The sequence below is a fragment of the Esox lucius genome, chromosome 9 (genome assembly GCF_011004845.1).
Source record: "Esox lucius isolate fEsoLuc1 chromosome 9, fEsoLuc1.pri, whole genome shotgun sequence".
In the NCBI taxonomy this organism is placed as follows: domain Eukaryota; kingdom Metazoa; phylum Chordata; class Actinopteri; order Esociformes; family Esocidae; genus Esox; species Esox lucius.
Genome location: NC_047577.1, coordinates 4,058,283 through 4,126,954, shown reverse-complemented (window position 1 = coordinate 4,126,954; position 68,672 = coordinate 4,058,283). Strand labels below are relative to the sequence as shown.

At 43.3% G+C, this 68,672-nt stretch overlaps 9 protein-coding genes across 25 annotated transcripts in view; 4 read left to right on the top strand and 5 right to left on the bottom strand.

The window, feature by feature from the left end:
• The window catches only part of LOC105005706 (keratin, type I cytoskeletal 9), an 8,939-nt gene extending 6,293 nt beyond the window's left edge, over nt 1-2,646 (top strand). Inside the window, exons 8-9 of the mRNA XM_029121991.2 lie at nt 1-727; nt 1,080-2,646. The exon at nt 1-727 is cut by the window's left edge and continues 1,472 nt beyond it. Of these exons, the coding sequence (XP_028977824.2) occupies nt 1-727; nt 1,080-1,114 (762 nt within the window). The 3' untranslated portion in view covers nt 1,115-2,646. The remainder of the gene's footprint in view (nt 728-1,079) is intronic.
• On the bottom strand, nt 2,403-7,037 carry soul5l (heme-binding protein soul5, like). Its single transcript, XM_010863839.5, has 7 exons — nt 6,581-7,037; nt 5,634-5,696; nt 5,461-5,542; nt 5,250-5,370; nt 5,002-5,141; nt 3,816-3,979; nt 2,403-3,734 (listed from the first exon to the last, which is right to left on the bottom strand). Coding segments are annotated over exons 1-7 (951 nt in total). The 5' UTR covers nt 6,583-7,037; the 3' UTR covers nt 2,403-3,355.
• Nucleotides 7,038-12,754: 5,717 nt separating this feature from the next.
• On the bottom strand, nt 12,755-22,653 carry LOC105005704 (protein GPR108). 2 transcript variants are annotated; one of them, XM_029121992.2, is made up of 19 exons: nt 22,389-22,653; nt 21,528-21,638; nt 21,361-21,411; nt 21,145-21,230; nt 20,667-20,746; nt 19,780-20,081; nt 19,495-19,557; nt 19,255-19,356; nt 17,935-18,068; nt 17,763-17,838; nt 17,330-17,403; nt 16,970-17,087; nt 16,218-16,348; nt 15,993-16,036; nt 15,442-15,491; nt 15,242-15,325; nt 14,837-14,958; nt 13,537-14,654; nt 12,755-13,187 (listed from the first exon to the last, which is right to left on the bottom strand). In XM_029121992.2, the coding sequence occupies exons 1-18, from the start codon at nt 22,479-22,481 to the stop codon at nt 14,570-14,572; spliced, it is 1,806 nt and encodes a 601-aa protein (XP_028977825.2). In that variant the 5' UTR covers nt 22,482-22,653; the 3' UTR covers nt 12,755-13,187; nt 13,537-14,569. The 2 variants fall into 2 exon arrangements, with proteins under 2 accessions (XP_028977825.2, XP_010862140.2); XM_010863838.5 differs by having other exon boundaries at nt 12,755-13,482; nt 13,586-14,654.
• A 5,418-nt stretch (nt 22,654-28,071) lies between these two features.
• LOC105005701 (zinc finger protein 501-like) lies at nt 28,072-33,850 on the bottom strand. 4 transcript variants are annotated; one of them, XM_010863834.4, is made up of 6 exons: nt 33,728-33,848; nt 33,504-33,562; nt 32,807-32,926; nt 32,076-32,228; nt 31,597-31,915; nt 28,073-30,829 (listed from the first exon to the last, which is right to left on the bottom strand). In XM_010863834.4, the coding sequence occupies exons 3-6, from the start codon at nt 32,910-32,912 to the stop codon at nt 30,112-30,114; spliced, it is 1,296 nt and encodes a 431-aa protein (XP_010862136.1). In that variant the 5' UTR covers nt 32,913-32,926; nt 33,504-33,562; nt 33,728-33,848; the 3' UTR covers nt 28,073-30,111. The 4 variants fall into 4 exon arrangements, with proteins under 4 accessions (XP_010862138.1, XP_010862136.1, XP_034150434.1 ...); XM_010863836.5 differs by having other exon boundaries at nt 28,072-30,829; nt 31,597-31,909; nt 33,504-33,850; XM_034294543.1 differs by having other exon boundaries at nt 33,504-33,848.
• Nucleotides 33,851-33,942: 92 nt separating this feature from the next.
• Nucleotides 33,943-42,154, top strand: LOC105005712 (zinc finger protein 595). Its single transcript, XM_034294451.1, has 5 exons — nt 33,943-34,172; nt 34,560-34,882; nt 35,105-35,642; nt 36,167-36,231; nt 42,117-42,154. The coding sequence occupies exons 1-5, from the start codon at nt 34,147-34,149 to the stop codon at nt 42,152-42,154; spliced, it is 990 nt and encodes a 329-aa protein (XP_034150342.1). The 5' UTR covers nt 33,943-34,146.
• LOC117592738 (gastrula zinc finger protein XlCGF17.1-like) lies at nt 36,460-40,691 on the top strand. Its single transcript, XM_010863837.3, has 2 exons — nt 36,460-38,793; nt 39,466-40,691. The coding sequence occupies exons 1-2, from the start codon at nt 38,484-38,486 to the stop codon at nt 40,308-40,310; spliced, it is 1,155 nt and encodes a 384-aa protein (XP_010862139.1). The 5' UTR covers nt 36,460-38,483; the 3' UTR covers nt 40,311-40,691.
• A 784-nt stretch (nt 42,155-42,938) lies between the features above and the next one.
• On the top strand, nt 42,939-44,970 carry LOC105005700 (gastrula zinc finger protein XlCGF17.1-like). The gene is made up of 2 exons (XM_010863832.5): nt 42,939-43,504; nt 43,868-44,970. The coding sequence occupies exons 1-2, from the start codon at nt 43,129-43,131 to the stop codon at nt 44,635-44,637; spliced, it is 1,146 nt and encodes a 381-aa protein (XP_010862134.1). The 5' UTR covers nt 42,939-43,128; the 3' UTR covers nt 44,638-44,970.
• A 1,757-nt stretch (nt 44,971-46,727) lies between these two features.
• Nucleotides 46,728-56,151, bottom strand: LOC105005699 (zinc finger protein 135-like). 13 transcript variants are annotated; one of them, XM_034294539.1, is made up of 4 exons: nt 54,791-55,523; nt 54,300-54,577; nt 48,872-49,023; nt 46,728-48,108 (listed from the first exon to the last, which is right to left on the bottom strand). In XM_034294539.1, exons 1-3 carry the CDS (start codon nt 54,820-54,822, stop codon nt 48,881-48,883), a joined length of 453 nt encoding a protein of 150 aa, XP_034150430.1. In that variant the 5' UTR covers nt 54,823-55,523; the 3' UTR covers nt 46,728-48,108; nt 48,872-48,880. The 13 variants fall into 13 exon arrangements, with proteins under 13 accessions (XP_034150430.1, XP_019905153.1, XP_028977828.2 ...); XM_029121995.2 differs by lacking the exons at nt 46,728-48,108; nt 48,872-49,023 and adding exons at nt 49,830-51,868; nt 56,134-56,151 and having other exon boundaries at nt 54,791-55,033; XM_010863825.5 differs by lacking the exons at nt 46,728-48,108; nt 48,872-49,023 and adding exons at nt 49,830-51,868; nt 55,692-56,114 and having other exon boundaries at nt 54,791-55,033.
• Nucleotides 56,152-56,965: 814 nt separating this feature from the next.
• On the bottom strand, nt 56,966-61,788 carry LOC105005698 (oocyte zinc finger protein XlCOF6-like). The gene is made up of 3 exons (XM_010863823.5): nt 61,684-61,788; nt 60,432-60,738; nt 56,966-58,726 (listed from the first exon to the last, which is right to left on the bottom strand). Exons 2-3 carry the CDS (start codon nt 60,730-60,732, stop codon nt 57,585-57,587), a joined length of 1,443 nt encoding a protein of 480 aa, XP_010862125.4. The 5' UTR covers nt 60,733-60,738; nt 61,684-61,788; the 3' UTR covers nt 56,966-57,584.
• Between the last annotated feature and the right edge of the window lie 6,884 nt (nt 61,789-68,672).

Here is a 68,672-nt window from a genome sequence, read left to right as displayed (position 1 = left end):
TCAGGGGGCGGTTCCACAGTGTCCACTGGTGGGATGAAGGCGATGTCATCAGAGGCTGGTTCCACAGTGTCCGCTGGTGGAATGACGGCGATGTCATCAGGGGGCGGTTCCACAGTGTCCGCTGGTGGAATGACGGGGATGTCATCAGGGGGCGGTTCCACAGTGTCTGCTGGTGAAATGACGGGGATGTCATCAGGGGGCGGTTCCACAGTGTCCGCTGGTGGGATGACGGCGATATCATCAGGGGGCGGTTCCACAGTGTCCACTGGTGGGATGACGGCGATGTCATCAGGGGGCGCTTCCACAGTGTCCGCTGGTGGAATGACAGCGATGTCATCAGGGGGCGGTTCCACAGTGTCTGCTGGTGAAATGACGGGGATGTCATCAGGGGGCGGTTCCACAGTGTCCAGTGGTGGAATGACGGCGATGTCATCAGGGGGCGGTTCCACAGTGTCTGGTGGTGGAGTGATGGCAATGTCATCAGGAGACAGTTCCACAGCGTCTGGTGGTGGAATTACCGTGATGTCATCAGGGGGCGGTTCCACAGTGTCCACTGGTGGAATGACGGCGATGTCATCAGGGGGCGTTTCCACAGTGTCTGGTGGTGGAGTGACGGCGATGTCATCAGGAGACAGTTCCACAGCGTCTGGTGGTGGAATGACCACACAGTCCAGCACCTCTTCTTCCTCCACCTCTGTCGGGGGTGTGATGTCATCACCAGTGCCAGGTACAGTCTTAGAATGTTGAAGCGTTCTTCTGCTGTCCCAACTTTTTGGGGTTCTGTACAGAACCTATAGGGACAGCCAAAAGACCCATTTGAAGCCCTACGAGTGTAGAGCTACAACAACTAGACCAGTTTTGTAGAGTGGTTAGACATCACAGAGGTGAACAATTAGAGAGGGTATACTGTACATTAACCAAAATTGGTGATTTATTTAACCAATGATTTATTTAACCAATGATTTATTTAACCAAAACCTCTCGTCACTTTCTCTCTTTCCCTTTCTTTCTTTCTTTCTTTCTTTCTTCCTTCATCCCTCCTCCCACTCTCTCCATATTTTTCTCTCTTCTCCATACAGTCTCTACTGGTGAGATTCCCACAGTTCCCAAGTAAAGATGTCTGTTCAACACCATCTCAATTGGACCATGGAGAGACTCCCTCTCCCAAACCCAGAACAACACCCAAACCCCTTCTTCACCGAAGACAACAATGAGCAGCCTTCTGCTTTTCCCGTAATAACATTTTGTATTGTAATAAAACCTGCCACTGATCCGACGCAGTCTAGGGATTCATCTTCTTCACTCAGCGTCTTATTGGAGATTAACCTGTATAGGATGTGGGTTAGTCCAGGATTCTCATCTATGTTCAATTTGTTTTTTAGCGCCAATATCAATAATTTTAATGTGAGGCGAGTCTTGATATCATTTAATACTTATTTTACCTCCTATTCAAACTCTTGCCAAGTAAAACATTTATACAAATTTCACCGCTATTAGCTGCCACACACCTTGAATGGCTAGCAAAACAAGGCCAGGGCTTGGGTTGGTGCTAGCAAAACAAGGCCAGGGCTTGGGTTGGTGCTAGCAAAACAAGGCCAGGACTTGGGGTTGGTGCTAGCAAAACAAGGCCAGGGCTTGGGTTGGTTTCACTAAGTTAAAGGAGCCATTTGTAGGATACCCATCGTACAAATGAAGAAAATGGTACTTATGGTTTAAATGGTGTTGGGGAAAGTTGTCGGAAATTTTTAACTTTCCAAATTGTTTTTTTATTGTTGGTGTATTTATGCTTAGTACATTCAGCATTGTCCTGACCAGCGCTTGACTTGGGAAAAAGATAAGTGCAGGAACTGTCAAATTACACATTGGACTAATTTAATCAAAATGTGTGTTAATTGTGCTTAAAAAAGGAACCGGAACTGACACGCCGGTACTGACACGCCGTTCCAACCCAAGTCAAGCATGGGTCCTGATGAACTACTCGTGTTTATTTTGTCCCTGTCACTGTGTTCCGTTGCCAGTCTCAAAGGAATTGTGATAAAGCTCTGGGGAAAAAGTCAAAAGTAATCAGAAATATGTCATTATGGCGAATACACGGGCTGACATGGATCAGAAAAGCGAGCTGTTGGCCGTTTTTCCTTTTGACATGTATGCTTGCTACCAAGATACTCATAACTTGCCTTGAACACATGCAGAAAGCACTCGGTTTTCACTATACGGGTAGGATGAGCTCTACAAAAATGGGAATTTTTTCACATGCTGTATAACATTAGCTAAGTTGCTAAGCTAGCTAGTTGTTTTGTACTTAATGTTAACCCCAGGAAACAATGCTGGTTTTTCACTAGCTTACCAGCTAACAAAGCATGTTTTAAAGGTATTCAGTGACGTGTGCTGAGTCAGTACAATCATTGTTTTAGTGTTTTATTGGGTCACCTTCTGGACTAGGATGGTATTACAACCAGACCAACAGGATCCTCAGCTATAACCACTTATATAACGTCACAATCACTTTTCACTGTTCACTATTTTACACGTTAAGAATTTTCTCACACCCACCATAAAATCAATAAGACAGTGTGATTAGTGGGTGATTATACAGTAGGGCTACCAACTGCTTACAACAAATGTATGGAGTAATAAAAAAAAAAACATAATAAATCAATAAAATAACTTTCAGATGATGAGTTAAAAACCTTGCCTGTGTGAATATCTTTTTTTTTTTTTAAATATGAACCTGTGACAAGGGAGAATACTGACAACTGGTACAGTGAAGTCAGATCTACAACTGTTGTCCAATCATAAATATAAATAAACAAAAAACAATCATAATAATGAACTTTTAAATATACACTACTGTACTATCAAATCTGCTTTATTCCTGTAGGCTGCTTTATTCTCCTTTTGTCAACTGTTAACAAACTATGTATAATGCAGTATCGATTTTCTCATCTCTCAACTAACACAATTCTAATAAGTCTGATGTTGCACTATGCAATAAAGGAAAGGTAGCGTCATGTGTGTTGTTGATTGATTGGTTGGTTGATTAATATGATACCTGGATAAATGCTTAGCCTAATGTGTTAACATGGAGATTAAAGTGACTGAGCTGAATAAATGCAAGCTTGTAGTGAGGCCTGAAAACCAGTAGGTGGTGGTGATGTCCTACTGGTGAATGCTGAGGAAAGGTCAGGTTAGGGTGAGGTCAGGGTCAGATTTGGTCTTCAGTCTCTCTCACTCTGTCCTACACCCCTCCCTCTCTTGCTTTCTCTCTCTCTCTTTCTTTGTTTCTCTCCAGGTAGTAACCAAAGGAGCTCCAACCCTAGCTTCCCTCCACCAACCACCGTGCACGGCTCCAGCGCTAGGCCAGGTGGGGTTTGGGCGGGGCGACCACGGAGTTGTCAGAGGGCGCGTCCTCCAGCGAGGCCTCGACGGTGTTGTTCCAGGGACCGTCCACCCGTGGGTTTGAGCTGTTGGCCACGGGGCCCCCCGCCACCTTGAGGCCCTCAGAAGGGGTCACCCCAGGGGCCTGGGAGGGCGTGGTGGACCGGCGGACCGAGGGGGAGTCTGTCGTGACGTTGGGGGGGATGCGGGACGGGGTGAAGGGGGATGTGTGCGCCTCGGGTGTGCGCGCGGCGGCGGGCGTGTGCGGCGGGGTCGGTTCCTGGGGGTCGGAGCAGACGGCGTCTCCCTCGGCAACGTACCAGACCTCGTTGTGTCTGTTCAGCAGTTTCAGGGGACTGTGGAGGGACACAGAACTGGATCAGAACCGTGTGTGTGTGTGTGTGTCTGCGTTTTAAATTTACCGCATATGCTTCTACCTGTCGTAGCCCACTCCATAGTGGTACGTGTGGTTGAAGACAGCCTGGACCCGGGCCAGCTCCTTGGTCAGCAGGTGGGCGTGAAGCCTCGAGGTCACGGACAACATCCAGCCGCCGTAGCTCCGCACGTACACGTCCATGGCAGGCATGTCGGTGAAGTACAGCTGGAGGGGGAGCAGCGCAACGCCGTTATTTACGCTACGATGACCTAGTTGTCCTCCCCCCCCCCCTCCCCCCCGCAACCTGAGGGCTCAGGAGGTCTCTTGTGGATGAGAGGGGGTTAGAGAGAAAAAAACCACACCTTCGTGTGGTTTTTTTGTATAGAAATTTAAACTGTTGGATTTTATTATATATTACCAACCCCTTATTTCTTACCATGCCACCTGCTGGTAAATCTGGTTTATGACATTCACCAGGTTATGGGTGTGTAGATGCCAGCAGTTGGATTAGTTAAGAACCGGCACAAATCTGTGTCAGAAGGCACCTTCAAACATACGTTTTTCCACAGTCTTTGTGTTTAAAGATAAGACTGGAACAAAACAAAATCCAGATTTCGCAATTGACACTGGACCTGTGTTGCAAATGATCTCACACAAAAAGCTTTCTTGTGTACCATTTATGTGCACATAATCCCTGGTGGAGGAGACTAGGTTCAACTGAGAATAGACAGCAGTAATAAAAATAGAAATATACACTCGATCTTTTCAGTTGGAAGTCATTGAAAACAGAAGCCCCTTTTCGGTTGCTGAGGTGGCGTTCTAGCCACAGCGGAGAAGCCGTACACATTGTCACCAGCAGAGGGAAGCAGCCCACGGTAAACACCAAGGCAGACTGCGGGACAAAACATGTGTGGGACACGCCAGTGAGTTTGGCCTCCGGCTAATCTGATCCTGGATCAGTCCCTTAGATTAGAGACAATGACAAAGCACTGGGGAACTCTGGTTAATCATCCCCATGGACATAGAGAACATTGCAGATGTATAGATGGGCAGACAGACAGTAGCCCAGCAGCCACCTAATGTGCTATATATCGCAAGAGAACGGTCTGGATTGTTTTGATTGTAATTCCGGCAAGACATATTATTGCCCGAGTGAAATGCCTGTGTAGCTCCGTTGTCACGCGCACGCGCGCTGATACCAGAAGATACCACGGTTCTGATTGGAGGGCTGTCAGGCCATGGCTCACCTTGTCATTGGTGGGCGTCGGGGTCTTGTCCTGAAAGGCTGCTGGAAGCAGGAAGCTGAGTGTGTAGATGGCTGGCTCCCAAACCCGGGTCTCCTCTGGGATCCTCACTAAGACGGGGGCGGTCATCTCCATCTGCACACCTGGGAAACACACACACACACACACACACACAGCTACCTGTCTTAAGGACGCACAGGGGACGATACTCTGGCACACAGACACACATAGAACTACACACACACACACACCATGGTTGTTGGCTCCAGTGATGTACTGGAAGAGTCTTCTGAAGGCCATGGCAGCTCCCACCCCCATGAAGTAGGCCTCGGCGTCCGTCGACACCCATCGAGTGGGGCTGTAGTGACGCACCTGCCACAGGCGCACAATCACAGGATTGTCAATATTAGTCATTTTTAACACGTTGTGTGTGTGTGTGTGTGTGTGTGAGTCTACACTTGCCTCATACTCGTCTGTTTTGCACACCAGCTCGTACTCAAGACATTCTTTCGACTCGGTGCAGAAAGTGGAGTTGCTGCTGGGGCTGGACGACAGGGAATACGACGGGATGTGTTACACACGTGCGCTAGCACACGCACGCAAAGGGTGTAATTGACAAGGAGATGCTTTCTTACCCAACGCCACCTTCAACACCGACTGAACCCATCAGCACCAGCATTAACAAACCTGAGATCTCCCTGCGGAAGGAAAACACACCATATGATTTATGAGTTGTGTGTTTGAGAAAGAACAAGAGAGGAGCCGGAGCAGGGGGACTGGCGTGAGAGAGAGAAACAAAGAGATATGGTGAAACTAGAGAGGGATGGAGGGCGAGGAAAAGGCAGACAGCAGGGAGGGTGTCTGGGGGAGAGAGAGGGCTCAGAGAGATATTTTGCTGCATCATCATCATCATCCTCCTCCTCATGCGCTTTCTATAGCCACAGCTTCAACAGCACAGAAGGAGACACTGTGTCATCCCGGAATGATCTTAACAAGATCCTTATAAACCGTTAACCTATACTGCAGGCTGGCAACAATCCGTTAATCAACTCAACGGGCGACGGTTATTTAACGGGTGGAAGCGAGCCAACCGCCCGGTTTCAATGCGGGAGACTGCGCTTTACTCGGCAGAACTCCGATCGTAGCGATGCACCACACTGAAACATGAGAGAGGGGTGGCTCCGGAACGCTCTCACCCTCTGTCCCCGAGATGCGCAAAAAAGAAAAATCATCCTCATTTTGTAATTTGTCTGCGTCATTCTCATGCAGGCCATCAATAATTTGTCCTAGTTAGCGTAAAATAAAACTTTGGTTTTGAGCCATGAGGCCAGGAATTTTCCGCATGTGCGTATGTCATCGTCAATGTCACACCCACAAAACTACCTTTCTCTTCAGATGTTGGTATAGAACCAAACGTACCTACAAATATATATATTTTCTAGGTATTTAAAATATATCTAAAGATTAATAAAATCACCATACATTTGCTGAGTTGCTTATGGGAAAATATTAAACATAACTTCTCTGCGCAAATAAAACAACCAAAAAAAACATCTAGTGACGCAGTAATATTTAAACTTACATTGTGATGAAGAACACCCCGTTATCCGCCGGTGAAATAGGACTTCTGCTTGATCTGAAAATGATCAGTTGCTTAGTTGAGCTGGGGCTTTATAGCCTGCAGTGTCCGGCGCTTCTTACGAAATCACAGTGAGGTCTGTGCTGTCCCGTTCACAGCCAACCGGAGGAGGGCAGGTGTTCGCGTGTTTGGAGGTATAGAATTCACGTTAAGATGCAAGTCACTCGGCAGTGCACAGACAGCCACTCAATGTAGAAATGCAGGAAAGCATTGCAAGCAGAGTCCTGGGAGTGCCTTTATCATACATAACCGTTGAAAGGTTATGTATAATGGTGACAAGGCTAAACGAACAGACACCTATCGTACTGCCATTGAGCAAGACAGTTAACCCGAGCACGTGCTCTGGAAGAGCGAGTCCGGGGAAAACGACTGACCTTCAGCACACACGAAATACAATGCCTGCAGCAGTGACCGTTAGAACAGTGCGGTCAGTCACGACAATCATCCACACACAATTGTAACTGGGCGTACATTATCGGGGTTATCGTAGGACGCACTTACCCACACGCCAAAATGATATTTTGGAATATCATTTAAATAAAACGGGAACATATGAATACATACTGAGAGAATATATTCATAATATACATACGTAAATACATTTAAATATACTAAGTAAATGTGAAAATACACTCCATAACCTTGTCTATCCAGACTGTCATGTCAGGTCTCTGAATTGGCATATATCAATGAATCACGTCACTGCATTGCTTATTTAAAAAAGAAAAGTGTGTGGATATTTACCCTCAAGGCTAAAGAAGGTCTGGACAAGGCCCATAGGGTACAACCTCCTGTTCAAATCTATTTCCTTCCCGTATATTTAAATATATACAGTGAGGTGAACAAGTATTTGATACACTGCCGATTGTGCAGGTTTTCCCACTTAGAAAGCATGTAGAAGTCTGTAATTTTTATCATAGGTACTCTTCAACTGTGAGTGACGGAATCTAAAACAAAAATCCAGAAAATCACATTTTATGATTATTAAATAATTCATTTGCATTTTATTGCATGACACAAATATTTGATACATCAGAAAAGCAGAACTTAATATTTGGTACAGAAACCTTTGTTTGCAATTACAGAGACCATACGTTTTCTGTAGTTCTTGACCAGGTTTGCACGCACTGCAGCAGGGATTTTGGCCCACTTCTCCATACAGTCCTTCTCCACATTCTTTAGGTTTCGGCGCTGTCGCAGGGCAATACGGACTTTCAGCTCCCTCCAAAGATTTTCTATTGGGTTCAGGTCTGGAGACTGGCTAGGCCACTCCAGGACCTTGAGAAGCTCCTTACGGAGCCACTCCTTAGTTGCCCTGGCTGTGTGTTTCGGGTCGTTGTCATGCTGGAAGACCCAGCCACGACCCATCTTCAATGCTCTTACTGAGGGAAGGAGGTTTTTGGCCAAGATATCGCGATACATGGCCCCATCCCTCCTCTCCTCAATACGGTGCAGTCGTCCTGTCCCCTTTGCAGAAAAGCATCCCCAAAGAATGATGTTTCCACCTCCATGCTTCACGGTTGGGATGGTGTTCTTGGGGTTGTACTCATCCTTCATCTTCCTCCAAACACAGCAAGTGGAGTTTATACCAAAAAGCTAAAATTTTGTCTCATCAGACCACATGACCTTCTCCCATTCCTCTTCTGGATCTGGTTTTCTAATTTTCTAATAATTACACCAACAGTTGTTGCCTTCTCACCAAGCTGCTTGCCAATTGTCCTGTAGCCCATCCCAGCCTTGCAGGTCTACAATTTTATCCCTGATGTCCTTACACAGCTCTCTGGTCTTGGCCATTGTGGAGAGGTTGGAGTCTGTTTGATGGAGTGTGTGGACAGGTGTCTTTTATACAGGTAACGAGTTCAAACAGGTGCAGTTAATACAGGTAATGAGTGGAGAACAGGAGGGCTTCTTAAAGAAAAACTAACAGGTCTGTGAGAGACGGAATTCTTACTGGTTGGTAGGTGATCAATTTCTTATGTCATGCAATAAAATGCAAATTAATTATTTACAAATCATCCAATGTGATTATCTGGATTTTTGTTTTAGATTCCGTCTCTTACAGTTGAAGTGTACCAATGATAAAAATGACAGACCTCTACATGCTTTGTAAGTAGGAAAACCTGCAGACTAACAAACATACTGTAAACATATACAGACGTACTCAAATTTGTTGGTATCCCTACAGCTCATTGAAATAATGCTTCATTCTTCCTGAAAAGTGATGGAATTGAAAGCTATTTTATCATGTATACTTGCATGTCTTTGGTATGTCATAGAATAAAGCAAATAAGCTGTGAAAAGAGATGAATAATTGCTTATTCTACAAAGATATTCTAAAATGGCCTGGACACATTTGGTGGTACCCCTTAGAAAACATAATAAATAACTGGATCATTGTTATATATCAAACTAATTAGTTTCTTTAATTAGTATCACACGTCTCCAATCTTGTAATCAGTCATTCAGCCTATTTAAATGGAGAAAAGTTGTCACTGTGCTGTCTGGTATCATTGTGGGCACCACACTGAACATGGAACAGAGAAAGCAAAGGAGAGAGTTGTCTGAGGAGATCAGAAAGAAAATAATAGACAAGCATGGTAAAGGTAAAGGCTACAAGACCATCTCCAAGCAGCTTGATGTCCCTGTGACAACAGTTGCAAATATTATTAAGAAGTTTAAGGTCCATGGAACTGTAGCCAATCTCCCTGGGCGCGGCCGCAAGAGGAAAATCGACCCCAGATTGAACAGAAGGAGAGTGCGAATGGTAGAAACAGAACCAAGGATAACTGCCAAAGAGATGCAAGCTGAACTCCAAGGTGAAGGTACGTCAGTTTCTGATCGCGCCATCCGACCCAGGAGGACTCCACTTTTGAAAGAAAAACATAAAAAAGCCAGACTGGAATTTGCTAAAATGCTTATTGACAAGCCACAATCCTTCTGGGAGAATGTCCTTTGGACAGATGAGTCAAAACTGGAGCTTTTTGGCAAGTCACATCAGCTCTATGTTCACAGATGAAAAAATGAAGCTTTCAAAGAGAAGAACACCATACCTACAATGAAACATGGAGGAGGCTCGGTTATGATTTGGGGCTGCTTTGCTGCGCCTGGCACAGGGTGCCTTGAATCTGTGCAGGGCACAATGAAATCTCAAGACTATCAAGGCATTCTGGAGCGAAACGTACTGCCCAGTGTCAGAAAGCTCGGTCTCAGTCGCAGGTCATGGGTCCTCCAACAGGATAATGACCCAAAACACACAGCTAAAAGTACCTAAGAATGGATAAGAACAAAACATTGGACTATTCTGAAGTGGACTTCTGAGTCCTGATCTGAATCCTATCGAACATTGAACAACTGAGCAGTTTGCTCAGGAGGAGTGGGCCGAACTACCTGTTAACAGGTGCAGAAGTCTCATTGAGAGCTAAAGAAAACGTTTGATTGCAGTGATTGCCTCTAAAGGTTGTGCAACAGAATATTAGGTTAGCGGTCCCATCATTTTTGTTCATGCCATTTTCATTCGTTTTCTTATTTACAATATTATGTTGAATAAAAAAGCAAAGTCTGATTTCTATTAAATATGTAATAAACAGGGGTGGATGCCAATTACTTTAGTCAGTTTCAAGTTATTTCAGGGAAAATTGTGCATTCTTAATTTTTTGTGGAGGGGTACCAACAAATTTGAGCACGTCTGTATGTGGAAACACATGAATGTGGTGAAAACTGAATTAGAATTATTAGCAAGGTCCAAATACATGAATTGAAAAATTGCGTCCCGCATCTCAGGTGTTTTTTGAGTTAGTTTCAGCTTGCAATCCAGCTTTTGTGAATCAGGACGCACAGTTTTAATGAATGAATTTAGATTATACTAATAATGGTTATTCCAGGCTGGGACTGAGGTGACTATTAGCTTGTTGATAAAAATGACTCCATGGGCCGTCAAGAACAATCCAAGGTGGGCAGGAATTTCATCCAAACATGAATCTAGGTCAAACAGTCCCTTAATTGAAGTGCACGACGCAAAGCCAATGAAGCGTGTTGCACATCATATACCTCAAAGACATCACCCACTCAGTGTCCATCCAATCTGTGGCTGTCATGGCCGCCCACGAGGCTCACAAAAACCATGCGACTGCAGTACCTGTCCAGACCAAACGTACTATATACATTTAGATAAAAACACTATTCTCGTGCACTATAGATTTTGTGTGATACACTGTGCCTTACTTTTATAGCACAAAGCCTAATCTTAACCTCTGACCCCGCAGGTTTGCATAACATCCTTAAATCCTTCCGGTGTGCGTGAGTGTGTGTGTGTGTATATTCATGGACGTAAGCTTGATTCAAATCCTTTCGTAGATTTGTCTTCCGGGCTCTCTCATACAAACGAGCGTGCCCCCCAAACGTCATCTTTATTAAACCATGAAAACGGCTATCATACTGTCTGCAGAGACGTTACATCATTGGTTAGCAGGTTTAGTTAAAATAGCCAGTGCACAAACCACAGAGTAGACCCATCAGCCCCCTCCCCACACACCCCCTGACACCAGCACACTGCACTGCTCAGGCGATAGAGCTCAACAGTCTGTATCGGATGGGGTCCGAGAACAGTACAGCACTCTGCAGGAAATATGGTTCCCTTCGAGATGGGAAGCGGGTTGCGAATGTTTTTCCAGTTGCACATGCTTCGTCACGTGTCGTCGTACCCATTGCGTAAAAGCCAAATCATTACTTAGGGGCCTAATCAACACCTTCACAAGCAGTACATCAGGTGACAGCTGTGGAAAATCCACAGACCAATCGTAGATTAAAAGTGTGTCAGGGATTTGGGTGAATCTGGGGTTGGGTCTATACCTGGTCTGTCTGGGGATGGGTCGATACCAGGAGATTTCAATCTTTACAGTTATGCAGTGATTTAATCTTCTAATAAGGCTGGTACATCAGATATATTTGGGGTTGGGCATATGAAGCCTGTATGAACTACTATGAAGCCATAATGTACTGCTTGTTATGAAGCCATTATGCACTGCTTATAAAGGTGCTATAAAGCCACAACTGAAAATGTAAACAGCCTCTGTCATTATTTACATAAACAAGTTCTGTGCACATTTTTCATTTCTTATTTCGTACAAATCAACAAATCATGTGAATAAAGTCGATGGTATCGATGGTAAAGTAAAACTAAAAGCAAAAATCTGTTAGCAGCTCCACACAAAGCAATTCATTAAATCCGAGAAGTGAAATTCTCCTCCCAACTCACAGAACTGCAAACAGCCCAGCAAAGCATCAACTGACTTACAGACGGCGGTGTCACATTTAGGCAGATGTGGGTATGAGACACATTTGCTGCAAAGCATCAATTTGCACGCGCACACACGCGCACACACACACGCCTAGGAGTCAAGGAGATGGCTCCTTTTTGGATGCTGTGCGTCTAGTTTCGCTTCCTATAATTATTTCTCGGGTAACCAGCAACTGGCTTCAACCATATCGTCAACTCCTGTTGTGGGAAGAGCGTAGGGTTTTATTTCAGCCCAGCAGTGACACACCTGGAGTGTAATCATCACTGCAAGCAGTTGAAAAAAACTGCACTGAAAACTAGATTCTACTGGACACCTTTAATTAGGTCCCTCCCCCTTCAGCTGTTGAACTCGCAGTTCCTAGCGAGTTTGGGGGTGTCTAGATGTGGCCTGGGGTGGTCAATACGTAGGGAGTTTGGGGGTGTCTAGATGTGGCCTGGGGTGGTCAATACGTAGGGAGTTCGGGGGTGTCTAGATGTGGCCTGGGGTGGTCAATACGTAGGGAGTTCGGGGGTGTCTAGATGTGGCCTGGGGTGGTCAATACGTAGGGAGTTCGGGGGTGTCTAGATGTGGCCTGGGGTGGTCAATACGTAGGGAGTTCGGGGGTGTCTAGATGTGGCCTGGGGTGGTCAATACGTAGGGAGTTCGGGGGTGTCTAGATGTGGCCTGGGGTGGTCAATACGTAGGGAGTTCGGGGGTGTCTAGATGTGGCCTGGGGTGGTCAATACGTAGGGAGTTCGGGGGTGTCTAGATGTGGCCAATACGTAGGGAGTTTGGGGGTGTCTAGATGTGGCCTGGGGTGGTCAATACGTAGGGAGTTTGGGGGTGTCTAGATGTGGCCTGGGGTGGTCAATACGTAGGGAGTTCGGGGGTGTCTAGATGTGGCCTGGGGTGGTCAATACGTAGGGAGTTCGTGGGTGTCTAGATGTGGCCTGGGGTGGTCAATACGTAGGGAGTTCGTGGGTGTCTAGATGTGGCCTGTTGTTCTGCCTCGAGTCCTACTGCTGTTTCAATGAGAACCTCATTCTATCTTTCACAGCTGTCCTTTCAAAAGGAGTCTAACACACCCGAAAAAATTGATTCCACAATCAAGTCCTGGCTTCTCCAGACCGCCTTATCCTAACACCTGACCTCACCCTAACACCTGACCCTTAAACCTGACCTCACCGTAACCTCACCCTTAAACCTGACTTCACCCTTAAACCTGACCTCACCCTAACACCTGACCTCACTGTAACCTCACCCTAACACCTGACCTCACCGTAACCTCACCCTTAAACCTGACCTTACGCTAACACCTGACCTCACCGTAACCTCACCCTAACACCTGACCTCACCCTAACACCTGACCTCACTGTAACCTCACCCTAACACCTGACCTCACCCTAACACCTGACCTCACCGTAACCTCACCCTAACACCCGACCTCACCCTAACACCCGACCTCACCGTAACCTCGCCCTTAAACCTGACCTCACCCTAACACCTGACCTCACGCTAACACCTGACCTCACTGTAACCTCACCCTAACACCTGACCTCACCCTAACACCTGACCTCACCCTAACACCTGACCCTAACACCTGACCTCACCCTAACACCCGACCTCACCCTAACACCTGACCTCACCCTAGCACCTGACCTCACCCTAGCACCTGACCTCACCGTAACCTCACCCTTAAACCTGACCTCACGCTAACACCTGACCTCACCCTGACCTCACGCTAACACCTGACCTCACCGTAACCTCACCCTAACACCCGACCTCACCGTAACCTCACCCTCACACCTGACCTCACCCTAACCCCTGATTCCACCAATGACGACTTTGCTAACGACTAAGAGAAACTGAGAAAAATCTGCCATTTGTTACCACTGTAACTTAACTGATGAGAAATGTATTTCAGCCTTTGTAGTGTTATCTGTTGAGTCACTGCCGGGCTGGAGCAAAAGCCAGGAACCTACTGGAACCATCATATGAAGACTGAAAAACTCGGAGTCAGCGTCTCAAAATAGAACACACACACACACACACACTTCAACAGAACGGAAGTAAGACTTAAATAGTCAGAAGCCTCCTCCCAGAGGACACCTGATTCCCCAGAGGGCTCTGGTCACAGTTAGAGCCCTATATAGGGAATAAGGTGCCATTGGGGACCAGGGAAGGGAGCATTAAACCATCAGGATACAAAATATACAAATCACAGGTCTGGAAAAATGATCATCTTTGGATTGTCGTTCCCTCCGTTGTCCAGAATGAAGAGAGAGACAAAAAGAACGGAAGAGAGCAAGAAATACAACAAAAGACAGAAGTCAGGGGAGGTCTTTTCAACCCCAGGCTGAACCGTTCCATCTGTCCATCGCCAAGGGGGGGGGGGGATAAAGTTTCTCCACCCTGGAACGAACCATTACAAGACACGGGGTGTGGAGCCTCCAGATAAACGAGAGAGAGAGAGAGGAGAGGCAACGGACACGGAGGTTCGTTGTCATGAGTCTTTTTTTTTTTTGCATAGCGAGGCAGAGGTTGCTATTGTAACAGCCACCCACAACATTAGCAGGAGGAAGGAGGAGTCTCAGGGAGGCGTGGTCTGTCTGAACCCTCCTCCGTTCTAACAGCGTTCTGCGCTGATACACTCTGGCTAGGTGGACTCGCGCTGGCGCTCACGGCCATTTGACGTCTTCTTGACTTTAGAGATGCCCTCCAACACACCCGACTCCGTCACTCTGGAGGGGAGCGGGAGAGGGGGTGGGAGAGGGGGGGCGGGAGAGGAGAGAGACTGTTTATTTTTGGGTGGGGAGAGGGAGAAAGATAAATACTGAGCATGGTCAGTCTGTGCCTGTCCGTCTGTGCCTGTCCGTCTGTGCCTGTCCGTCTGTGCCTGTCCGTCGGTCGGCGTGTCTCTTACACTTCGTCCATCTCAACATCCTCTTCATCCTGGGGCAGCTGTAGGTAGGGGTTGTTGGAGGCAGGGCGGAACTTATACCCAGTCAACACAAAGAAGATCAAAGTGGACACCTCCACTAAGAACTGGTAGAGGAGAGGGAGAAGGAGTGAAAAAGGATGGAAATTAGTGTCCACATCCCCTATTCAGGCCACGTCCCCTATTCAGGCCACGTCCCAGTACAGGGCTCCATGTGATACCACCACTTACATCCATCCAAGCGGATAACTAGGAGTCTAATATCATCCTTCCATTTCCATGCATGCTTCACTGTCGTGCTGTTTTGGTGCCTCATTGTAATAATGATAATAATAAATAATACCATATAGACGTCTCAGGAGAATCTGGAGGGTCTGATTGACGGCTCACCTCATAACACCACTGCCACTGGAAAGGCACTGTGAACTTCAGCAGGATGGCTATGATCCTCGTGAAGTAGATATAACACACAATCTGTGGAGGAGAGAGACATTACTCATCCTGACACCTCTCACTGGCCTGGGGAAACCAGACGAGGGGAAACAGTGAACACATCTCCGATCCTCTGAAGGAGGCAGAACTCTCCTCACCATGACGTAGTAATGTCGGAAGAGTTTGAGCTTCTCCAGGTTCATGGCAGCTGAAGAGAGGAACAGAAATATCACATCTATGGGGGAACACGGGACATCTACGGGGGAACACGGGACATCTACGGGGGAACACGGGACATCTACGGGGGAACACGGGACATCTACGGGGGAACACGGGACATCTACGGGGGAACACGGGACATCTACGGGGGAACACGGGACATCTACGGGGGAACACGGGACATCTACGGGGGGAACACGGGACATCTACGGGGGGAACACGGGACATCTACGGGGGGAACACGGGACATCTACGGGGGGAACACGGGACATCTACGGGGGGAACACGGGACATCTACGGGGGGAACACGGGACATCTACGGGGGGAACACGGGACATCTACGGGGGAACACGGGACATCTACGGGGGAACACGGGACATCTACGGGGGAACACGGGACATCTACGGGGGAACACGGGACATCTACGGGGAACACTAATGACTCTTACTAAATACACTTATAAATGCACAACCGACTAAGAATATTGTACCTTTTCCATCAGTGCCTGAGGCCTCTTGTAGGTGACGAATAGACCTAAACACAAACAAATGGTATCTTATCAAACAACACAATTGAATGCAGGGACGTCGGGGACCAGAGCTCTAGACCCGGGTGCTGTTTTTACGCTCCCACACATTCAGGACAGCCCTTCTCAACACAAACGCTGGCTGACAGCAGCAACTGTGACGATGGCCTGGCAACCAGCGGTACTGACCACACGACAGGGAAGAGGATGGCGCCACAGCAGATGAGGTCGACGAGGAACAGCACCTCCTTCCACAGGGCGTACTCACTGGAGCCCTCCTCCGTGGACTCTATGATGATGTAGGCAACGTTGGCCAAGACCTGCGGACGGAGAGCGTTTGCACCTTAGACCGAGAGCGCTAGCGCCCGCTCTGTGGACCACGCGGGCTCTGTTGTCTAACCCAGGGTACGCGCGGCTCCCTTTGGTGGATATTTACTCAGTGAAATATCTTCCCAGGTGGCACGGGGCATGGGACGTTTGAGAACCACTGGTCTAACCCATGGGGTTAAAGACACAAAGCTCTGTACAATCCATTGATGGTTTAAGGGCGAGGTTACGGTGAGGTCAGGTGTTAGGGTGAGGTCGGGTGTTAGGGTGAGGTTACGGTGAGGTCAGGTGTTAGGGTGAGGTCAGGTGTTAGGGTGAGGTTACGGTGAGGTCATGGTGGACAGCAATTCATACTCACACTGGTCAGATTCAGTCAGTCTATAGGGGTCAGTGAGCACACGCCCACCGCCCACGTCCCCACACGCCCACCGCCCACGTCCCCACACGCCCACCGCCCACGTCCCCACACGCCCACCGCCCACGTCCCCACACGCCCACCGCCCACGTCCCCACACGCCCACGTCCCCACACGCCCACCGCCCACGTCCCCACACGCCCACCGCCCACGTCCCCACCCCCCACGTCCCCACACGCCCAGACGCACTCCCACACACCTGTAAAGGGATGACGATCATGAAGATCTTCTTCTCCTTGTCTGACAGAACATACTTGACGAAAGCCCAGCCAGTACCGATCAACGCCAGAGTGATGAACAACAGCGCCCCCTTCAGACTGAACATCAGAAAGACACACACACTGTTACACACCCTCAAATAAATACACACACATTGTTATGTACCTTCAAATACACACACATGCGCACACGCACAGGGCCCGTGTTGGAACAAAAAAAATGGAGACGCTTTCACAACCAGTGACCAAAAATCCCAGAATGCATTTGTAACATCCGACCGTGACAAACAGTCACGAACGCTGAACATGAGCCTAGAGAAGAGGGACTAACGGAGCCTCACAGGTGTGTGATGTAGTACATGACGGCCCAGCCTTCGATGGGATGACCTTCCGTGTTGATGAAGTGGTAGTTGATCTGAGAAACACGGAGAGGAGGAGAACAAAAGGACAGACGATTATTAGAGGGAGCACAGGAGACAGGATATGACAAAGAGCAGGCAAAAGCTCCCCTGGGCCTAAGTGCCAGTCCCACACCAGAATGGAACCGATCCCCCAACCGGAGGCTGATTTAGACCTGGGACAGTTAACATTGGAGTTTTATTTTATTGTACCAGCGAAGATATTCTGCATGTATAATGAATACTGTCTGTCAAAATGTGTTGTGAGGCCGGAATAACTGAAAATGTAATGAGACACAGTACAGCTGTATTGGGTTGGTCGATAGGACTTGTGTGTGTGTGTGTGTGTTTGGGTGTGTGTAAGTGTAATACTCACGCTGTGGAAGACCAGGGAGATGGACTTGGTGAAGCACAGGGCGGCCATCAGCCAATGGATCTTAAAAACACTGTACCTACGGGGCCGAAGAAGTGGGAGGATGTTACAAGATAGTGTTGTACACGCTTCAATGTGGCTGCCACAAGGTGAGAGTGTGTGTGTGTGTCTGTACCTGTGCTTCATCAGGGTGTAGACCCAGAGTATGGATATGATGAAGAAGACTCCGGCCATCCCAATATAGAGGCGAGGAAGAGGGATCTCTGCTGCAGAAAGGAAACCTCCTGGGTTCCTCTCGATCACCTCCACCTGGACGAACGGACACACACACACACACCCTCAACACGCAAGTCTTCACTCCCTCACTACCTCAACACGCAAGTCTTCACTCCCTCACTACCTCAACGCGCAAGTCTTCACTCCCTCACACCCTCAACACGCAAGTCTTCACTCCCTCACTACCTCAACACGCAAGTCTTCACTCCCTCACTACCTCAACGCGCAAGTCTTCACTCCCTCACTACCTCAACGCGCAAGTCTTCACTCCCTCACTACCTCAACGCACAAGTCTTCACTCCCTCACTACCTCAACGCACAAGTCTTCACTCCCTGACTACCTCAATGTATCAGTCTTCAAGGTGTCAGTCTTCACTCCCAGACTACCTCAACGTGTCAGTCTTCACTCCCTGACAACCTCAACATGTCAGTCTTCAACATGTCAGTCTTCACTCCCTGACTAACTCAATGTGTCAGCCTTCACTCCCTCACTACCTCAATGTCTGTCTTCACTCCCTCACTACCTAAACGTGTCAGCTTTCAACGCGTCAGTCTTCACTCCTTCACTACCTCAATGTGTCAGTCTTTTCTCCATAACTACCTCAATGTGTCAGTCTTTTCTCCATAACTACCTGAATGTGTCAGTCTTTTCTCCCTAACTACCTCAATGTGTCAGTCTTTTCTCCCTAACTACCTCAATGTGTCAGTCTTTTCTCCCTAACTACCTCAATGTGTCAGTCTTTTCTCCCTAACTACCTCAATGTGTCAGCCTTCACTCCCTCACTACCTCAATGTGTCAGCCTTCACTCCCTCACTACCTCAATGTATCTGTCTTCACTCCCTCACTACCTAAACGTGTCAGCTTTCAATGTGTCAGTCTTCACTCCCTAACTACCTCAACGTGCCAGTCTTTTCTCCCTCACTACCTCAACGTGCCAGTCTGTGCTCCCATCACTACCTCAAGGTGGCAGTCTGTGCTCCCATCACTACCTCAAGGTGGCAGTCTGTGCTCCCATCACTACCTCAAGGTGGCAGTCTGTGCTCCCATCACTACCTCAATGAGGCAGTCTTTGCTCCCTCACTACCTCCATGTGGCAGTCTTTGCTCCCTCACTACCTCAATGTGGCAGTCTTGACTCCTTTAGACATCCAAAAGTAAACCATGGCCAAAAATGGTACACACACAAACACACACACACACACACACACTCTCGACTCACGTTGAGAGTGTAGAGGCGGTTGACGGCAGGCTGACTGTTCTCACAGTAGTGGAAGTTGAAGTTGTACAGGCCCTCATCCAACTGGCCAATCACTAGGTGGAACTAGGGGGGAGGGAGTGGCCAAGGTCAGCTGTCATTTAATTACACAATGTGATGTAATGTTGGTTTAACAATGCTGTTGGACAGTTTGTAAATGCCTTAACAGGTTGTGTGAAGGTCTGTAAAGGTTAGAGAACTCACGCTGAAGCTGTAGGAGCCATTGGTATTGTGCAGATCCAGAGTCAGCCCGTTGATCCGCCTCGTCTGGGGGACAATACAGAAATTATATTAGTGTCTGTCACGCACGCACAAAACTTATAACCATAACCTTAAACCCGAACCCAGTAATAACCGTTTTCCCCTGTGGCAAAAACACCCCGTAATTGTTAGGTTTGCGATCTTTGTGGGGACCAGGTCCTGACACACACGTGCACGCATGCACGCACGCACACACACAGACAGACAAACACGGACAGACAGACACACCTGTAGGACTTCTTTCACGTCCTCCTTGGGTCCTAGATTATCTTTTTTCTCTTTCAGTTCTTCATCTTTTTTGTCCTTTGTTTGTTTTGTCTCTTTTTCTTCATCTTTTTTGTCCTTTGTTTGTTTTGTCTCTTTGTCTTCTGCTTTCTTAGTCACCCCACTTCTGTCTTTATTCTCTTCATGTTTATTGTCCCCTGTCTTTGTTTGTTTTGTGTCTTTGCTTTCGTTTCCATCTTTTCCTCCCCCCTGCAATTGACTTCCTGCAATGCCATGGTAAACAGTCTCTCTCCTCTTCCTGGAACCTGATCAGAGGGCCAATCAGAAGTCAGCAGGTGAGGAGAAGGTTGTATAACAACGACACTAATAAAGTACCCCTTAGCAAAGTGTCTAAAAAGAAGGTCATGTTACGTTCTGCTAGAGACCTGAATATGGTTGCGTTTAATTGAATTTGAGTGTTTATTTTTTTAGTATTGTATGGTATTTCATAGTGTTGTATTGTGTGGTGTTGGACTGTACCGTGTTGTGTATTTTATTAAGCCAGGTGGTGTGGATTGGCCAGGAAAAGTGGTATATCAGCCCGTATATCTCAGGTGTGACATCATGTAAGTTTTTACAGTTCCAGTTGTCATGGTAATCAGTTTACATGAGCAATAATGCAACTCTGGGGCTTGTGGTATATTGCCAGTAAACAATGGCTAAGGGCTGTATCTAGGAATTCCGCAGTGTGTCGTGCATAAAAACAACTCAATAGCCACAACCCCCTCCCGCGCCTTGTTTGACTCGGATAGGTTGGTATTGTGTTGTTTAGTAAACTACTGTTTTGTATTCTGAATTGTATTTACTTGTGCAGCATTGTTTGGTACAGTCTAGTCCTGCTTTGCACTGACCTGAATCCTTAGTTTGCGTCTCGTCTGCCTTTAGCTTAGTCAGGACACTGTCCTGGTCACTATACGACTTGACATTGACCCTACAGGAGAACGGACGGACACACACACACACACACACAACTGTTAACACAAGTCACATGTAGGAATCACATTGCCCAAACAGACAATGAATAATAAACGCACACACAGCAAACTAAGCCCCGGGACACACAGCAAACTAAGCCCCGGGACACACAGCAAACTAAGCCCCGGGACACACAGCAAACTAAGCCCCGGGACACACAGCAAACTAAGCCCCGGGACACACAGCAAACTAAGCCCCGGGACACACAGCAAACTAAGCCCCGGGACACACAGCAAACTAAGCCCCGGGACACACAGCAAACTAAGCCCCGGGACACACAGCAAACTAAGCCCCGGGACACACAGCAAACTAAGCCCCGGGACACACAGCAAACTAAGCCCCAGCTCACACCACCTTTGTTTGTTGGTGTCTATGAGGAAGAGGATGAGGGGTTCGGCACTGCTTTCTTTGTCTAGCAGACATTCACCCATTTCCTTCGCCTGGAGAACAAACATTAACAAGATTCTCTCATAACTTTCAGATACAGATTCATATATTTGTTTACCTTTTAAAAACAAAAAAGGCTGAAAATCACTGATTGTTACTCTAATGATACGGCCTACTACTCACAGTGTAGGACAGCATTTCATTTACACGAGACTTGGAGAGACTAAAGCCAACCTGAGGAACGAGTGAGGACAGAGAGAACGCAAATTAAACTAAGCAAATAACAAGAGACAATGCATATTAGGCAGTGAGCATGGTACACATACACATGTACACACGCCTGTTCTTACTGGTTCCTTGCCGTGGTCCTCAGGCAGTCTCAGGGACACAACGTTGACATCCAAAGTTCCGTTGGCATAGAAACCAAAGGTGTTAAGATGGACAACAAATCGGGTGTCATTCTGCAAAAGACAGATTAGTACATATTACAGAGAAGGACGAGAGAGACATGCGGGAGAGATGGGGGGTGCTGAAAGACGGGGAGAGCGGAGAGAGACGAGAGCAAGATAAAGATGATTGAGATCTGATAATAACCATCGATCCCGTTCTCGGATTTCTCAAAATCGCAAATATAAAGACAGAGGAGGCATGATAGATGACGGTTTTATATGTCAGAAGAGGCCTGGCAGGATCAATTCCCTAACACCGAATTTGCGCTTTTCAATATTGTAGTAAGTAGCTTAGAAGAACTAAGACGTGAATGTGTTCATGTTGGTTAGCCTAGCTGACGCCTCGGGGATAGGCTACAGGCTGTAGAGACCGTGGGCTTAGTCGTTATACTCTACTAATCATGTGTTTATTGATCAACATTGTTGTGGGTGAAATTGTTTTTGCCTACACTGCCTGTGACCTTACTGTACTGCACGTCACTGATGTAACCAGCTTCCTACAGTAACTCGTTTCTCTTTAGCTGGGAACTTGCTATGACAGACTAACCAGCTCGTAACGTAGATCCTTAGGTGATTATCTAGTTAGCAGTGGCACTCATAAAAATCCCCTGACTGAGGTAGCGAGCTAGCTAACGTTAGCTAGCCATGACCTATTAAAGTACTGCAATACACAGCTACCTGACGTTAGCCAAGTCATGTCATATTACTCTGCTTGCATCTAGGTTTAAAGCAACGTGTAAGGCTACATCGTGGTTATCTTACCTTTAGTGCGAGTTTGTGTCTTCTTGCTTCGCAAAAAAACAACACGAGTAACAGTACAAAAACTACTAATCCAATGCCACCATGACGTCCCATTGCAGCTAACACGATAGCTAACCCACCGGCGATATGTTACAAAACCACAGTACACCCCTATTCACAGCAGTACAAATGATAAAACTTGATAACGAGGAAAAATTTAAAAAATATTATCAAACTATTTTGCTTCCTTAGTTCTCACTTCCTGGTCTCATCGCTACTTACACGTCACCCGGATAACCTATCTGCTTCGGCACCCCCAGTGGAGGGGAGGGGAAGTACAGAACACTAGGACAACAATTTGGCCTGATTAAACACAGTTCCTATTCATATGCTGAATGCGGTTTCTAGAGAAACCTATATACATCTCTATAAAAATGTATATATATATATATATATATATTATTATTTTTTAAATTTCCAATGCACTGGTCAGGGCCAGTTAGTCCAGTGATATGTAGTTTGGTGATGGTGTTGATGATGTATTTAACTTTGAGACCAGGGACAACTTGCCAGAGTATTCAAAAAGTTTAAACTTCTGCTACAATACTGATAATTAAATATTTCAGTAAGAAATTCCTTCCATTGCAGTCATTTAGATTACATCAAACTGAACTGTTTACCGAGCTGCCGTCAGGCAGAAGATACGCGATTCAGTCCAAAACCAACAGGCTACGGACAGCTTCTTTCCACAGGATGTAAGGCTGCTCAACTCGGGAACCCCTCTTCCCTTCCATCCATAGTCCATGCACACCTGTTACTTTTACATTGCACTACGGTTGTATAGTTATTATTATTGATGTGGGTTTTTGTGGGGGTGTATAGTGTTATTACTGACTGATTCTGTTATCTTATTTTTTTATTATAATTACTGTTACTTTTTAACAGAAAAAACAATCATTTCATTGCCGTAACTTTTTATTGCAAATGACAAATAAACCTTCTGACCTTGAACTTGAAAGGTGTTGTACAAATAACAAAAATTCACCAATTATTCAATCAAGCCCTTGATGACAACTTCTACTGTAAAAAAGGATTAATAAAACAATCGTGACTGTTGTACAAATGAATATAATCTGCCACTGGATTATTTCCAAACAAAATATCAAATCCAATTACAAATTTTCTATGCCGATGTTAAAAAGGATCCAAACTACATTGACATTTTTACATTTTAGTCATTTAGCAGATGCGACTTAAAGTACAGTAATTTCATACATTTTAAAAGAGCTAGGTGAAACAACCACACAGTTTAGTGAGTGCATGCAAATCAATAAATCAGTTATCAGCAGTCTCTGAAAAACTGCAGTCTGCCATGTGAAAACTGAATGACTGATGGAGAGACAGTAGGTTGGCAGTTCTCCAGTCATACATACTTACTCACATATTGTATTTTTTATAAACTGATGCAGTGCAGCCTGCCTCTTCCAGAGGCAAACACACACTGTGTTTACTTTTACCCGACCAGAGTCTTTGAGCTTGTAGCTAAGGACCCAGCTCATCTGTATCACCTGTGATGGCAATTTCTAAAGTCCAAACTATTTACGAAAATGGTAGGTAGGTAAACAGTTTTATTCTTGCAAAGAGAGAATACACAGGTTACAAAGTAACAATGAATAATCTCTAAATCAGTATAGGAAATGCATCAGTATATAAGGAGGGGAAAAGGGGGTGTGGTAAGATGCTGCCCCTCTGTCCCATGTCAACCAAACACACACCCTTTGTTCTATCACATGTCCTGGGCTTGACACAAGGGACATGGTGTCTTCCCTCATGTGGTTAACTTTCTTAACCCTTAAGGGGGAATTAAAGCATCTGAGCAACCTGCTGATAGGTAGATGATTAACCATTAAGTTACTTGTGGCCAATCAAGAATGCCCCCTAGGACAAAACCCAGATCCCCTCTCCCACACTCCTCTATGCATTTAAACATTGGGACTCAGTCCTTCACTCAGAATATATTTTATCAGGTTACAGAAATTTCCCTAACACCCCCCCCCCCCCATGTTGTGTGGTCCAATTAGACGGTCACACACACACATCAGATAGTCAAATGTTCCCAAAATGGTGTCTCTGGCCCAGTAATCAGATGGTCACTGGTTCCGATCCCCGATTTGACTTGGTTAAAATAAAGAAATCTGACGTTGTGACCTCGAACAAGGCACTGCTCCTTTAAGTCGATCTAGATGACAGCCTCTGTTAAATTACTAAAACATTTATTTTAAAAGATGGATAGCCCGGCCTGTTCAATACTTCTAACGTGGTGAACTTTAGACACCTGCTGTATTGTGGCCACGTGGGTGTTCATTTGTCTAATAGCTGTCTAGGTCACTGGCCAGTTTGTTTCGACCCATTTTCTTCAGAATTATCTTTGTGGTGTTCACGGCGCCGCCTTCGCAGTATCTCTCCACCATCTGATCCACTGTGGTCATTCTGTCTGCTTTCTCCAGCTCACATTTCGGGATTGGACTAATGCCTGCCCCACCGCTTTTCAGGTACCACTGGAATGTCTTCAATTCCTCTGAATCCAGTTTTGACAGAGTGTCCAGCAGCAGAATTGGAACTGGTTTTTTTGTGCCTAGACACAAAATAAACAGTGTTTTGTTGTTATCATTATAATCAATATGCTACTAGTATTCATTATTAAACCTAATTAAAAATGATCAAGTAAAGCTGGAATACCTGGCAACTGCTCGGGGGCACTGGTCTGTCTGCTAGCAGTCGCTTCTGCAACAGAGGTAGTGTTAAGCTCTACAGACGCAGCCACAAACAACAAACTACACCAGCCGGACACAACAACCAAACAAAGACTTCAAATGCGATCATTTGAAGTTAAACCGAATGCGTGCTATTTTAAAGTCACTGTTTGCATGCATCACACATTGTGGTCCAGTGGGTTTTATTATAAATGTTGTGATTTGTTCTAAAATGTCAAGTATATGTTCATTTTGGATCTGGACAGTTAAAAGCAAATGTGTCAAAATGAAGGGAAACAATTATAATAGCCAACTATTCAGCATTGCTGGGTGTGTGTGTGTGCGCGCGCGCACCTGTGTGTATGGACCCACCCAGATCCTGTACCAAAAACCTCTCTTTGTCCTGGAGGATCTTGTAGAATGCTGATTTGACTTCCCCATTGTTTAAGATTTTGTACAGCTCCCTCATCTGGTCCTGACTAGTCCGGGCAGCATGGATGATAGCATACTTCTCTCCTTGCATCATGCCCCTCTGGAGCAGGTCATCGGCTATGGGCATCACCATAGTAACCGTCTGAATGAGCGCACTTCTGTGCCGGTCCACAAATTCAACTGAAAAAATGTATTAATGTGTTACATATAAAACCATGTTAAGTAAGCACTAGAGATGGTCAGAGGGCTTAACTGGGAGAAAATGCAAACTAACATGAACATTGTCATTAAGCGCACCATCTATTTTAATGTAGTCAACTAGGCGGGATGTCAAACTTCATTGGCAGGTCTCTGTTGATAACAAAATTGGTCATTGGTAGATAGAGGTTTCCAGAGACTTCCTCACCTGGGTCCATTCGGAGTCAGACGTCGAGTCAGTTCGATTCAACAACTGATTGGCTGATCGTTCCTGAAAACAAGGGAAGGCTTTAGTGGCCACAACTGGGTGTTTTCTTCACTACAGAATTTGAAGACTCGTCATTCACAGTCCACTCGTCATCCACAGTCCACTCGTCATCCACAGTCCACTCGTCATCCACAGTCCACTCGTCATCCACAGTCCACTCATCTTCCAGTCTAAAAGAGCTGTGAAAGTGGGAAAGCAGCGTAACTTAGAGTCTGGTTTTACAATAACAAAACGTGGAGATGCTCCTTCAGTAGACACTGGACCTTAAAATGTATAGGTGACATTTATTTGAGTAAAATTGTGTTAATAACCATTCAATACATTCCATACTCAAGGCATTTAAATCATTATATTCAATGTTTTAAATGAGTGTTATGATGTTGGTTAATTTTTGCATAATTCTTGTGAAGATCACTTCACCAGTGTATACGATTATCTAATTGCAGCATCAAATCATGAAACAGGTGTGCTGGTGGCAATGTTGTGATTGGTGGGGATATATGAAAGACATTGGGGGGGGGGGGGGGGGGTGGACTGGATTCAGTTTTACCCCTATTGTTCTTCTGTCCCAATAAATGGTGTATTACACTGCACCATGCAGGGCCATTACATTCCCCATAGAGTCACGTGTAGGTAATGTGTGAAAAACAGATGCTAAGGTTTCGGCAGTACAGTGATACCTATCCTTAAACCAAAGCTGAACGTTTTCGTTTTCTAATCATATCCTCAAATTATGTCACAGATTTACGAATACGGATGCCCCTGAGACCCGGATGGAAAGAGATGACAACTGAAGATGGAACAGCTACCATGGGTAGCAACGTGACTATACAATGAATGCCTCTGGCAATGAAATTGGCATTTTGACAAGGATTAAAATACAAAGGGTATGATATACTCTGCATTACAATAATAGTCGTATTATGGATTGGCTACTTTGTAGAGTAAAAAGTATAAATCTACAAAATATGCCTGCCTGGCGGAGAAATTCAACGGTTCTTCCATCAAAAAGTTGGGAGAGCTTGACACGATGAGCAACCCGGATTCACAGGGTTTCACAAGTCCTGTTCAAGGACAATAGAATGTGTGACGCCGCCAGCTCTTCGATCCAGCATCCTAGTTTCTGGCAAGATGCTTCAACACCCCTGCTTCAACACAACAATCATCCTACAGATGTCACACTGTTTAAGGGTGAAATAGTATTAATATTAGGCTCAATCAAAACCGGGGCGCTCATAGGGCGCACGGAGGCAGAACAAAGTTTAGTTCCAATTGCGTACTTTTTAAGGAGATTATTGAACAGGCAATAGTTACACTTTATGGATACACAAAATCGTCGTCTTACCTATTTTATCTCGATATATGATAAACATACGGGTTTGGTCGGTCTGCGTTTCCTGGTTATCGCCCCACAGCAGTGGCGCCAATTTTCGGTCGGTCTCACTCAAAGGCCGTTTGAGAAAGGAAAATGAAAAATGTGGAACACAGAAATCTATCTCCACTCATACACCGAATGCGGTCTTGCTAACAAACACACATATGTGAGCTAATGAAACAAAGAAATGTACAACCAAATGAAAACACGGGGAATTCCTTGGCACTAACTCTTAAGTTTCGATATGCACGTGCGCAGGCGCGTAGAGAGGATTTGAAATCCGCCGGATCAGACAAATGTATATTTCAGTACATCTGCGTTATGTTCTGGTTCATTCCTACGGCGTGTATAGGAAACAAGGAACCTGCACAACGTCCGACAGTTCATTGTTTTTACTGTGTAGGCTGTGTAATACGAAGAATAGGACATGACAAATGACACGTGTAAAATGACATCTCGCAAAGTGGCCTCGGAAGGATATTATTAGTAATTTCAATGGAAGGGATTCTAGATTAATAAGATAGTAATTTTATTTATAAATCCATGCTACACCTAAAGCAAACGAATCTATATCATAGTTATTAAAAACAAAGCTGGGCGATCACACACCTCTAATAACTTTAACTTCAATAGGTTGGTAATCTCACAACGTAGCAATCACCGAAATCACTAGATAGACGCCGAAGGTGCTTTCTTTAACTAAAACTTCAAAGTATATTACACCAAAGGGAATGGAAAATTAACATTATTCCACTCACACAACACAGAAATACAATTAAAAGAGGGTGTATTCCCACTCCTTCAGACACTCCGACCATTAATACTCCACTCATGTTTTAATTTAATTTTTCGCACACACAAAAACTTAAAAGTATGCCTGTAGATAAAAAATATACATTGTGTCAATTTTTTTAAAATTTTTTTTACAATTAAGAATAAAGGCCAAGACAGTTTTCATAAAGCACCTGGCTTGGGGTGTTCTTTCTGAACATACAGTAGATAGATCAATCATGTTTAACGTTTGTGTTGTAGTTTGTTATATAAAAAGCGTAAAACAATGGGGACAGCATGAAGAGGAATTACAATAAGATATCTCTCACAATCACAGTAAAATACCATTCATTTTATATTTATTTCTATTCATACGTAAAGTAAAATGTTTAGGTAGTCAATAAAAATGCAAGCTGACCAACAGTAGATTTGAATCGGGATATATTAAGCTTTATTTTGGCTAACACTCATTAGCGAGTGACATCACCACAAAGACAGATTGCCACAGTAACATGATCACAGGTCATCAGCCCCTGCTAGCCTGGTAGGTAGAATCCCATTACCCACAGTAACATGATCACAGGTCATCAGCCCCTGCTAGCCTGGTAGGTAGAATCCCATTACCCACAGTAACATGATCACAGGTCATCAGCCCCTGCTAGCCTGGTGGGTAGAACCCCGTTACCCACAGTAACATGATCACAGGTCATCACCCCCTGCTAGCCAGGTGGGTAGAATCCAATTAGCCCCATTAACATGATCACAGGTCATCAGCCCCTGCTAGCCTGGTGGGTAGAACCCCGTTACCCACAGTAACATGATCACAGGTCATCACCCCCTGCTAGCCTGGTGGGTAGAATCCCATTACCCGCAGAAACATGATCACAGGTCATCAGCCACTGCGAGCCTGGCAGGTAGAATCCCATTACTAGCAGTAACATGATCACAGGTCATCAGCCTCTGTTAGACTGGTGGGTAGAATCCCATTACCAGCAGAAACATGATCACAGGTCATCAGCCCCTGCTAGCCTGGTGGGTAGAATCCCATTACTAGCAGTAACATGATCACAGGTCATCAGCCCCTGCTAGCCAGGCGGGTAGACCCCATTACATCGCAGTAACATGATCACAGGTCATCAGCCCCTGCTAGCCTGGCGGGTAGACCCCGTTACACCCATCTCTTGACCAGTGGTTCTCAAACCTGTGCCAGGACCCCCTGTGGATCCATGTATTAAGTAAGCAATAAGGCACAAGGGTTGAGGTATATGGCCAATATGCCATGGCTAAGAGCTGTTCTTCGGCACAACACACTACGGAGCTCCTGGACACAGTGCTTAGCTGAGGTACATTGGCCAGATATCAAAGACGCCCAAGATTGCCTCATTGTGTTTATAAACCGGTTACCAACGCAATTAGAGCAGTTAAAAGTGATTTGCTTTAATTTTGCCATTCCTACAACGCCCTGGTCAACCATTTTACAATCACAGTTCCCACAGTAAGAATCACCCTGCTCCAACCAGAGACTGTCTTTCGCACCAGAAAAAAAGCAAAGTCAAAACTCTGTTGGATCTTGGGATCTTGGTTAAATTAAGTGATCATCTTTACCCTGAAGCGGTCCGGTCATATTGGCTGTCCCAGTCCTTTCTGAGGTGTCATGTACCATTGGTTCATTCCTTACACTGTTTCTGTTGTAAAACAGAAAATGTTACTACCACTCTCCATTTCCGTCATTCAGTAAAATGCTCAAGGGGTACTTCAGTAGCAGCCTGGGTAAAGTGAAAATCAGTTGGTGATGCAGTAAACCGAGAAAGGCTGTTGTTGTAGTTAACCAAAGTATCGTCAAACACCTGTTCAGTCAACTTGTCAACATGTTGGCAGTATAAAGATATAATGTTATTCTTTCTTTCCAAGAATGGATAGACTTGATTTGTGGTTGGTGTGTGTGTGTTACTCCGGTGTGCGTGTATGTATCTTCTGGTGTTTTCGGAGTCTCCAGATGTGAAGAAAACTTTTGAAACAGACGACACACTGGAAGGGCCGCTCTCCCGTGTGAATTAGCTGGTGCTCTTTCAAGCTGGAAGATGTTGAGAGACCAGCCCCGCAGTCGGCACAGTGGTAAGGTTTTTCCCCAGTGTGAGTCCTATGATGTGCCTTCATGTTGCTTCTTTGTGAGAAAGCCTTCCCGCACACGGTACAGTGAAATGGTTTCTCTCCCGTGTGAATCCGTATGTGGGATTTCAACTGTGGCAAGTCAATGAAGCTTTTTCCACAGTCGGGACAGAGGTGGGGTCTCTCTCCCGTATGAGTTAGCTGGTGCCTTTTGAGGGTCTCTGAACGGGAGTAAGTCTTCCCACAGTCGGGACAATGGTGGGGTTTCTCTCCTGTGTGTGCCCGTTGGTGGCGCCGAAGCTCAGACAGTTTGGGGAAACAGTTGCCGCATTCGGAACAGCGATGCGGCCTGTCCATCTTCCCTTGGTGCGCTAGCTCGTGGACTTTCCGATGACGGTCGTCGGCAAAGCTCTTCCCACACTGAGAGCAGAGGAATGGTTTCTCTCCTGTGTGTCCTCGCTCGTGCCGAAGCAGGCCTGATAACTTCTTGAAGGTCTTGCCACATACAGGGCACGGGTGATCTGTCCTCTTCCTCCTCTGGTGTACGGGCTGGTGCCTTAGATCAGATTAAATTACATTAGATACCAATAAATAATAGATGATATAACATTAGATACACATGAATAATACACTAACCAACATTAGATACAAATAAATAATAGAATAAACAACATTAGATAACATTAAATAATACATGCTCAGGACGCTATAGTAACTGCAATATTTTTGCTCAGAAAATGTGTGAGCATTTGGATACGTTCTTATTTACATGCTATTTGCATGCACAAAGCTGCAATTTTCTTCAATTCTTGGTGATTTAGTGAAACAGATTGAGATGCGCATCTCCATTATGCCCTTCCTTCATTATCCCCTTCAATCTCCTCTCACCGACAACATCAAAACACCCCTTCCTGACCAAGCCAGTGTCATCATAATCATCATCATCATTTGCTGCAGTAAACTGGCTAAATGGGGTGCGGCGTCATTAGTGGGTGATCAAAGGAGAGTTCAGGATTGTGGCCATTAAAAAATCCACTCCCCCTGGAGTCAGATGAATTTCTGGATAAAAGCTGTAGGTAATCCTCTCCCACTTGGATGGATTGGGTGAAAAGTCACACTCGATTTGAACCTTGAATTGACTCTTTAACCCAGTATGAGGAAGTTAGCTTCAGAAGCTTCAGTTGATTTCCCAACATTGCACTAATGCCGGTTAAAAACATTTTTAAATAAACTAAAAACACAAGCCGAGTGGTCGCCGGGCCTTCTAAATCCCTGTCCACTTCCACTGGGTTTCCCAAGACGTCTTTGGCGACATTGGCTTACCTGCGGAGGCGCGAGAGCTTCTCAAAAACCTTTCCGCACTGGGGACATTTGTGTGACGGCCTCTCTCGGCTCCTGTGCGTCGCCTTGTGTCTCTTCAGGTCTGTGAGGTTGGCGAATGACTGGTCACAGTCGAGGCACGGGTGCTTGGTGTTCCTCCGGTGGGACGGCTCGTGCCTCTTCAGACGCGACAGCCGCTCGAAGGTCTTCCCGCAGTCGGCGCAGTGGTGAAGTCTCTTTGTGGTTCTGTCCGCCTTCTTCGTGGCGGGTTCCTTTGTGTTCAGTACCAATGCGGGACTTGGCATGTAGTCTGGGTCTGAACCTCGAGAGAAAAAGTATTACAAAGTATTTCACAGTGTTATTTTCAGCTTTTGAACAAATATATGACACAAAAAGCATACTTGTGAATGCACGTCACACTAAATTCTACTGACATTACTAACACGGTCGCTAACCCAACATCCAATCAATTTGACATTTACCTTGGTCAACCACGTCATCCTCCTCATCTCTCTCTTCTTCATCCTCACTTCCCTCTTCGTCTTTGACAATCACACTGAATATGGATTTGCCTTCCTCACTGACATTCGGCAAGTGCCCAGGTTCCAAATCCAAATGGTCGACGACACCTGAAGCTGGGATAAAATCAGGGTTGCAAACTTCTGGAACCGTACCAGCAAAATACCTAGATTAAGTAATGAAAAGCTTAATAATAAAGTATTTAAAAGCTGTAAGTCTCAGAATCATAAGGGACAGCGGGAATCCTCCGTAAGGTTTTGTAGAACCTTTGGGTCTTACTGCAATTGTTTATTCCTGCCGGGTGTTTTTGTCAACACCATAGATTTGTTACTACAAACCTGTTTCCAAACACGCAACCCTGCAGCACTGGTTCTAAACTAATAATATGCTAATGTCACACAGAAATGTACAAATCTGACTCATTGACATGGACAAAACAAGCCAAATCTCTACATCTTACAGTAACCATTTCAAGAGCCATCTTGCCCCTTTGCTGGTCATGTCGTCAGAGAGGAACACCACAGCCTATGACAACCCTGGGTTCAGTCAAATAAAATGGAAAGTATGGGCTGTATCAGAGTTTCTCCAGGTACAGAGGCACTGGCTACTGTACTTGGAGGCTTTCAGCAATTGTGCTAAACTAATGATATGCTATGTTCAGAAATGAAACAGAAAACAAGACGTCGAGGTTTACCTTTGGGACTTGAGTCCATTTCCGAGGTCTGGAGAGGGGTGCGCCAGCCATACGTAGGTTCGCCATCACTAGTGGGTTCATCTTTAACACTGACGTGGAGATCCATGTATGACGCTCAAGCTGGAACGGCACACACACACGCACGCACACACACACACACACACACATGCACACACACACACACTATGAATTTTCACATTTAGTTTTGGCACAACCAACATTGAAACGGAAATAACACTTGATAACCAGTGGGCGAGGCCAGCAGTTGCTGCTGTTTTAGTGGTTTAATGCATTTCCAAATATGTATATGGTTTTGCATATTATTTATATTAAACTGAATCATGTCGTGTCAGACTTCGTGGGGGTTTGAGTGATGGGAGAGTTCTCTTTGGGCTATGCTTGGCCTTGTCTCAGGGCGGTTGGAGGTTAATTTGGTGGTCTGGGGCTATGCTTGGCAAAGTAGGTGGAGTGATTTCCTTCAGCTTGTCTTTCTGACATGACATCCAGATGGTGACAAGTCACTTCAGTCTCATTCTTACATGTACATGTCAATTTAGCAAGTTATGACAGGCCCCAGTAGCACAACTGGACAAACCAGATCGGTGTTTCCCCACTGAATGACATACGGCACCAACGTGTCCATACAGCCTAACCCTTTATCATTGTAAAATGTTGACGATATTCTTTCAGGACTCACCAAAACGCCCAGCTTCTGACACGTTAGCAGCGCTGAAGCAAACAAAACAGTAACCCAACCTATGATAATAACACTGTTAGCTTCTTCGATGTGGCTGGCCGTTCCTTTTCATAGAGCTAGCACTCTGATAGCAGTATTTATCCTGATCAATATATCTATTATAATTCTAGCTTCCCTGCGTTATATGTTAATTTTTATTAGAAAAACGTTGGATTGCTACCTACCCAACGGACCGCACCATACATGCGCCGTCACTTCCGGTTTTAGAACGCAAGCGGAAGTTTACGTTCCTGGTGGTTTTCACCGTAGATATGAAGCTGTTTTATCTATTGGCTTTCTCAGCAACACATACCGTTCGGGTAAGGGTGTTGATGTTATGCTAACGCGCAGCTAGCTAGAGTAACAATAATTACTATTTCAACGCGAAGTCAAGGTAAAAATCAATCTTTCTAACATACAGTCCATAAACAGAATACATTTAGAGTACTTTTACACCTCCATCCGATGAACATATGTAAACAATGGCTATTTGAGCTAGCTTGCAAATGGACAATAAAAGGCTAGCAACGCTAGCTAAATGAAGTAGCTGTCTTGTTCCAAGGCTTGACTTGGATGAAGTAGCTGTCTTGTTCCAAGGCTTGACATGGATGAAGGAGCTGTCTTGTTCCCGTAGGTCTCTCCTATTTATAGTCCATTGAAAAAGTAAGAAGGATGCTGGAGTCTAATCAAATGGGCCCACCATCTCCTGCCTTTATGATCTAGGTCGACAGCAGCCCCTTCATCTGGTGAGCTGCTAAGTGTGTAGGCATTTGATCCAGCCCTGAGTTACACCGAAATGTGGTCCTGTAGGCAGATATTTTAGCTGGTGGGTCTTAAGGGCTCTGCCACACCCACTAGTTCGCCTGGTGGAAGGTTAGCCACCTTTGATTAGCCAAACTGCACTGTTACAACCAAATCCTTTTACAATTAATATATTTAATGAGGATGTATTATGTATCAATGAAAAAATGGGTTACTCCCATTGACAATGACTTCTACTAACTTCTTTTTCTGCAGCCACTTTTCAATCCATCTCCAGCCTTCCATGTCTGAGCCCAAGTCCCAGGGTTCTGGTGGTGGTGTTGCAGGCCAGAGAAGCTCACAGGGGGGTCCAGAGGTGGTAATAGTGAAGCTGGAGGACTGCGGTCAACCACTGGTGCTAAATGTGATCGTCAAAGAGGAAGAGGAGGAGAGAGGAATTGAGGAGGGAGAAATGAATAAGGCGTTTAAACACGAGTTGGAAGAGAAGGTAGTCAAAGAGGAGGTGGAGGAAATATCCCTTAAAGAAGAAGGGCTTGAGAGCAGGGAAGAGAAGGAAGTAGATGGTGACACTGACCCGGGTAAGTTCACGCTTGGTCGGGGGTGGGAGGGCAAAGTTGGTCAAGGACGTCCAGTATCCTACGTCAACATGTGTGCTTTGGACTTGTTTGTTTAGTGTGCCAGATTAACTGAATGGTGCAACGAAAATATAACATTGCTTTGCATCTTTTGGCTGTTGTGGATCTGCCCTCTTACCTCTAAACATTCGCATTGTGGTCAACACTATTGCCCATTTCTCTCAGGAGGAAGACCAATAAACACGGAACCAGAACCAGAGACGTCCCAACCGGATCAGAGCCTTACTCAGCCAGAGGGCCAGAAGTCACAGGAGAGAGTGCACAGTGGGAAGAAGACTCACCAATGTTCTCAGTGTGGGAAGAGTTATTCTCAAGCAGGGAGCCTGAATAGGCATAAGAGAAAACACACAGGAGAGAAGCCTTTCAACTGCTCACAGTGTGAAAAGAGATTTGACCGTCTAGAAAATCTAAAAGAACATGAGCGAATACATACGGGAGAGAAGCCTTACAAATGCTCACAGTGTGAAAAGAGATTTAACCATCTTGGAAACCTGAAAGAACATGAGAGAATACACACAGGAGAGAAGCCTCATCACTGCTTCCAATGTGGGAAGAGTTTTACCTTGTCAAGACACCTGAAAGAACATAAGAAGATACACACAGAAGAGAAGCCTTACAAATGCTCTCAGTGTGAAAAGAGCTTTATTCAGCTAGGCAACCTGAAAGAACATGAGAGGATTCATACTGGAGAGAAGCCTTACAAGTGCGTACACTGTGAAAAAAGATTTTTCCGATTAGCAAACATGAAATCACATGAGAGAATACACACAGGTATTTCAAGCATTTCAGCAGCCCTCACTGTAGATTAAAATGTATCTTTATGGCAAGTAGCATTCTCCTTCCAAAGTAAACATTGCCATGGCTCCAAATGTGGGAGGTGATCTGATTTCTTTTGAAAATACTAATTGAAAGATATGTTTAATTTTTTTTTAATGAATTATCCATTTGCTATTCACTTATATTGTTGTTTACAAGATCGTTGGTTATCGTTAAAGGTGAAAAATGGCTCACATGATTTTTGATTTTAAGCTTTAGATAAACGAAAATGGCATTGTTGATAAGGGTGTATAGACTTTTGATATCAACTGTATAATGGTGTGTAGACATATATTTACAATTAATTTATTTATTTATTACAAATAACCTCAAGTTAAAGGCAAGTCTCATTGAACTAGTTTTGTTGTCTCCTGGATCACCCTACTGTGCCTTGTCTGATTGGTCGTATAGGCGGGCCTTCTGGGAAGACCCCTTTTCTGCTATACTGGACCGAACACATCAACAAGAAACGGCTTGTAGGTCAAAACATTTAGACTATTTCATTTTCTTATACCATTTTCTTTCCATTAATCTTTGTGTTTGAAATAATTGTTTTTGCACATTTAATTTCCCTGTTTAGTTTGTAGATTTTAATACCAAACCTTCATTTAGGCTCATTGCAAAAAAAAAAGGGGGGGGGGGTGTAATATCAAGTTCAGTTTATTTATCAAATGCACCGAATAACACAGTGTCATTCTGAACAGTGACATTGCACACATCTGCATAGTAAGAATTAAGATATATATAAAGCAAAAATATAGCAATAATATACATAAAGCTTCCCCTACCTAATTAAACACCTTTTAGTGGCTATATTCAACATATATTTAAGTAGTAAATGAAATTTAAGCAAAACAGAAGTTCAATTCTCCAAAATAATTACAATTATTTGCTGGCCTGTCTGCACATTAACGCTGTGGAAAGGAGCTGTGATAGGAGTATGAGTGCCATCTATGCAGCCAATCCCTGGACACCCTAAAATATTAACTGATTAGTGCTTCTAGTCTCAAAGCTTCATACTAAATAAACAGATTACTGCTTAGACTGATACCTGCAATTCTGTGGAATTCATTTTTGATGGGTCTCGTGGGTCTGTGACTTGGGAACACTACAAATGTGTACAGAAAACTTTTCAGTGCAAGAGTCACATCTATGACAGCCACACAGAGACGGTTGCCTTGGACATATGCTCACCGATGTTATACAGAAAACTGCAATACAAAGTATTTGTTTCCGAACTGAGAGCATGTCCACGATGTATCATAGAAACGATATGAGGGCTGAGAATATTGTTCAGATGAATGATCAATTGGGCAGAAAAACGGTAATGCTATAACAGATAAACATTAGGGAATTATAAAACCGACTGAGATTGTATTTGTGCTTCAAGAGTCACTACCGACTCTGCAGAGTATTTGTGCTTCAAGTGTCTCTTTGAGAAAAAGACACCCTGTCTGACACGTTCAGAGAGGTTTCAGTGAAAGAGTAGGACAAACTCAGGGTTAGTTGAATGAAACCTGCTAGAGAGCAGGTTAGCTTCACGGAGTATGGTGCCTTAGTAATATAAAATCTAAAGAACCCAAGTTACCAAGAACGCCTAAAATGCCCGGATGTGTACTTCATCCGCCTCTTATCGAGGATGCATGGGTTAGTGACTTGTTCAGCGAGAACGCATCTGATATCCCAGAATGTATTTCGAGACGTCAGGAAAGCAGGAAAAGTATGGGCTTAAATGACTGCCAAATGTCTTGTGGGTAAATAAAGCGATTTCCACACCTGTAAATCACGATCCATACCACGGTTTTGCATTTCGTAGTTGTATTCTTTTAGTATCTGTAAAAAATGTTTTATCAAGTATTAAAAAAATATTTACACACACAACTCCTTTATTACGCCGACAAATCACCAAATACAAACACAACTCGCGATTTACAGATACAACCACTTTAACTTGAGATCTCGTTCATTCCTGATAGGGGGTCAAAGAAAATGACTGCCATAAATATTTGCAAGTGCTTTAGATTTGCATACTTGTATTTCTTGAGTTGTGAATATGTAATGAATAATCTGTACTTGTAATTTTTAGCATACCACTAGGAGATAGTAAGTATGTGTAATTCTAAAGTCGTGTATATGTAAATATTTTTGGAATACTTGCAAAAAAATTATTTGTACAGATGCAAATTGTTTGCTCATTTAAGTCTTTAATCACGCATTCACATATCTTTAAATACAACTACGAAATGCAAAACCGTCGTGTGGATTGTGAGTTACAGGTGTGCACATTGCTTTATTTACACACAAGACATCTGGCAGTCATTTGAGCCTATAGGTAAAGCATACAGTATTGCGCAATAGCCAAGTACACATGCAGCTCAATCTAGGTAGGTGTTCTCGCAAGACAATACTCTCAAGGACGCTTGGCAAGAACGTTGTTCTGAAGGACACAAGTACGTTGATAAACGGCCATTGTTGTTGATCAAGCCCTGACAAAGAAGAAGTGACGTATAATCTACGAGACGGGAGTGCAACGCATTTTCACCAACATTATTCGACCGCCTCAGTAGCTTGCTAGCCAGCATAGCTTTTTTGGTTATTTTCTATCTACGTAACCAAGTGTTAAATAGTAGGGTGTTTTATTCAATACACTTTCATATTTACGTTGTAAGGCTGCTAGCTGGTTAATATAGCCTATCACTTGGCAAGTTGCTAACACTAGCTATCTACTATGAGCTCAATAAGGTACTCGCTCCCTATCGGAGAAGAGGTCTTCTTTACGGAGAAAGGATCTCTGAGGCTGAAGATTGTTGTAAAAGAGGAAGAGGATAGTACGGGGAAGGTAAAGGGGGAGGAAGTCACAGTGAAAGCAGAAGAAGTTAAAGTGGAGGAGGACGAGTTGGGGAACAAGATTACTTTCACTGTGAATTGGAAGGATGAGGAGGAAGCTTTGAGAGTGTATGACGAGGGGGAAGAACAGATGACTGTCACGGTGAAAGGGCGAGAAGAGGAAGAAGACACGAGTACTGGGGACTGGACTAGTGAGTTAGTTTTAGTTTCTCCATGGATAATACATAGGCTGGTGCCACATGTATGTCCCATCTATGAGTTTCCCTGACATATCAAGACGCAATCACATTGGTGTTGTTAGACCGCTGGGGTGCAGTGTCTGTAACATGATGTGTAGAGGCTGTGCTTTTCTCCGTTTTATAACAGTTTCTTCTCATCACTTCATTGAAAGAGAAGGACGGAGTCGAGGGGCCTCTGCTTTCTAATTGTGTCCACTCAATATTATGTTAAAAAACGCCACACTATCTATCATTAGATGTATTTTATATTACCTTACAGAACCAGACCCATACTGAGTGGACATATTTTATAATACCATACAGAACCAGACCAATATTCAGTATAAATGTTTTATTTTCACATGAAATTGCAACATTGTTGGTGAGACATTTTACAAACCAAATGTTGTGCTTAAATCCCAGAATGTTTATTTTTGTTTTTTTATTCAGTTTTTAAGTTGTATGATTAGTCTGTTGGACAGTGGATGTGCAGGTCTAATTAGCTGGTAATTAACAGTATTACTAAGCCCACTGGATTATCGTAACTGTTGGTTTTCAATCAGTCAGGATCCATGTTCTACCTGTTTTACATTGAGGAAGGTTCAAGTCTTTCAAAAATAAATACTCCTTGTTTGTCTTTTGTAGGAGAGATACCAGAATGTAACTCTGACAACAGAAAGAGTATTTTAGAGGAACCAGAGCCAGAGATGGCCAAACCAGTGGGACAACACCAATGCTCCCACTGTGGGAAGAGATTTTTTAGTTTAGGGTACATGAAAGAACATATGAGAATACACAGAGGAGAAAGGCCTTTACACTGTTCCCATTGTGGAAAGAAGTTTATGAGGTTACATGCCCTGAAATCCCATGAGATAGAACACACTGGAGAGGGTTTGCCGTGTTCTCATTGTGGAAAGACATTTAACACGTTAAAGCGCCTGAACTTACATGAGTGGATCCACACTGCAGAGAAGCGTTTCCAGTGTTCTCACTGCGGAAAGAAGTTTCTGAGGTTACGGTGCCTGAAATTACATGAGTTGATCCACACTGCAGAGAAGCGTTTCCAGTGTTCTCACTGCGGAAGGAAGTTTCTGAGGTCACAGTGCGTGAAATTACATGAGTTGATCCACACTGCAGAGAAGCGTTTCCAGTGTTCTCACTGCGGAATGAAGTTTCTGAGGTTAAAGAGCCTGAAATTACATGAGAGAAACCACACTAGAGAAAGTTTCCCGTGTTCTCATTGTGGAAAGACATTTAAAAGGTTAAAGAGCCTGAAATTACATGAGTGGATCCACAGAGAAGAGAAGCGTTTCCAATGTTCCCAGTGTGGAAAAGGATATGATCGTTTAACAATGCTAAAATGGCATGAAAGAATACATCCAAAAGAAGAAACCTTCCACTGCTCTCATTGTGGAATGACATTTTCCCAGTTAAAGGAACTGAAATCACACAAGAGAATACAGAGACTGATGAATGATTTATGCTTTTAACTAATGATTTGTGTTTTTGTTCTTGCAGAATTAAATAATGTGAAGCTTACTCAGAAACAGGCCAAAGAATACACATCAAATCATCTGAAATGTATTTGTATCAAAGTATAAACCACTTGATGTTCATTGTACAGTATGATGTTATTTTTAAATGTCTTCTTCTGCTTCATCCGGGGCCAGGTCGCGGGGGGCATTATTAAATATAAACGATCAAACAAATAGAACTGTCTAAACCTTGAAACCTATTTTATGTTATTGTTTACTTTCATTCATTCAATTTGTGTGCCATTTATCAAGCTAATGGAATATACAAATCTGATGTTTAAAATTACATTGATTTATATTTGACATTCCAAACATTAAAGTCCTTATGAAACTGCTCATCGGAATATGGGTGCAATGTATGGAACCGATAACTCGGGGAAACCCTATGAAAGGAGTATGCTGTATTTATAGTACAACAGTAAACGTCACAGGGTCTGCAATATCTATAGATGAAGTAGTCAACGTATGTTATTGTCTGTCTGCTCTTTCAGAAAAGCCCTCTTTAATAGACTGCATGGGTAAGTGGCCAAGGAACACAACCCATGTATCAGGAAGCTATGTTAGAGCAAGAAGCACCTTGAGGATTGTGCGGCAGACTGTTGTGGGAGAAATTGTACTTCTCTAGCCTTTCCATTATAATCCTTTCCATATGTTATTTTTCTAGCACAGAGGCCTCTCTTGAATAATGCGACAATCAGGCCAAGGTGTTAGAGGTCAATTGTTTCTACTGTCCCCATTTTCATGTACCTCTGCAATTCCCTCCATGTACCTGCTCTCCACTTTACACCCAAAAGATATTCATCCTGTCCTTGTGTTCCTGCTGTACCTCCGGTGGTGTACCACTTGCCCTGTTTGGCAAGATTCAGTGCCTCATTGTCTGAAGCCCTTATGTGGGCCTCAGGATGTAATACAATGGTGGAGTAATTGTCTTAACTTCCATAGGTTGAGATTACAATGATAGATTCTATAGAAGCAGGAGGGATCAGGTCATTCGGGAGAGATTCCTTGCATGTGGACTGTCCATGCAGTTAAAACATAATAAATGACTCAGGTATACTATGTAAATTATGGTGTCTTTGTGTTATTAATCTGTCAATATCTATGTGAAATTCCACTACACCGTGTTTTGCTTATGTTCTCCGCATCAACCACACCACAAACTCTGAATGCCTGAAGTGGTGTTAAACGGTACTACGACGATGATTTATTTTAGATGTTTGTTAGTTGACTGCTTTAACTTGTGGAGTTTGTGCGTGTTCGCATAAAAGAGGCGCATTCAGCAACGCAAGTTGAGTTTTTGCACAATAGCTCGTGCTCCGTCTTCTTTACAGGACGAATGCACCTTTATGTAGAAAGAATATGAGAATTCTAAGTTTAAAGAAATGTTAACTATTAAATCCAACACCGTGGCAGCCAACAAAGACTGGGAGGCTTGCTGGCAGCGTATTGCGGACAGAGTAAATTCGTGAGAGCAGTGTTCTTGTCATATGTTCTCTATTTTGGCTTACAGACTCTTCTTTTATTTGTTGTATGATTGAGATGTAAAGACAAGTAAAATAGTGTATCTAAATATGTGAAAACAATTAAGATAATTCAGTTATAGCCTACGCATGGACTACATCTCTGAAATTGACCCATTACTCACTATTCATTATTTTAGATCTACTCCATAAAACACCTAGGTTGTGTGGCTACCTGTATGAATTTAATGATCAAATAACTGAATATTAATGCTGTGAAATGACTTTCTTGTTCACATAGGCCTAACTCCCCTCATGTTCCCCCAGGGGCGCTCTTAATGGGGATATGAGTACGGTCAATCACCCTCGGGATTCCTGTGGGGGAAAAAATGGTGGGTATTTAGCCTAGACCCATCCTACGCATATTAAAAATAGGCCAAGTATTTATTTGCTAAGTACTTGCAATCTCAGAGTAAAGGCTTGAAGCGCCCTTCATCAAACAAAGATGATGATTGTTTTCATTTCAAATATAAATAAACTTATATTGACCCCACACTGGCTATTCTACTTGTTGCTCTTTACATATCTATAGTTCTACATTGTGATTTCCTATCCTGTTTGAGCACTGGTTATCCAGATTTGGTGATCCTGAAAAGTTCCTATCCGGATCAGATTGATCCAATCCGATGTTGCTTTGAAAAACTGCCTCAAAAGTAAACTGGATTACGTGATGACGGATCGCAAAAAAAAAAGGATTACTAAATCCGGATCAATTTTATCCGGATTAAACCTTTTGAAAAACTGGACCCTGAAGTTACTCAGGTAAGCCAGTTACTTCGCTTCGTAGTATACCCCTCAGGTTAGCTTCACGGAGTATATTGCCATAGTAATTGACTCAGAGAAACGCTAATCTGACTCTTTGAAACCAGAAACCCGGAGTTTCAATCAACTAACTCAAAATGTTCACTAAACACGCTTTCTGAAATACCCCCGCTATCTGCTTTAGGGGGTTTGTAAGCTTGTCGACCATGGCAAATCGAGTGCGGGTTTTGTTGATATTATTGTTGATAATGCCCTACCAAAGAAGAGGAAGTGACGTTTAATCTACGAGACGGGAGTGGGACGTATTTGCATCAACATTATTCGACCGCCTCAGTAGCTTGCTAGCCAGCATAGCTATTTTGTATCTACGTAACCAAGTTTTTTAAGCACTAGGGTATTTTATTCAATAACCTTTCATATTAACTTTGTAAGTCTGCTCGCTGGTTAATATAGCCTATCACCTCGCAAGTTGCTAACACTAGCTATCTATTATGAGCTCAGTAATGTACTCCCTCCCTACCGGTGAAGAAGAGGCCTTCAGTACGGAGAAAGGATCTCTGGGGCTGAAGATTGTCGTGAAAGAGGAAGAGGATATTACGGTGAAGGTAGAGGAGGAGGAAGTCACCGTGAAAGCAGAGGAAGAGGACGATGTCCCGTTATTTAAAAACGAGGCAAAGGGGGTTGCGGTTAAAGTGGAGGAGGAGGCGACGGGAGACAAGACGACTTTCACTTTGAATTGGAAGAAGGGTGTTACAGTGAAGGAAGACGAGGAAGCTTTGAGAGTGTATGACGAGGGGGAAGAAGAGGAGATGACTGTCACGGTGAAAGAGGAAGAGGAGGAGGGAGACACGGGCACTGGGGACTGGAGTGAGTTGTAGTTTCCCTGACACCTCAAGAGGCAATTTCCTTGGCCGTCCCTTTCGGTGTTGTTAGACTACTGGCGTGCAGTGTCTGTAACGTGACAGTGTAGAGCCTGTGCTTTTCTCAGTTTTGTAACAGTCTCTTCTCATCACCTCAGCGCCTGTTGAAAGAGAAGGTCGGTGTAGAGGGGCCTCCGCTTTCTAATGTAGTGAGTTTTGAGAAGGGGGTGAGGAGTAAGACAGGGACGATTGAGAAAAGGCCAGGCTACTCAATTGGTAATCAACCGTTCAGGATCCATGATTGGCCTGTTTTATTTTGAGGACGGTTCGAGTCTTTCAAAAATAAATACTCCTTGTTTGTCTTTTGTAGGAGAGATACCAGAATGTAACTCTGACAGTGGAAAAAGCAATTCAGAGGAACCAGAACCAGAGACGCCCAAACCAGTGGGACGACACCAATGCTCCCACTGTGGGAAGAGATTTGTTCGTTTAGGGTACATGAAAGAACATAAGAGAATGCACACAGGAGAAAGGCCTTTCCAATGCTCCCAGTGTGGAAAGTGTTTTGCACGGTTTAGCAGCCTGAGTACGCATGAGGAAATCCACAGAGACAGAAGGAAGACCTTCAACTGCCCTCAGTGTGGAAAGAGATTTACCCGGATAGGGTCCCTGAAAACACATAAGCGAATACACACAGGAGAGAAGCCTTACCGCTGTTTCCACTGTGGAAAGAGGTTTATGTGGTTAGTGAGCCTAAAAACACATGAGATAACACACTCAGGTGAAAAGCCTTTCCAGTGTTCTCATTGTGGGAAGAGATTTAACCAGTTGCCGAACCTGAAATCACACGAGAGAACACATACCGGAGAGAAGCCTTTCCAATGTTCCCATTGTGGAAAGAGATTTAACCAGTTACCAAACCTAAAAAAACATGAGAGAACACACCCACAAGAGAAGCCTTTCCAATGTTCTCAATGTGAAAAAAGATTTACTCAGTTAGAAAAACAAAAAAGGCATGAAAGAAAACATACTATAGAAAACCTTTTCCACTGCTCTCATTGTGGAAAGACATTTTCCCAGTTGGAGGAAATGAAATCACATGAGAGAATAGAGAGGCTGATTACTGATTTATGCTTTTAACTAATGATTTGTGTTTTTGTTCATGCAGAATTAAATAATGTGAAGCTTACTTAGAAACAGGCCAAAGAATACACATCAAATCATCTGAAATGTATTCTATTTGTATCAAAGTATAAACCACTTGATGTTCATAGAACAGTATGATGTTATTTGTAAATGTAAACGATCAATCAAATAGAACTGTTTAAACCTTGAAACCTATTTTATGTAATTGTTTACTTTCATTCATTCAATTTGTGTGCCATTTATCAAGCTAATGGAATATACAAATCTGATGTTTAAAATTACATTGATTTATATTTACCATTACAAATATTAAAATGTTAAATATTACTATAGTATTTGGACTGTTTGATTGCACATGATTCGATTTTTATGGCCCTGGTAACACCCCATTGCTAACTTTTTGCATTTACAGGGTTCATACGGACATTATGAAGTCCAATTCAAAGACTTCACCTGAACCAAGTAATGTCACTGTAATTAATATAAACAGCATACTATTTATCTGCGCACTTAAAAACTATACAGATAGCAAACCAGACCGTATATTCACACTCTTATTAAAGTCCTATTTTCTTTCATTTCTTTTACTACACCTATAAAAAACCCATTATTTTAAAGTTAATACGGAAGGTCCAATTCGATAGAATCCCATCAGGAAAACTAAAGTCCAAATCGTATGTCGTACGTGTTCAAAAGCTATCGACGGTTTGCTATAATTTTGGGAGAAAAGTATATCGTCACAGCCATAATGAAAGTAGTAATCGCTCAATGGAATTCTGAACCACTGGTGTGCTCACGCAGGAGCTAGAATGCATGGGATTGAAAGAGAACAGTCGCTCGGTGAGCGTCAACACAGTAGACGGCGCCGTAGCGCATGAAACCAAATCTATTAGTCTCGCTTATTAGCGCGCAAGATGCAAAGACATCTAACCGTATTTTCGTGCACTGATGCTTCTGAAAAATGGAAATATATTTATGTGAAAATTATACTTTGCGTGTAGAATTTAACTGAAAATCCCAATATTCAAAATTCATGTTTAGCGTCTACATTGTTTTAAAGATAATTGTAGGGAAGCTATTGGTCCGTAAAAAAAATACCAACGCGTGATGTGCTACGCAATATTACTACACTACATTACATTTCTGAACAAGACATGCTTCATCGTAGCCCCTGGACAGTCCATGACGAGATGTCATCCGGAGCTCATCCAATGCGGTTCTGGTTCTTTTCACGCTGCTCGCTTAATGAATAAGTCTAGTTCTGAATCCTCATGAGTTTAATTATTACAACCACAACCAGAGTGCTATATAATAAAATAGCTGAACTCCATGACAAGAACCTGCCAGTCACAGAGAAAAATGACATTGAATCTTTTAATCTAGGTGAGTGACAGTTGTTTTGAACCCTTTTCTGTAGCGAACATCAGAATATTGTCTTTTTGGTGAGTTCTGAAAGTGACAAAAATAAACCTCTATCACCATGACAGCTTTATTTTAATATACAGTTTAAGTCAATCTAGACCACTCTTTCAGTACTACAATAGTACCATAATATAGTGATACTGTTTAAATGATAGTCACACTTCAATATACAGACTAAAATTGACTTATCATCTCATTACGAGGTATCATAGTATGATACTCAAGGTTAATAAGGGTTTCGATGGTAGAACAAATTAAGTCAACTCTGAGCAATGATCAAGTTGACCAGACCAGTAATGTGAAGGTTAATAAACAAACCCTTCTCAACTGTAAATACCATTCAATGTTCAATTGTTTCAATAGTGGGTAGAAAACATTCACAACATAATCTTTATATGTTTACATAGTGGGTAGGTAACACACACATGATAGTTTTTGTGGTTTAAATGTGCTGTTTAAAGTTTCTCTCCTATGTGAGTAACCTGGTGTGTCTTCAAACTGGATGACACAGCTTATCTCCTGTGTGTTTTCTGATATTTCTTCAAAGTTGATGACTGACTGAAACTCTTCCCACAATGAGAGCAATGATGAGGCTTCTCTCCAGTGTGAGTTAGCTGATGTGTCTTAAGACTCACCAGTTAACTCATAGGAGAGAAGCCATACCACTGCCCTCAGTGTGGTAGGCGCTTTGGTCATTCATCAACTCTGAAAGCACATCTGTTTACTCACACAGGAGAGAAGCCCTACGAATGTGCTCAGTGTATGAAGAGCTTCATCAGGTTACATAAACTGAAGGTTCACAAGATAACGCACCCAGAAGAGAAGCCTTACCACTGCTCTCAATGCGTGGATGGTTTATCTAACTTGTATTTCCTGAAGAAACACCGGCTATCTCACACTGGACAAAAGCCTTACCACTGTTCCCAATGCGGGAAGAATTTCAGTCAGTCATCAACTCTGAAAACACCAGTTAACTCACACAGAAGAAAAGCCTCATCATTGTTCTCATTGTGGGAAGAGTTATGGTCATTTAACAACTCTTAAGACACATCAGCTAACTCACACCGGAGATAAGCCTCACCACTGTTCTCAGTGTGGGAAGGGTGATGGTCATTTAACAACTCTTAAGAGTTGATGACTGACTGAATTTTTTTCCCACACCGAGGACAGTCGTAAGGCTTTTCTCCTGTGTGCGTTAGCTGGTGATTCTTTAGGAAATATAAGCTTGAAAAACTATCCCTGCACTGAGAGCAGTGGTAAGGTTTTTCTTCTCTGTGTGTTATCTGGAGTGCCTTCAGTTTATATATTCTAATGAAACTCTTACAACACTGGTAGGGTTTCTCTCCTGTGTGAGTTAGCTGGTGTGTCTTCAGAGTTGATGACTGACAAAAATTCTTCCCACACTGCGATCAGTAGTAATGCTCTTCTCCTATCTGTGTTAGACTGTGTTTCTTAAGCAAATATAAACTGGCAAATCTATCCCCGCATTCAGTGCAGTGGTAAGGTTGGTGTGACATCTGGTGTGCCTTCAGTTGATATAGCCTGAAACTCTTCTCACATTGAGCACATTGGTAAGGCTTCTCACCAATGTGAGTTGTGTGATGTTTATTCAGAATGGCTAACTGAATGAAACTCTTAACACATTGGCAGCAGTGAAAAGATTTTTGTCCTCTGTGACTTCTTTGATGGGACTTTAGGATGACTAAAATCCTTCCCACAAACAGAACAGATGTATGGCCTCTCTCCTGTGTGATTTTCCTGGTGTGTTTTGAGTTTGATTGTCCTCTTTAACGTCTCCCCAGATTGATCACACAGGTACGTCATGTTTCTGTTTTCAGTCAACTTTGAGTTTAGGCGAGTTGGACAAATGAAACGCCCTCTACATTCTAAACAGGGGCAGGGCCTACAAATGTGGCTTTTCAACTCCTTGACACATAGAAACTATTGAAACAATCCATGCAGTGGTGATGTTTCTGTCTTGAGATCCTCTCTGTGAGTGGTTCATCATTTCCTGATGCTGTGGAACAGGTGTCACTGGCTCTCCTGTGGGAATATGGTCAGAAATGGGGTTAGATTAAGGACCAGTGCACTGAAATGGGCTTTAAGACTTGTTGATACTATAATACTCAAATTAACAAATAAAAAAGCAATACCCGACCTCTGTATCTGTAAAAAATGGTTGGCTTTGAAATGTGTTAATTCTTAAGTTCAGATGATGCTAGGATTGACCATGGATGATATCTATATCACAATCTAATCCTACAGGATCTCACTAAAAAAAGGCACAAACTCATCGGAATGCTAAATTTGCATGAACATAACAGAGTCAGGATAGACGAAAAGCTATGATTTAGAGGAGAAAACAGTGAAACTACGACCCCGATAGTTAGTTGCGTTGGTAACGTCTAAAGGGTATTTTAACCTCATTCACACTGAGGTGGATAGTTTAAAACCAAAATTAAAAAATGTAAGGATCCCAACAGATAAAGTTGGTGATGTTGAAATCACCATGTCTCCAAACAACCACCTCCATCCCAACAAGCTATTTGGACATCTCACCAGAAGAAAGCTTAAGGGCATGTAAATGGTGGAACAACCAAATAATAGATATGGAATCCCATGTGGACACCAATCCACCAACCTCTCTCCATCCTCCACACCTGAACTTTCCTGGATCAGTGTTACCATCTACTTCTTTCTTCTCTTTCCTGTTATCCAGTTCTTCTTTCAGGGACATTTCCTCCAGCTCCTCTTTGACTGCCTACTCCTCGACCTCCTCTTTAATCTCCTTCTTAATGTCTCTCACCTCCCCAGGTCATCTCTCCTCTTCTTTGACAATGACATTAAGTTCCACCGTTTTAATGCAATCCTCCAGTTTTACCGACAACATCTCTGGAACCGGTTGTGAGATTCCCTGGGCTGGAATTCCACCATCGGAAACACAGCGTTCAGACATTCCTAGAGATGGACTCAAAAGAAGAGCCACCAAACAAAAATGCAAAGACGAGTTTCAAAAACTGGGAGTTTCCCAAAATGAACAAGAAAGGTGTATAAAGGGATAGAGACCGTGCAACATATTCTATACATGAAGAATCTGCTTATACATTTTGCCACCTGGCACTGCTGTAAGTAATATTAATTGGCCTAGTTTTAAGTTGCAGCACCTGTCAAGATAAAGAGCCCATACATAAACCTGACATGGCAGGTATAGAACGTCACACGCCTCCATCAAGAGCATAACGGGAGGACGTTGTAAGCCCATTTGATCAGAGACCAGCAGCCTTTTTCTTTCATGGTCCAAAAAGTCAAGCGTTGTTTATAACAGATGATATTTATCTTGGCTAGCCGTCCGTTAAATGGCCATTTTCCAAGTTAGCTACCTCAAATATCTATTGTTTACACATGTTCATCAGGTGGACGTGTGTAGATTTACTCCGAATACTAATGCAATTGTCATATTGGTTATGAAACGTGTAGCTAAAATGCTTGATTTTACTACCATGACCCTTTAAACTGATGGACTGTTGTGAGCTTCACAAAACTGAAAGATATTGTTGCTGTAGCTGACTGTGTGTTAGCATAACCGCAACACTAACGAGATGTGTTGCCGTGATCGCTATAATACATACGTAACGTATTCCCCAGTGGATCGAGTTCCATGTCAAATAAAATGCGAAGTGGCTTTAAGACACCTTAAGCAATTCATCACGGTTCAACTGTTGATGGGGAAAAGCATCTGGAAACAGCAAGCTTTTTACAACGGTTCGATATAACTGTCTTGAGGTTGAAGCGAGCTACCACATCCACTGCAACTACAACACAAATATTTATCCATAATAACAAAATAATCCATAATAACAACGCAAAACACGTTTTTAGAGATGTGTGTCAAAATTCATTCAAAATAAAAAACTTAAATATCTCATGCACGTAAGTATTCTGTCCCTTTGTCGTGACATTCCAAACTGATGTTATTTCATTACAGTGGCCATAAATCGCGTCTAGAACACAACATGTGGCGGAATAGAAAAGGGATTCCAATGTGGTGGAATTCCAAAAGGCCCTCTATGTTCTTACATTGTCCAGCAGACTAATGATAAATGCTGCCTGTGCTCCCAAAACTGTATTATTTTTTACAAGGCCCATACTGAACAAGTTTTAAAAAAGCTTCCAGCTGTGCTCCATCTATCTAGAACATTGATACTCAATATAACAATATTTCTCCCCAGTATTTACCTATTGGATAATCAGTTTATTACCATACATCCGGCCCAGGGTGGCAACAGATTGGGTCAATGCTGAGCAATGATCAAGTCAACCAGATAGGTTAACGGTAAGGTTAATAAAGGATCTCTGTGCTACTGTAAATAACATTCACAACATAATGTTCACACGTGTTTCAATAGTGGGTAAATTACATTCACATGAAAAATCGCATTCATTGTGCAGTTCAATGTTTAGCTTGTCCTAAGCTGCCAAATTCTGTACTGCACCAGAACTGTGATACTTTAACTGGATTGTCTTCAAACTTGATGACACAGATTTTCTACTGTGTGTGTTTTTTTATGTTTATTCAATGTTGATGATTGACTGAAACTCTTCCCACACTGAGAGCACTGGTGAGGTTTCTCTCCTGTGTGAGTTAGCTGGTGAGTCTTAAGAGTTGATAAATGACCAAAACTCTTCCCACACTGAGAGCAGTGGTGAGGCTTCTCTCCAGTGTGCGTTAACTTGTGTGTCTTTAGAGTTGATGACTGACTGAAATGTTTTCCGCACTGGGAACAGTGGTAAGGTTTTTCTCCTGTGTGTGTTAGTTGGTGTTTCTTTAGGAAATATAAGGAGGCAAAACTATCCCTGCACTGAGAGCAGTGGTAAGGCTTCTCTTCAGTGTGAGTTATCTGGTGTGCCTTCAATTTATATAACCTGATGAAACCCTTCCCACACTGAGCGCATTGATAGGGCTTCTCTCCTATATGAGTTAGCTGGTGTGTCTTCAGAGTTGATGAATGACCAAAACTCCTCCCACACTGAGGGCAGTGGTATGGCTTCTCTCCTGTATGAGTTAACTGGTGAGTCTTCAGAGTTGATGACTGACTGAAATTCTTCCCACACTGAGAACAGTGGTAAGGCTTTTCTCCTGTGTGAGTTAGCTGGTGTTTCTTCAGTAAATATAGACTGGCAAAACTATCCTCGCATTGACAGCAGTGGTAAGGTTTCTCTTCTGTGTGAGTCATCTGGTGCGCTTTAAGTTGATATAACCTGGTGAAACTCTTCTCACATTGAGCACATTGGTAAGGCTTTTCACCAGTATGAGTAAGATGGTGTTTTTTCAGAGTAGCTAACTGACTAAAGCTCTTGCCACACTGGAAGCAGTGAAAAGGTTTTTCTCCTGTGTGAGTTCTTTGGTGGGACTTCAAGTCTTTTGGATGACTAAAATCCTTCCCACATTGAGAGCAATGATAGGGCTTTCCCCCAGTGTGCGTCCGCTGGTGTGTCTTTAGTTGATTTGACTGAATAAAACCCTTCCCACAAACAGAGCAGGTGTATGGCCTCTCTCCTGTTTGACATTGTTTGTGTGTCTTTTTTGGGTTGAGGTGTGTCTGACAAATGATACTTCCTCTACAATCTAAACAGGGACGGGGCCTACAAGTGTGGCTTCTCAACTCCTCTGACTCATAGAAACTAGTGAAACAGTCCATGCAGTGATGATGTTTCTGTTTTGAGATCCTCTCTGTTTCCTGTTGACAGTTTCCTGATGCTGTGGAACAGGCGTCACTGGTTGAACCTTGGTTGGAACTCTCTTCTGTGGGAATATGGAGGGATATGGGGTTATAATACAGAGCACTTAATTGAAATGGGCTTTAACAACTTCATGCTATAATACTGAAATCACTAACTAACCTACAAAGTTTAATTTGAATTGCCTCATGAAACAACAAACATGAAGTTGAAGTTAAACTATTCAAGACTTAATGGTGATACACCTCCTTTATTTATGTAAAAACGTGTAGCAACTAGGGTTTCTAATTTTCAGATTGACTGAGATAATTCTTACATGTTGACAAATAAAGTTATGTCTATACTGTTAAAAGACATTCTTAATTATGTGGTCGAAGCGGTGGTGAGGTCTTACTATGACCTGCGTATCCTTTGTTGTGGATGGCTACGTTCCTTACACAAGGACCTCTATTTAATACCACTTTCACTTCCTGGACATTTTCCAAGCAGAGTTTTGGAACAATGAATCTTCAGGATCCAGGATTCAAACCTGCTAAAAATCAACCATGTAACATATTCTATATATAGAGGACACTCCACTTTCATATCATCTGAGGTGATTATCTGTGGAGATTTTAGCTTGGACTGGGAAACAAGTTTTAGATAGTCTAAAAGAGTTCTGTACAGAGTTAAATCTTACACAGTGATTCACTAAGCCTACAAGGGTCAATCTTAACGTACCTGCAAAGTCTATGTTGATTGATTATATTTCAACAAATAGGTGACCATTGCTCCATTAAATGTACGAGAGATGTCAAAACCCAGAGAACAAAACATCACATTATCACTATAAGAAATTACATACATTGTAATTAACACTTTACACAACCTTCATCAGAGTAATATTGATTGTGTTTCTGCTTTACCTAAAGCAGAGCTGGGACAAGAGCATTTCACTAGAGTTTTTAGACAAGCAGGCTCCATACAAAAGAGGATGATTGTGGAACAGATCAAACTGCTGGTTTATTTCAGTCATGTCAGATGCTATTCATAAGAGATGTTGAAAAACGCTGGAAAAGGCTGAAAAACATACACCACTGACAAATAAAGTTGTGGATTCTGGATTTATTATTACTGATTGCTGTCCCTATCCAAAGTCCTCCTCGTTGCGTTGCAGATCAAGACGATAGATGACGATTCCAGCTGCCACTCTGCTGATCATACCCCTCTCCAGGTTGTCCCTGTCCTTGTCCATCTGGACATGCTTCTGATCAGGATTAGGTTTTATAGACTCTGGACACAGCCCACATGCATTTAATAATTCTTACAACTCTTAACATGTTCACCTGGCACAGCCAGAAGAGGACTGGTAACCCCTCGGACACTTGTTCCTCTCTGGGTTTCTTCCTAAATGTCAGCCCCTCTTAGGGAGTTTTTCCTAGCCACTGTGCTTCAACACTGTTGTTGCTTGCTCCTTGGGGTTTCAGCCTGGTCTTTTTGTAAAAGCACTTTGTGATAACTGCTGATGTAAAAAGGGCTTTATAAATACATTTGATTGATTGACTGATTGGTGTGACTGGTCAGGGTTTTTCCCTGAGTTTTTTCACAGAGAAGGTCCTTGATGTTTTGCAATTAGCCCCAGGAATACCTCATGGGCTGACAAACTAAATGTGTTGCAGTTGAGAAAGGAGTTCCACAAAGTTCTATTTTGCGTCCTTTATTGTTCACTTTAAGTATAACCGATATCCATGACTCCAGGAAAAACAGAGGATTTCATCCTAATGCCACTGATGTTGTACTGTACACTGCAGCCCATCTCTGGCATAAGCATTTTCAACTACTACATAATTCACCTAAAGACCTTAAGCTGGTGCCATACGCTAGTAAAACTAAGTAAATGCTATTGTCACAGTGCTAAAATCTACAATTGGATGATCTCAAAATTACAAAGCTTGACGATTCTGTTACAGAACGTGTCCCAACCTATAGATACCTTGAGATGTTTAAATTATCGCCTCTGTTAAAAACACATTGCAGAGTAGGTTAAGAAGCTGAAGACTGAAATAGTGTTTTTAAAGAAAAGAATCCTGCCTGTCATCTCGGCATAACAGGAAATTATTCAGGTCACCTTTATGTCAGTACTTGACTATAGTAACATGCTATACATCATGCATCAGCCTCAGTGTTGAAGCCTCAGTGTTGTCCATCATGAAGCATTAGATTACAGAGGCAAACATTCCCAATAGATTTTGCTGTATAAATAAAGGTAAATAAACAAAAAGGCCATAAAAGTTTCCTTAATTTTTTGTTGATGAGAATTGCAACTTAATTTCTCAGTTAATATATTATTTGTATTGTATTTTACCTCATAAGATTACAAAAAATATTATTCTTGATAAATTCGATTATATGTGATCAACTGAAGGGGCATTTAATTGGTAACAATCCCATAATAAAAGGAATCCCCTTGGCGACAAATGCAGCAACCTCCCTCCATCCACCACACCTGAACTTACCTGGGTCAGTGTTAGCATCTAGTTCCTCCTTCTCGTCCCTGTTCTCCAGTTCTTCTTTCAGAGCCATTTCCTCCACCTCCTTTTTAATATCCTTGCTAACCCCCTCCTCATCCCAGATTCCTCTCTCCTCCTCCTCTTCTTTGACAATGATATTTAGCTCCAGTGTTTTAACACAGTCTTCCAGCTTTACCGACACAATCCCAGGAACCGGCTGAGAGACTCCCTGGGTGGGAACCCCACGGTCAGAATCACAGGGTTCAAACATGGCTAGAGACGGACTCAAAAGAGCCACAAACAAAATACAAAGATGAGTTTCATAAACTGTGAGCTTTCCTAAATAAAATATCTGGTGAAAATTCCATACACTAAGAAATTCTAGAAAGACATACAAATATGTTAGCAACGTTGCATTGTTTTATCAAGGCTGAATGTTGCAAGGCTTTCGAGCCCCACTAACCTGCTAAAACAACAGCTAGGCTACAGGACAATACCTGGGTTTGATTTGGGACGGGATCAAATGCATGCAGCTGTCAAGATCCTTCTATGTTGTTTTGTTTACGGAGGCTGCCAAGATAGAGGGGCTGATGTGTTTTACATGACGTGATCCGTCTCGACCAAAAGCATAACGACTGAACTTGGTAGGCCTTTTTGATCTGAGACGAATAGCCGTCTTACGAACAGTCGACTGCAAAGAGGGCGCAAATGGAACAGGACAGCAAACACTTCTTTCTTCCCTAGTAAAAGAAAAAAATCAATAGCCTAGATAACTAGGCGTTCAGGTCGGCTAGACGTTTTAATGGCCATTCTACAAGTTAGCTAGCACAAATGTCTATTGTTTACACATGTTCATCGGGTGGACGTGGAAAAATACTCCAAAGCAATTGCTATTCTGGTTACGGAAACACTATGGTACAAAGCTTGATTTTACCTTGACCCTTGAATCTTAAATGCCAGCTCTTGTTGCTGTAGATTTCTGCGGGTTAACAAAACGTCAACACCCTCTGAACGAGATGTCGTTCTGTGATCGCGAGAATAGTACATTCTGACGCTATTCTCAAGCAACATCACAAAAATTTAGTCCGTGTTTCAAATGTCATCCCACAGTTGTTTGAGGGTGACTGACACGTACGAAGTGGCATTAAGAAACATTCAGTGACTAATCACATCCATTGCATTAATGTACCTGACCATACAACATGCTCACGCGTTTGCTTACGGAACAATTCTGAAACAAAATCTATTAATTACCTGCACATTTTATTTTGTTTAAGAACGTTGATCCGAGACATCAAATGCAATTTCACTGAGCGCAAGGTAGACGCTTTACACACAGGTCTACCTACTCATTAGCACTTTCCTTAAACCCACATCAAAATGGCAAATTAGTCTTACCTTTCATGAGTAATTACATAATTTGGATCTATTATGTGTAACTCCGTAGTCTACAGAGCTACCAAATAACTAAAATATTACGCTAGAAGCGCAATGAATCTTCCATTCGCTATTAAAGGACTATTATTGCATTTTTTTCGACTTTCTGAGCTCAAGTAGACTGAGAACAGATTTGTAGTTTTTGCAGCGGTTCTGGATTTTCATTTTGAAGCCAGACAAACGCCTCGTTTTGCGACCTTCTGTTGGTAATTATGTTGATACACTTGCACATGCACGCCGCACAGAGGTTTGAAACCAACTCCTAACTCCTCACGCGTCGATGTAGCCTCTACTCGAGAGTGGGCAGCTACACACTAATTCCCCAAAATGTCAAAGTGAAAACGAGTTCTACACACTAACACACCAACATGACAAAGCGAAACGATTTCGTAAGTATACAGACACTTTGACATGATATGCATCCTGTTTCCATTCATGTTCCTTGAGATGTCTCTAGATCCACCTGTGGCAATTTCAGTTGATTGGACATGATTTGGAAAGGTGCACACCTGTATACACAACGGCCTACTACACATGGTCCCACACTTCACAGCACCAAGCAGGCCGTCCTGCCAGTTTCAATAATTGGGGGGAAATATTTTCAATAACATGGCACATATTTAGAAAACACACGTTTTAGTTTTTTGAATATGGAGTATTGTGTGAAGATTGATTATTAATTAAAGGTGTGTCATGGAAATCACTAAATGCAAAAAACTGTAGATTATTTTCACAAGTACAGCTTTATTCAAGATTTATAAACCTGGAGCGGTTAACAACACTCTCAGCAGAGTCAGTTAAAAAGCTCTCCGTTGAAGGTTGAGCTCAGGCCTGTATACATTCAGTACAGCCCACTGTGTCCCCCTCCTATGCCTGATTAGTCTATATGTCTCACCAGCTTCTCTGTGAACTTTGGCTTAGAAAGATAACAAGATGTTTACAGCCCTTAAGAAGTTCAACTAAAACTATAGCTTTCTGTTGTAGGCACATCCTGTACAAGTGCCGAAACACATAATGGCCTTACTAAATGACTGGATTATACTTAGAATAAGCAATGTGATATTAATTTACTATAGCATAAGAACATTTCTACCACAGGTGTCGTATGGGACTTCTGTGATCAGTACTTTTTTTCAACCTCAATTTCAGATGGATGTGTAATATGTGGTTTATGTTTGCATAATCTATAAATAGAAACACTATCATACCTCAGTTAGCAATGGAATTTCAACAAGGAAAGCAAGGGGTTTTTAATGACTAGACACCAATAAGTACACAACGCCACTTTTACAACCAGAGGCCATAAATCATGGAGGGCATCTTTAAGTGTAGAACAGAAAAACATGTGGGAATAAAAAGGGGTCTGAATATTTTCTGAATCCACTCTATTTTCCATTTTCCTGAATTTCATAAATATTGCCTGTGCTCCCAAATGGTATTATTTTCATAAGGCCCGTACTGAACAAATTAAAAAAACATTCCAGCTGTGCTCCATCGATCTGGAATATTGATACTCAATATGACAATATTCCACCTCAGTATTTTACCAATTAGATTATCAATTTATTACCATATGTCCAGGGTTCATCACATAACACTCAAGGTAAATAACGTGTCCAGGGTTGTGGCAGTCTATCAAGTCAGATAAATGATCAAGTCAGACAGGTACTGGAAAGGTTAAAAAAGAACCCTGGCTCTACTGAAGCACACAGGTTGGATTTGTCAATAGCTTTCATTTCATAATGTTCTTTGCTTCTGTGGTTTGAAGTTCACGTTCTTTGAAAGCAAATTCACTCTGTTCTATGTAAATGGCTGTGATACCTTAAGATTTGATGACTGACTAACTGTCCCACATTAGGAGCAGTGGATAGGCTTCTCTTCTGTGTGAGTAAGCTGTTGTGTCTTCCAGTCTGAATGTTTTTCTTCTGCATGTGTTCTCTGATGTTTCTTCAAAGTTGATGACCGAGTGAAACTCTTCCTACACTGAATGCAGCTGTGAGGCTTTTCTCCTGTATGAGTTAACTGGTGTGTTTTCAGAGTTGATGAATGACCAAAGCACTTCCCACACTGGGTGCAATTGAATGACTTCTTACCTGTGTGAGTTACCTGGTGCGTCTTCAGAGCTGATGACCGGATAAAATTCTTCCCACACTGGGAACAGTGGTAAGGCTTTTCTCCTGCATGAGTTATCTGGTGTTTCTTTAGGAAATATAAACTGGCAAAGCTATCCCCACATTCATGGCAGGGGTAAGGTTTCTCTTCTGTGTGTGTTATCTGATGTGCTTTTAGTAGATATAATCTGGTGAAACACTTCCCACATTGAGGGCATTGATAGGACTTTTCTCCTGTATGAGTTAACTGGTGTTTCTTCAGAGTTGATGAATGACCAAAACTTCTTCCACACTGAGGACAGTGGTATGGCCTTTCTCCTGTATGAGTTAACTGGTGAGTCTTCAGAGTTGATAACTGACTGAAACTCTTCCCACACTCGGGGCAGTTATAAGGCTTTTCTCCTGTGTGAGTTCTCTGGTGTGTCTGTAGTTCATTCGACTGACTAAAACTCTTCCCACAAATGGAGCAGGTGTAGGGCCTCTCTCCTGTGTGAGTTCTCTGGTGTGTCTTAAGTTGGTTCGATTGACTGAAACCCTTGCCACAAACAGAGCAGATGTAAGGCCTCTCTCCTGTGTGACTTCGTTGGTGTGTTTTGAGTTTACTTGGTGTCTGAAATATCTTCCCACATTCACCACAGAGGTGTGTGTTCTTTCTGTTTTGAGTCTGTTTTGAGTTGAGGTGAGTTGGACAAATGACGGTTCCTCTACATTCTAAACAGGGGCGGGGCCTACAAGTGTGGCTTCTCAACTCCTCTGACTCATAGAAACTAGTGAAACAGTCCATGCAGTGGTGATGTTTCTGTCTTGAGATCGCTGTCTGTTTTTGATGGTTTGTTGATGCTGTGGAATTGGGCTCATTGTCTGAACCAGATCTGAAGCTCTCTCCTATGTGAAAATATGGGCACATATTGCATTAGTAAAAGGAACTTAGCATCAACCAAGACTTACCTGTTAAAGTTACAATCTGTAATTTAATTAAAAACAAATCTGGTTTTGAAAAACTTGAAATTCAATGACAGAGACAAAGACGCTAAAATGTATCATGAACATTAGTGGGAGTTTTTTGTACTCCACAAAATTGTGTGATGTTCAATTCACAATTAAGGCTTTGCTTCATTGCTACAACTCCCAGTAGATTCAGGACAGTCAAATTGGATGTTCACTGAGGTACATCCAGTGCTGTTTTGTTTCTTCTGGTTCACAAACACATTCTCCGGCCAGAAGCTATGAAAGAGAACAGGCACCCAGGCTGCCATGAAGTGGTCCCTAGAGGGTGACAAGGCAAGGTAAACATATTGTACTACTATTCCCCCAAGCCTGTACTGTGCTAGCCAATTGCAACTCCACTTGTGGGACCACTTGGCTAATCCATGAGCAGGATTTAAACCCTTGGAAAGGGCAGGCAGATAGGAAGGGAATATAAATCTGCATAGGAATAGGGGAGCTCCATGAATACAATGGACCAGAGGGGCTTGAGGTAAAGATGTAGGTTCTGGTTCCATGTTGCGGAGCATGAACCTTCAGCAACGACCTGTGAAGGTTCATTATGAGAGAATGACATGGTGTTGACAAGTGTCACGCCAAGGTTCTTGGTCCACTGAGTGGGAGACTAAGCAGAGTTGTCAACCATGATGGAGAAGTCTTGAAGAACAAGAAGGAGAAAGAGCAGCCTGTCTTGTTGAGATGATTGTGCTGAAGTTGGTGGGCCGACATCCAACCAGAGATGTGAGGCAGCCATGCACAAATGTGTGCCTCACATCTCAAGGTAAATATTTTCTCCTACAAGTCAGGAGGAGAAAATGTTTCGCGCAATCTGCAAAGCAAATATAATAGAGACCATTGTCTCAGGATAAGACGAAGACAAGTGACTTGAAGTATGTTAGAAGAGGATGCCTACAACCAAGCCTGGGTGACACCAGCAGAGAGAACAGGGGCAAACTGATTCTTTTCATGTCAACCGGTACGTTTCTTGGGAGGGAGGTCAGATGTCAGATGAGACACAGGACAGGGATGAGTTGATAAGGGAGGTGAGGAATGAGAGATGATATGGAGGAGGTGAAGGGGCTGGTTGCCGGTAAAACAGGACTAGTTGCAGGACTTCATCTGGAGAAATGGGGTGAATGTCCCAATAATAGATATATCAGAGACTCTGAGGGGGTTGGAGTGAAATTAGCTGACAGAAAGAATCAGTAAGTAGGAGGCAACTGGTGTAGGGAAAATAAATTGTCAAAAGCAGACGACAGGAGGATGAAGTCACTCAGTAATATGAGTGGTGAGCCATGGTCTGGAAATGAGCTCAACAAGCTGTCACACTGATAGTGAAGTGTCCAGTGTCTTCTTGTGTAATCCATGTCTCTGTCATACCACATGAAACGTTATTTTTTCATTTAACCTCTCAAGAAGTAAAAATATTACGTGAACATGCTCTTCTTTATGACACAATGTTATAATTAAATGAACTGAAACTCTTTTTTTTTTACCAAATGACCCAACCCAAAAGACATTTCCTAGAACAACCTACTAATAGTTATGGAATCCTCTATGGGCACCAATGCACCAACCTCTCTCCATCCTCCACACCTGAACTTACCTGTGTCAGTATTTCCATCTACTAATTCCTCCTCTTCCCTGGTGTCCTGCTTTTGTTCTTCGAGGGCTATGTCCTCCATCTCCTCCTTGACTGTCTTCTCCTCCACCTCCTCTTTAATCTCCTTGTTAATTTCTCTCATCTCCGAGAGTCCTCTCTCCTCCTCTTCCTCTTTGACAATCACATTTAGCACCAGTGGTTGACCGCAGTCCTCCAGCTTCACTGTAACCATCTCTGGACCCCCCTGTGAGCTTCTCTGGCCTGGAATACCACCACCAGAACCCTGGGACTTGGGCTCAGACATGGCAGCCTATAAATGGATTAAAAAAATACAGGAGAAAAACTGTGAATTTCACAGATTGCTCAAGCTTCACAAAATACTGGAAAAACATTCTTAGTAAAGAGATTATTAAGAACCATGCCTAATATTGTACACACTAATATCCTGCTTATTGTCTCTGAGGTGGGATACAGGACAAACCTTTTCCAAAATCCCACAAGTATAACACACCTTATACAGATAAAATATGACGAATACATGTACCCACTTAATTTTTATTATTTTACCAAATCACTCATTAGGCACGCTGTAGAGCTCACTGGCCGGCTGGTTGAGTCGCACCCCTTTGCACCAAGAACAGCCCGACTTCACATGACAGTGTTGTAGGTCGATGCTGACTTCCACATCTGGGGTTTGCCCAGGCCACTCAAGTAAACTGAACTGACTGTCCCACAGGCCTGCCGCTGACTCGATGTTTTTATTTATCGCACCATCCGGAAGCCCTAGACACTGTCATGGGTTTGGCCCATTCTTTATTTCAAGTAAGTGTATAAAGTCAGGAAAGTATTTGATAGTAATAATGCAATATTTTTAATCAAGTTATTACGGTCCAACAACTCAGCAGGTACTAGAGGGGCTGAAGTGTTGTATGAAGTAGGCTAACATGGCAGTTGTTCTACTTTAGGGGCTATAAGAGCACGAGATGGTAGGCCTATATAATCAGCGACCAGCCACCTTCTTCATGGTCTAAAAGAGCAGATATACCTATTTCACCTCATGTCGACCACTGGCTATAACTAGTTACTGTAGTTAGCTTGGCTAGACGTTGAAATTGCCATTTTGCTAGCTAGCTAGCTCTAACATATTCTGTATTATTGACACATGTTTATCGGGTTGACTTGGAGGAGTACTACGATAACTAAGTCCATTGTTGTTCTGGTTATGGAAACGTTATATTAGAAATGTGGATTTTACCTTGACACTTGAATTTGCAGTTATTGTTGCTGTAATTAGCTGCGCGTTAGCATAACGTCAACACTTAACAGAACGATATCTGTCCCTGTTCTTCTTCTCTTAAATGAATGGCTGATCGCATCCATTGAAGGTGCATATACCGCCACCTACCGTACCGGAGTGTGAGGCCGCTCACGGCCTGCCTTTCCTATATCCCCCCCTCAGACCTGTAGCCCTGATAAATCGACATAAAGCCTTAGCAACCATCCCACTCCCATTCCCGCCCCCAGCAACCCCTCTACATCCCACTTCCTCCCCTCCCCTCTAACCTTTAATACAACCTTTCCCTCTCAACATCATACTGTTCACAATACATCAACATGTTCAACCGTTTCCTCCACTCAACACCCTTCACACAGCCCTGTTTCATGCTTACCTATGACCTTCAATGACGCGTTCAGTCCTGTATGTCCTAACCATAGTCGACACCACATCAACTCTTCTCTCCTACACCTCATATTCCTCACCTCGACCCTCACTGTCCGCTGCAGCCCATAATACCCCCTCCCCTTCCTCTGCCAACAGTCAACACCTACCCCCTTTATCAACGTTTTAATTTCCCCCTGTCCTAACGGTACCTGTACACCCACCCCCTCCTTCCTACACGCACTCCTAGCCAACCTATCAGCCCCTTCGTTACCCTCCACACCAACATGAGCCGGCACCCAACAGAACTGAACCACCACACCCATCCTCTCCAATCCCAACAACACCATCATCTCCACCAACATGTCACCTCTATCTGACCTTCCAGTTTGTAAGCTGCTTAACACTGCTTCTGAGTCAGAACACACCACCACTCTCCATGGTCTCACCTCCTCCACCCACCTCAACCCAAGAATCACCACCATCTATGCTGTATAGACAGACACCTGGTCTGTCAGTCTCTGAGCCATCTCTACATTAAAGTCTGGCACATACACCCCCACACCAACTCTTCCACTCTCCAGATCCTTTGAGCCATCTGTATATATCTGGAGAAACATGTCGTACCCCTCACCAACATACCTTTCCACACATCGACCCATGTACCCCTCATCCCACTCCTTCCTTCCCTCTAACAAACTGACATCCACCCCTGGCTTTGGAAACAACCAATGTGGAACATCACCCAGAGTGACTGTAGGCCCCACTTCCCTCTCACTCAATCCATACTCCTCCACCAACTTCTCATCAAACCATATGCCAAGGTACTTATATTCTGATACCCGCACCAATTACTACCCATATAGGCACAATCTCACCCCTTCAACCTTTCTCATAGAAAACAACATTAAACACGACTTGGCCAATGACATTCTGCACCCCCAAGTAAACGACCACACCTCCACCCCATAACTGCTTCCTGTATTTTCTTCATTACCCAGTCCACATTCCTTCCTCTTTTCCACATTGCCCCATCATCTGCATACAAAGTCAAACAAAAAACTCAAAATCCAAATTATACAGGATACCTACCACACCCAACCTACTCAACTGCCCCTCCCTCCACATGTTCATATGCCTTCTCCACAGCAAAATACAACACACATCACTTCTGTCAACATCAGTGCTTTTGCTATCTCAGTGCTAACCATGACCAATGCATTAGCAGTCACCCTACCCCTCCTGAACCCACTATGTGCATCACTCACTAAAGCCCAAATATTATATATATAGTACTAATCTGTTTTTTTTGCTTTTTATGCAACACGGCACTGCATCTTCCTGTCTGTCAGCACATTTCCAGCACAGTGAAATCTTGGTCACAGCATGAGGGCCTCATAACATCCACCAATTAAAGTAAATTAATAAATATAAACTTAGCCTGTGTGCACACCCATTTAACATTTGCCTTGTTTATCCGATCTATTGCTGATGTAAAGCGAAGAGGCAAGATAAAGACCACGGTATGAACTTTATTTACAAAAAGTACTATTTTACCAAACAGGAAAAAACAAAAATAGCCTAAATAAAAGCACCCAACAATTGTGCATTATATAGGCTACAAATTCATCTTCCTCTTCTTCCGCAGGTCTCTCCCTCCCCGTCCACCGAGTCGGTCTTGGCTCAGCCTGAGCCAGTTTTGAACTGCCCTTTCAACCTCTGCCTCAGTAATTCCTGGCAAACGTGGGTTTTTAAGAACAGAACCTGGAAGACAAAATATGAAGCGATTGCATTAAGTATGGCAGCATCCACATTTCCAATGATGAGTTGGTTTTGTCCACCAATGTTCAGGTGTTGAACTTACACATAATAGCATCCTTCACTGGCATTGACCGGATGCCAGTCTTCTGCCCCCTCCCGCACCAGTTCAGTTGGGTTGCCAGGTTCGGTGTGAAGACCTTCCCGCACACACGCCACACTGTTTGCTTAACATTCTGTCCGCCGGCTGAGGACAACTTTGAGGTCTGAAATACAAACAAAGCATTAATACCGCACACACGTACTGTTAGGTGTTGTCATACTACTAACATTTCAGTTGATTCGGGAGTTTGAAGTAGGTGAGATGTCTTTAAACCTTTTTTGGGCCCTCCAGTCATTTTACTACAAAAATATGCCCTATTCTGCTTGGATGAGGTAATGTTATTACAAATAAAATCTAATATCTTGAACTACTGGTAAGCAACAAAGAATGGATTAAAATTTGGGTTGTGTTAACATTTTGGTTAACACAACACATTTGTCACAATCCAGTACTCACTATTGATATTTTAGCCACCAACAAATGTGTTTAACATCCATAACCAACTCATTACTCATAAATTATAACATTCACTAGTTTGTTTTTATTATGTAGCTGATTTAAACCACATTTACCTTACATTTTTTTTTTACGATTTAAAAAATCATATCTGTACTTGCTATGATGCACAAAATTAACCAATACGTTTTAATGTTCTAGGCATTGCTCTGCTTAAAAATATGTCTAGATATTATGATCATAGTGACAAATTCTAAGTTTCATGCAGATCAAAAAACCTAAATAGTACTTTAGACAAATCAGTCTTAAAACAGGTCAATTTGACCCTAACATAACGTAAGGGTTAAGTGCTAAATGGCTAAACAACATAGAAATAAGTAATAAAACCAAAACAAACATGAATCCCCAGCCATCTTAAAGTATTAGAGGACATACCACGTGTTTCTTAAATTTGCTGTCTCTGGCCAGTCTTTCATTAAAAACCTCGAGTGCCTCCAAGCTGATGATGGGGAGTACTTGTTCCTCCTCCTCTTCCTCCCTCTGGGGTTGGAGGTCTGGAGCCCTCCCACTTAAGCTCCACTGCATCAGTGAGCTTAAATGCTCCACCTTTTGGTTAAGTTGTTCCATCTTCACCAGGAGTAGCCTCATTAGTCTTTCCGCTGCAATTGGACAAAATAATAGACATGATTATTAAATAAAATACTGACGAATTTCAATGGTTAAAAACATTTGCCCACTATCCATATTATATGTCAAGAGAGACATTAGCTGATATTTGTTGTGGCTGTTGATATGGTCACACACACACAACCCTCAACTGGACCAAATCTATAACCCCTCCCCACATACACACACACACAAAACCCTCAACTGGACAAATCTATAACCCCTCCCCACATACACACACAACCCTCAACTGGACCAAATCTATAACCCCTCCCCATATACACAAACAACCCTCAACTGGACAAATCTATAACCCCTCCCCACACACACACACAACCCTCAACTGGACCAAATCTATAACCCTTCCCCACATACACACACAACCCTCAACTGGACCAAATCTATAACCCCTCCCCACATACACACACAACCCTCAACTGGACCAAATCTATAACCCCTCCCCACATACACACACACAACCCTCAACTGGACCAAATCTATAACCCCTCCCCACATACACACACACACAAAACCCTCAACTGGACAAATCTATAACCCCTCCCCACATACACACACAACCCTCAACTGGACCAAATCTATAACCCTTCCCCACATACACACACAACCCTCAACTGGACCAAATCTATAACCCCTCCCCACATACACACACAACCCTCAACTGGACCAAATCTATAACCCCTCCCCACATACACAACCCTGCGAACTCATCGTTCATGCGGGAAATCTTTCATATAGACCGGCGGCAATCAAGGTCGGGTCTGTATTTACTAGGTCCTGAACCAGTACAGTATAATCTTCCGGAAATAAACCGTAATAGTAGCTAAATAATTTTAGCTGCGGGAAGTGGCTCAGATTAACCACAATTATGGAGTCCATGTCTGCATTGCATTCTACCTAGTCACAAATCATCACATCGGAAAAGGCCTTTTCACATTGCATTGTTCTTAGCCCTGGGCGAAGATTCGGTGTGAACACGCCCAGGAAATTCGGCACCATGTTTACACAAACCCGGACATTTAATGCTATTCACCTCACCTGGAAATTGTCCCCATTACAATAACCATGACGTTACACAGTGATACAGCAAACTATTGCTAATATTTATTTTAAACGCCTCAACAAAATGGATGACTTTGCCATACTCACTGCAAACAGTCGAATCTTTGCGGTCCTCCACTTTTATTTGGATGACCTTCTCTTCCTCTTTCACTCTAAAACACATTCCCTGTGTATTCACCGTTGCATTCATCACCGAAAATGGCTCCTTCTCTTCTTTCACTCCAAACTGTCCTCTCTCTTTCGCAGCAAAAGGCTCTCTCGCGTCTGTGTCCTCTTTCAGTGTGGTAGCCTTTTTCTTCTTTTTAAATATGCAAGCATTCTTTCCATCAACATTTTCTTCACTCACCCTTTTCCCGGAGATCATGGTCGGGAATGTTTGCCTGACAGTTTATAAGCGTTAAGATGACTACAGTAGCTACTGCCTTACTACTTACAAAAGTATACGCTTAAATAAGTGTCCAAAGCGTGTAAATGCTTCGGGTTTGTGATTGTGAGAAATCAGTTGCTTTGTTGTTGAACAAGGGTCCAGTCCACACTGAAAATGACTCGTCCGTCGTCTGGTCATGAAAACTACTTGAAGAAACCGCCGAAAAGGCAGCTGGGACCTGACCAATCCGAAGAGGAGGCGTTACGCGGGACACCAGATGAGAGAAACTAGTTTCACGCTTTCCAGGCGACGTGGAAGTGAAGTCAGACATGGATGCGTGCGCACCTTGGAATCAGTATACTGCAAATGACCGGAAGATATGTTCGATCTTTTTATTAATAAGTGAGTGACCCATGTAACTAGTAAGCAATTGTTCTATTTAAAAACAACTATACCAGTCCCAAAACCAAAAGGTTTACAAACGCTTAAAGAAGTTTCAAGGTTTATTTGTCAAATGCACCAAACAACACAGCGTCATCCTGCACAAGGACATTCTTGTGATATGGCACCCAACAACTACATAGTGAGAGTTAAGAATATATAAGCAAAAATAAAGCCTGACAAAAAATTATAATAAAATAAAGCAACAATATACATAACACTGTACACTAGCTACAGTTTAAAAAAATAGTACTGTAGACTAGCAGCAATCTGGCAAGTATTATTTAATATTTATATACGACAAGTATGGCAATGATATAAATAAGCAGCAATTCGTAGAATTATAGAATTTTATAGATACATGTACCTGAAAGGTCATAAGAGCATCCGGAATGTTAATTTGTGATCAATATGATCATGGATCAGTGTTGCTGGTTGGGGGGCATTATGGCCTGAGAGAAAAAACTGATTTTAATCTGGAAGTGCGTGCCCCGATTCTTCGGTAGCGTCCACCAGACGGCAGCAGTGTGAACAGACCATAGCCTGGGCGGCTGTGATCTTTGATGATGTTTATCCTTGCTTTCCTCAGGCATCGTGTGTGGTTTGAGGATGATGTTGAAGCTGTGTGTGGCCACGCAGACATGCCTGAACAAGGAGCACAGGAGGGACTGACACTGGCACTTGGAATAATTGCATGTACGGTGAAATTGATTGCATGTTGGGAAATATTTGCAAGAAACAAACTGAAATACGTTGCTTGCATGATTATTCAACCCCTGTGTTGGGTTGGACACATTTCTGTACCTGTGCTGTCGACTGCAACCAGCACTGTGGAGGCGTAACACAAACTACCCATTCAAAAAAAAAAGGTGCCATTGCACTGTGGAAACCTGCAACCAAACTCCAGGGTACAGGAGCATCTCTCGTTTATTTTGAGTCGGCATTTCTACGGTGTGTCACTGTGTACACAATTTCTGCTCCTCTGCTGAGAAAATACTCATGGCAGAAGTTATTCAGTGCCCGAACAATGGAAATGGCGACATATGGGGGTTGCCACAGTGCGTAGGTGCAATTGATGGATCACATCCCCAATCTGGGACCAGAGGAATACCAAAGAGTATTTCAACCGGTAGGGCCGGCATTCGATTCATCCTGCAAGCTGTTGTGGGTGGAAGGTCTCTTTTGGAATGTTTTTACTGGAGCAGCAGGGAGCCTGCATGAGGCCAGAGTGCTGCGCTTGTCAGGGTTGTGGGTTCTAGTGGATATGGGTTTGCTATCATTTGAAAAGCTGGCTGATGAAACCTTTCACGGACAATGGACGGGTGACATCCCAGCAACTTGTGCACAACCACAAAAGAAACAGAGCCAGGGTGGTGTTTGAGAACGCTTTTGGCAGACTGACGGGCAGATGGAGGTGCTTGTTAAAATGGAATGACTGCAACAAACACAAGATGAAATCCATGGTGACAGCATGTTGCGTTCTGCACAACCTCTGTGAAATGAATGGTGATGGGTACCGAGAAACCAACCTGACAAGGCACTGCCATCCACTGTAGAGGCCAATGGGCTAGACGCACATACAGGTCTAATGAGGTTTTCTGAACACATTGTGAAGTGTCAGATTGCTGCTTAAATATTTCAAAACTTATGATTACCATTTCTCTTAGGTTTGTGTGCTGTAAACAGTTCATAGAGTTGGACAATTTACAATAG

What these genes read in the sequence shown, in the direction of transcription:
- soul5l (XM_010863839.5), bottom strand. An exon ending in CACTGGAGCCAACAACCATG is followed by an intron (nt 5,142 to 5,249) that starts GTGTGTGTGTGT and finishes TGTGTTTCCCAG; the next exon opens with GTGTGCAGATGGAGATGACC. An exon ending in CGACGCCCACCAATGACAAG is followed by an intron (nt 3,980 to 5,001) that starts GTGAGCCATGGC and finishes CTCCCCCTCCAG; the next exon opens with CTGTACTTCACCGACATGCC.
- LOC105005704 (XM_029121992.2), bottom strand. Translation starts at nt 22,481, where the DNA reads ATGGGACGTCATGGTGGCATTGGATTAGTAGTTTTTGTACTGTTACTC. An exon ending in ATGTACTACATCACACACCT is followed by an intron (nt 17,088 to 17,329) that starts GTGAGGCTCCGT and finishes TCTGATGTTCAG; the next exon opens with TCTGAAGGGGGCGCTGTTGT. An exon ending in GATGTTGAGATGGACGAAGT is followed by an intron (nt 14,655 to 14,836) that starts GTAAGAGACACG and finishes GCTCCCCTCCAG; the next exon opens with AGTGACGGAGTCGGGTGTGT.
- LOC105005701 (XM_034294543.1), bottom strand. Translation starts at nt 32,912, where the DNA reads ATGGATCTCCACGTCAGTGTTAAAGATGAACCCACTAGTGATGGCGAA. An exon ending in GGATGACGTGGTTGACCAAG is followed by an intron (nt 31,916 to 32,075) that starts GTAAATGTCAAA and finishes TTTTCTCTCGAG; the next exon opens with GTTCAGACCCAGACTACATG. An exon ending in AAGCTCTCGCGCCTCCGCAG is followed by an intron (nt 30,830 to 31,596) that starts GTAAGCCAATGT and finishes ATCTGATCTAAG; the next exon opens with GCACCAGCCCGTACACCAGA.
- LOC105005712 (XM_034294451.1), top strand. Translation starts at nt 34,147, where the DNA reads ATGGATGAAGGAGCTGTCTTGTTCCC. An exon ending in GAAGGAGCTGTCTTGTTCCC is followed by an intron (nt 34,173 to 34,559) that starts GTAGGTCTCTCC and finishes CTTTTTCTGCAG; the next exon opens with CCACTTTTCAATCCATCTCC. An exon ending in ACATCAACAAGAAACGGCTT is followed by an intron (nt 36,232 to 42,116) that starts GTAGGTCAAAAC and finishes TTGTTCACATAG; the next exon opens with GCCTAACTCCCCTCATGTTC.
- LOC117592738 (XM_010863837.3), top strand. Translation starts at nt 38,484, where the DNA reads ATGAGCTCAATAAGGTACTCGCTCCCTATCGGAGAAGAGGTCTTCTTT. An exon ending in GAGTACTGGGGACTGGACTA is followed by an intron (nt 38,794 to 39,465) that starts GTGAGTTAGTTT and finishes TGTCTTTTGTAG; the next exon opens with GAGAGATACCAGAATGTAAC.
- LOC105005700 (XM_010863832.5), top strand. Translation starts at nt 43,129, where the DNA reads ATGAGCTCAGTAATGTACTCCCTCCCTACCGGTGAAGAAGAGGCCTTC. An exon ending in CACGGGCACTGGGGACTGGA is followed by an intron (nt 43,505 to 43,867) that starts GTGAGTTGTAGT and finishes TGTCTTTTGTAG; the next exon opens with GAGAGATACCAGAATGTAAC.
- LOC105005699 (XM_029121995.2), bottom strand. Translation starts at nt 54,822, where the DNA reads ATGCATTTGATCCCGTCCCAAATCAAACCCAG. An exon ending in CCGTCCCAAATCAAACCCAG is followed by an intron (nt 54,578 to 54,790) that starts GTATTGTCCTGT and finishes GGCTCTTTTGAG; the next exon opens with TCCGTCTCTAGCCATGTTTG. An exon ending in AGATGCTAACACTGACCCAG is followed by an intron (nt 51,869 to 54,299) that starts GTAAGTTCAGGT and finishes ATATTCCCACAG; the next exon opens with AAGAGAGTTCCAACCAAGGT.
- LOC105005698 (XM_010863823.5), bottom strand. Translation starts at nt 60,732, where the DNA reads ATGTCTGAGCCCAAGTCCCAGGGTTCTGGTGGTGGTATTCCAGGCCAG. An exon ending in AGATGGAAATACTGACACAG is followed by an intron (nt 58,727 to 60,431) that starts GTAAGTTCAGGT and finishes ATTTTCACATAG; the next exon opens with GAGAGAGCTTCAGATCTGGT.